The 72089-nt window shown below is 44.4% G+C and overlaps 1 protein-coding gene across 1 annotated transcript; it reads right to left on the bottom strand.

The window, feature by feature from the left end:
* Window positions 1–26987: 26987 nt before the first annotated feature.
* rorc (RAR-related orphan receptor C) lies at window positions 26988–42728 on the bottom strand (the record flags this gene model as incomplete). The annotated part of the gene is made up of 10 exons (XM_079502879.1): window positions 26988–27827; window positions 29267–29379; window positions 31230–31340; window positions 34816–34923; window positions 36051–36183; window positions 36307–36428; window positions 38407–38502; window positions 39694–39937; window positions 40347–40483; window positions 42539–42728. The coding sequence occupies 10 exons, from the start codon at window positions 42726–42728 to the stop codon at window positions 27645–27647; spliced, it is 1437 nt and encodes a 478-aa protein (XP_079359005.1). The 3' UTR covers window positions 26988–27644.
* Window positions 42729–72089: the final 29361 nt, after the last annotated feature.

Genomic DNA, 72089 nt, shown 5'->3' with positions numbered 1-72089 from the left:
GGCTGTGTGGCTCAGGCGTCTTCCCTACTATGCAGCGCTGACAGGAGCGAACATAGTTCACAACGTCACGTTCCATGCCATTCCAGAAGAACCTTTGCCTCACCAGAGACAAGGTACGGTGTTGGCCTTGGTGACCCGCTGTGTCATGGAGACCATGGAGGACTTTCTGCTTCAACGAGTCAGGCACTATGAACTGGAAGATCTTCTTGTTCATGTGGGGGTCTTTCTTTGTCTTGTACAGCATGCCATTCTGTATGGTGAGTCTACTCCAATGCTTCAGCAACTTAATCACGCTTTGTGACTCAACAGCTCTCTCACGCTTGGTAGGTCTCCTGTGTCTCTGCACAAAGTACATGGCTCTGCTTATTGTGCTGTCAGCCTCCTGCTGACTGACAAGCTGGCTCTGTGGGAGTGCAGTGGACTGGTCTTCCTTCTGCAGAAGATTGGGGCTAGCACCGGTTCCCATCACATGACTCACACCTCCGGTGGACTGAGCATTGAAGATGGCAGCGACGTCCTCTGAAGCGACTGAGCCTCTCGTGAACGGTGGAACTGCCTCCTGCACAGGCTCGTTCGACGCTTCACCACCGCCGTCCACAACAGCCTGACAGTTGTTGGACACTCTGAAGACGTCTTGCACGAGTCTGTCGTTCACACCGTTGACCTGGTCCAACAGCGAGGCATAATGCTCGTTCACAAGGCGATGACCCACACACGACTGGACAAACGGCTCACGGCTCAAGGCGTCGGCTACGATGTTCTTTGGGCCGGGGATGTACTTCAAGTCAAAGTCGTATGCAGCGAGCTTCGCCACCCATCGCTGTTCACACGCATCAAGTCTGGGTTTGGTCAGAATGTATGTCAAGGGGTTATTGTCAGTCCATGTGGTGAAGTGTCTGCCTTTCAACCAATGGCTGAACTTGTCACATACTGCCCATTTCAAGGCAAGAAATTCAAGCCGGTGTGCAGGGTAGTTCAGCTGGGAGCGTGAGAGGGTTCTACTCGCAAAGGCGACTGGTCTGGCTACTTTTCCACCAGGCGGCAGTTGCGACAGGACAGCTCCAATCCCATCGAAGGACGCGTCGACGGCTAGAATGAACGGGGCATTGAAATCTGGGTGGGCTAGAGTGACACTTGTCATGAGGTCGTGTTTCAGTGTCTCGAAAGCGTTCTGGCACGCGTCCGTCCAATCAGCAGGCGTCAGCTTCACATGACCTCCTTTCTTCACAGGTTTGCGACCTCTCTTGTGCTTGTGCTGAGCACCAGGTTCAGCTGTGAGCTTGAACAGCGGTTTTGCCTTCGCAGAACATGCTTCGATGAAACTTTGATAGTACATCACCATGCCTAGAAACGATCTGATTTTACTAGGGCAAGGTGTTCTCCCATCGGACTCCATGAGGTCGGTGACTTGGACGTCATTTATGGCTCGCACTTTCTCAGGGTTTGTCCGAACACCATCTTCACTGATGACATGCCCAAGAAACTTCACGGTCCTTCTGAGGAAGAAGCACTTCTTGGGTGCGAGTTTAAGGTTGTGCTCCTTGAGGCGGGCGAACACCATCTGCAGGCGTCGGAGTGCAGCTTCCTCTGTAGGAGCAAACACCATTAAATCATCTAGGTAGCACAACAGACTTGTGAAATTCTCATCACCAAATATGGACATCATCATCCTCATGAACGTAGCTGGACTGTTACATAGACCTTGAGGGAGACGGTTGTATTCATGAAGTCCAAAGGGCGATGAGAACGCTGTATACTTCTTGTCGTCAGGGTGCATAGGGACATTATAAAAGCCTGATGTCAGGTCCATCGTGGAGAAGAAAGCGTTTCCACCGAGTGCGGCTAGAGCATCGGCTTGATGCGGCAGTGGGTAGGCATCCTTCACAGTTCTTGCGTTAAGCCATCTGAAGTCAGTGCAGACTCTGAGGTCTCCATTCGGTTTCCATACCAGAACGAGTGCAGATGCATACTCGCTGTTCGACTTCTGAATAATGCCTCTCTCTTCCATGTCATTCAGAGTCGTCCTCAGTTTCTCATACTGGCTCGGTGGTATGCGTCTGTAGGGTAGACGGAACGGCTTGTCGTCGACAAGGTGGATGCGATGCACAAACTCCTTAGCCTCTCCACAGTCCATTTTGTGTCGGGAGAAGATTGACTCGTACTGCTCGATGATGTTAAGGAGCTTGTCCTTCCACTGCAGCGACACTTCACACGACTTCAGGTCAATGTCTTGCAGACCCAGAGCCTCCAGTGCACGCACCATGTCCTCTTCTGACCTCGGCTGCACGTCTTCGCTCTGCACACTCTGCACATTACACTTGACCTCGTCTGCTTTTGGCAGGTCTTCAACTGCAATACAGGGAGAAACATCTGCTATCTTGGCGTTCCTTCTCAGCACCACAGCTCGGTCTGTAGGGTTGATGATTTTAACAGGCACCCATCGATCTCCCCAAAGAGGAGTGACAACTCTCCCAACAAGGATCTGCTTGGGTCTGGCTTTAGACTGCGTTGGCTCAACGATCACTGTACTTCCTGCCGACATCACTGCTGACTCAGGTAACTTGCCCCAGACTTCACACGCTGACCACCTGTCGATAGTTTTGGATCTGAAAGTCAGGGCTAGGTCCTTGCAGGGACAGTTCCTAATAAACATGCGAGTCACCTCCACTTCAGGGTTGTCAAGTGTTTTGCCCTGCTCTCTCAGGCAGTCAGTGGCGAGGTCAGCTGCTCTGTTTAGTCTCAGCCAGTAGTCATAGGGGTCTTCCTGGTCTTTGGGCAAAGTCGAGTAAAAGTCAGCTAAAGGGACAGCAGAGTACTTAGTAGAACTGAAGTGCTTTCTGAGGAGAACATAAATCATGTCAGGGTGAGCAGTAATGTCAATGTTGCTGTTTCTAATTCCAAACCTAACTACATCCTTAGCCTTTCCCCTCAAATGCATAAGAATTTCCTCAGCCTGCTCTGCAACCCTAACATTACTCTTCTTTATGAATGTTCTCATCTGATCTTCCCAGTCATGCACTGTGACTGAGTCATTGCCTACAAAACATGGCGGTTCTTTAACCTTTCTCTGTGTGACAACCTGGACCTGAGATAAATCTGACACATGACTGGACTGACTCAATGTGCTCGCTACATTTTGTGTGGCTGTAGAACTGGGAGCCACTGTGTTGTGAGGCTGTATGTGCGACATGATGCTGTCAGCTAACTGACGTCCTATCTCCTGGATAACAGTCCTCATCTGGTCATTTACACACTCAGAACTGTTACTAGTAGGATGTGGCGTAGATGTGACCTGAGGTGTAGGTGTGCTGGTGTGACGGTCAGCTGCATTATGGACCCTGACACTGGTAACTGCCTCTAATGAGGGCATAACACCACCTGGAGTAGGACTGTCAACAGAAAAAGGAATAGGAGCACGCATACCCCTGCCTCTACTAACACTAATGGGTGTGCCAAACCGAAAGTGGTTACTCTGATTAAACATGGTTCAAAATGGTTTGACACAATTATGGATGTTCAAAATCCAAAACAGTATTCCACCATGGAGTGTGAAATCATCAATAGAAAAATGGTAAATAAATTAAAATGACAAAAACAAATCAGTGGCTTCCGTGACACGACACTGGTGTGGCACATAAAGTTCTGTGTCACTGTGACACACTGTACAGTGTACAGCAATACTTTTCACTGCACTGCAATGCTACCGTGTCAACTGTGAACCCACAAATACTGTGAACTGATGTCTTCATGAAGCGATGCGGCAGACAGGACGGTCACCGGTTCGCTGGACTTGATTGAAGTCACGGGTCACGGCACCAATGTAACGGTTGTGTACCCGTCCCGTCATGCAACACACACACAGAGGCACTGGATTGGTTGTTGTGGTTCTTTTACTGAGGTAGCTGCAAATGAGTGGTTCATAAGCACAAACATATTTTGGTTAGCTCCTCCACTGGTTGTGACGTCACAGCAGATAGCTAGTCAGACTGTGTAGTACAGAACATCTTAAAATACTTTACATTTTACATTAAATGCATTCAGATGTCTTTTTACAATGGTTTAACAGTATTCTTTTTAACATGTGATCGTATAGTGGTTTTAACTGGGTCTTAACATTAATGCTTTACAATGAATTCAAATACAATCTCTTTTTAACTTGTTTTTAACCTACAACATCCTTTTTATATAGAAACTAGAAAAAGTGCCCTTCCGGGCACAGGTCTCCACCAGGAGGATAGGAGTGTGTGTGATGTTTGGCAAAATGTTTGGGAGGATGTTTTTTTTTATTTGTTTTTGCAATAATTTTCTTCATTTTGTTGAGGAAATGCAGAGCCAGATCACTCATAGCATCTCTAAGGATAGAATTCTGGATGAGCAGGACATGTGCAGCATTTTGTACAAAACGGGCCACTCCTGAAAACTTTGGAAGGCAATCTTAGCCAATCAGTGTACAATCTGAGAAATCCAACAGACTCGGCTTGATCACATGACTACAGAGATCATGTGTACCGATTGCCATTTCTTCATACGCCTTTGATGGCAATTGGATGATTTGAGGCATTTTGTTCCAAAAATGTGTTTTGCAAAAATCAACCTGTTGGTGGCGCTATAACAGGCCAATGTGAAAAGGGTGGGATATATTCCTCAGCCTAGTAAGAAAATGTGTGAAAGATTTCACGTAAATTGCATGCTGCGTTCATGATTTGAGGCTTTTGTTCAAAACGGGGCATTCTTGCAAACTGTGAAAGCCAATTATAGCCAATTAGGATGGAATATGAAATATCGGACAGATCCAACTTGAGCACATGACCATAGAGATACTGTGTAACGATTTGTGAGATTTTTGGACAGAATCTGGAGGAGTAATATCAAAAAATGTGTTTTACAAAAGTCGGCCTCCTGGTGGCGCTATAAAAGGCAGATGCGGAAAATACAGGTCAAAGGTTTGTCCTTGGCCTCTAGGGAGTGTGCATGCAACGTTTCACGCAGATCGGTGCAGTTTTAGGTAAAAAATGTGAAAAGCTGCCTCATGGTGGCGCTATAACAGGCCGTTCTGGAAAATGTGGGGCAGAGGTTCATCGTTGGCATCCAGGGAGTGTGTGTGCAAAGTTTGGCATCGACCGGGTTAACGGTGCCGGAGATTAGCTGGTAACGGACGGACGGAAGGACACACGGACGGACACACACACGGACGGAGTGCAAAACATACTCTCTCCCCATGCCTTCGGCCTGGTGGAGACAATGAAACAGAAATACAAGACGGTAGCCAAAATTAATTAATAAACTGCATAACAGCACCCTCTGGTGGTACACAGAATATACAGCAGCCACCACGTTTAGGCGCGATGCGCATTATTCTAAAATGGCGTCCACAGTCCACAATACAATATGAACTTTGAACTTGTAAACATCTCTGACTTAATACAAAACATAGTGCAACAACATTTACCTGCAAATGAGTGGTTCATAAGCACAAACATATTTTGGTTAGCTCCTCCACTGGTTGTGACGTCTATAGGAAAGATAACATTGTCTTCAGTATCAAAATAAATAGTACAACCAACGTGAGCAACAAACACAAAACGAAAATACACTGGGATAGCATCTTCAGAGTTGTTACATGACTGTGTATCATACAGCAAATCTCACGTTAGCTTTTGTGTACTTTATAATACTTTTTCAGAGGAGCACCGGACAATTCACACTCACCACAGCAGATAGCTAGTCAGACTGTGGGGAATTTCCGTTTCCGGTCACATTTATAGGCTACCAGTAGGGGGCGCCAAACAACCACTCACGCAGGAGGATAAACTATAGACATATATTAGCAGGAATTTCACTACAATAAACAGAGTATTTCTTCTACCCGTTACATATATATATATATATATATATATTTTAGGGGTAGAAGACCAGTGGTTCTCTATATGTGGGGTCCTAGAGGGGCTTCCAGGGGGTCCCCACTCCCCAGCAAAATTATAGTTCAATTTTAATAGTATCAAAATCAGATTTAGCACTATAACTGTATGCCTATACAGTATTCTGCTATTTGTATATAGGCTATTTTCAAAATAATCTCGAGTCTCCGTGGCCAATATTAATAAATAAATAAAACATTGGGGGGTCCTTGACTCTTGACTGATGGAAACGTTTGAGAACAAGTCGCAGACAACTTGCACCCTTGTGTCAACCTAGGATTTCCCCAGTAGGTGTCGCCCAAGCGTGTGTGTGTGTGTGTGTGTGTGTGTGTGTGTGTGTGTGTGTGTGTGTGTGTGTGTGTGTGTGTGTGTGTGTGTGTGTGTGTGTGTGTGTGTGAGAGAAAGTGTGGAACTATAGTGGCCCTGGAGTGAGTGTGGAACTACTGTATAATGGCCCCCTGGAGTGAGTGTGGAACTATAGTGGTTCCCTGGAGTGAGTGTGGAACTATAGTGGCCCTCTGGAGTGAGTGTGGAACTATAGTGGCCCTCTGGAGTGAGTGTGGAACTACTGTATAGTGGCCCTCTGGAGTGAGTGTGGAACTATAGTGGCCCTCTGGAGTGAGTGTGGAACTATAGTGGCCCTCTGGAGTGAGTGTGGAACTATAGTGGCCCTCTGGAGTGAGTGTGGAACTATAGTGGCCCTCTGGAGTGAGTGTGGAACTACTGTATAGTGGTCCTCTGGAGTGAGTTTGGAACTATAGTGGCCCTCTGGAGTGAGTGTGGAACTATAGTGGCCCTCTGGAGTGAGTGTGGAACTATAGTGGCCCTCTGGAGTGAGTGTGGAACTATAGTGGCACTCTGGAGTGAGTGTGGAACTATAGTGGCCCTCTGGAGTGAGTGTGGAACTATAGTGGCCCTCTGGAGTGAGTGTGGAACTATAGTGGCACTCTGGAGTGAGTGTGGAACTATAGTGGCCCTCTGGAGTGAGTGTGGAACTATAGTGGCCCTCTGGAGTGAGTGTGGAACTATAGTGGCCCTCTGGAGTGAGTGTGGAACTATAGTGGCCCTCTGGAGTGAGTGTGGAACTATAGTGGCCCTCTGGAGTGAGTGTGGAACTATAGTGGCACTCTGGAGTGAGTGTGTAACTATAGTGGCCCTCTGGAGTGAGTGTGGAACTATAGTGGCCCTCTGGAGTGAGTGTGGAACTATAGTGGCCCTCTGGAGTGAGTGTGGAACTATAGTGGCCCTCTGGAGTGAGTGTGGAACTATAGTGGCCCTCTGGAGTGAGTGAGGAACTATAGTGGCCCTCTGGAGTGAGTGTGGAACTACTGTATAGTGGTCCTCTGGAGTGAGTGTGGAACTATAGTGGCCCTCTGGAGTGAGTGTGGAACTATAGTGGCCCTCTGGAGTGAGTGTGGAACTATAGTGGCACTCTGGAGTGAGTGTGGAACTATAGTGGCCCTCTGGAGTGAGTGTGGAACTATAGTGGCCCTCTGGAGTGAGTGTGGAACTATAGTGGCCCTCTGGAGTTAGTGTGGAACTATAGTGGCCCTCTGGAGTGAGTGTGGAACTATAGTGGCACTCTGGAGTGAGTGTGTAACTATAGTGGCCCTCTGGAGTGAGTGTGGAACTATAGTGGCCCTCTGGAGTGAGTGTGGAACTATAGTGGCCCTCTGGAGTGAGTGTGGAACTATAGTGGCCCTCTGGAGTGAGTGTGGAACTATAGTGGCCCTCTGGAGTGAGTGAGGAACTATAGTGGCCCTCTGGAGTGAGGTTGGAACTATAGTGGCCCTCTGGAGTGAGTGTGGAACCTTTCCTTCTTCAAAGTTGCCGACACCTTCTGTAACCTAACCTAGGCCTAACCCTGTACAGCCCACTGCAGGGCACCCTGCAGGGTAAGCGGAAAACAACGACACCCAAGGCCCTATTTCCGCCAAGTGCCCTTACCCCTTATCTCTATAAACGTCTTGAAAAAAACATTTTAATATTGTCCCAACTAGCCGATCTCCACGTTGTGGAGTCTGTGGACTTATAGATCGGCTATTTGAACTATAGAGATCTGCTCCCCCCACACACACGCACAAGTCGCACATGCACGCACGCATGCACGCACATGTGCGCGCGCGCACACACGCACACACACACATGGCGGAGACGCTGTTACTTATACCCATAGAGTACTGAGTGACATGCCTGTTGTATCATGAAAACACATGCCATGATTTTGCAGATGTAACTCTAATGCACCTATAATATTTGTGTCCTTGTATGCATATCCTTTGTGTGGACATAAATAAATGGTTAATGTGTGTGTGTGTGTGTGTGTGTGTGTGTGTGTGTGTGTGCGTGCGTGCGTGCGTGCGTGCGTGCGTGCGTGCGTGCGTGTGTGGTTGTCTTCCACTCGGAGGGTCCAGACTCCGGCCACGCCCCCCCGCCAGGCCGCCACGGCTCTGATCCACCTGATCCAAGCAACTGAAAATGGGACTATAGCATTCAAGATTGTAAAGGCAGCTCCACCCTCCATGCCCTCAGTGCCCGCCCCATTTACTTGACTGATTACCTCCAAAAGGTGGGCTATACTCCCACAGCCATAATACTAGAGGGAGCGTAAATAATGATCTGGTGCCAGCTATTTTCAGACCAATATGGGTAAATTCACCTTCCACAACACTGCCACTCAAGTGTGGAATGCCCTGCCCCCTTCCCTCAAAACAAGCAGATCACTGGTTTCCTTTAAAAAAGGTTCTGAAAACTCACCGCATAACGTTAACCTCTGTTGTACTTTCACAATTAGATCTGATAATATGATGTGTGACTGAGTGGCATAATTTACTCCCCTGTTTTATTACTGTTAGTTGTGTAAAGAGATAAGAAATGTGGGTGGATGATTTCCATGAAACCATGTGGTTTCAAGAGAATAACCGTCCCATACAGAGCTCAGCATATTTCCTGTCAGTAGGCTGGGGTGCAAAACCCAAACTCAACTGTACTACACCATGCCCTACATATTAGGGATATGACACTATACCGAACTCATGGCGGGGGGCCGAATTGGTCACCACTCTGTCAGACACACGTTTTGATGCTGCATTAAAAAACAATTAACTCAACCTCTTCCTGTGTGAGACTTGGTCTCAGCCTATTCTAGTACTTCAGGATACACTATAGCGATAGTTTTCAACCAGTGGTCCAGGGAGTCGACCACCAGTGGTCCGGGGACCACCAGTGGTCCAGGGACCACCAGTGGTCCAGGGACCACCAGTGGTCCGGGACCACCAGTGGTCCGGGACAAAATCTTACATTTTGGTTCTGAGAGGCTCAATCTCATCAAATTGTGATGGCTCAATTGCCGAAAAAATAATGGGCCTTGACATGAAAAAGGTTGAAAAGCACTGCCCTATAGAGAATATAGCATCAGCAGCAACAGATTGGACTCATATGTTTTGGTCATGTCCAAACCTGGTGGATTACTGCAGGTCTGTTATTTATGTATTTAATATTTGTATTAAGGTTTTGCAAAAAAAAAGAACAGACAAAAGGAATTGAAAAGAAAAAGAGAGAGATAAAACAAATGAAAAAAAAGCATAAACAACAAAAAAAGAGAGAACAGGGCATGATTTCAAATCAACGAGTTACAGAGACTAGAATATATCATATGGAAAGTGGAGGACACACAGATGCTGCATGCAGACTAAATGCTAAGTGGGATCAGTGAGACATTTGAGAAATGTGTTCTAAGAATTGCTGCCAAATCGCATGGAACTTGCTTGAATTATCCATCATAACATAACACATTTTCTCCATGTGTAATATACAAGTCAGTTCAGATAACCAAGCCTGGTTGGAGTGAGGTCTGTTATTTCTGAAATACTAGGACTGGATGTGAGGTCTGTTATTTCTGAAATACTAGGACTGGATGTGAGGTCTGTTATTTCTGAAATACTAGGACTGGATGTGAGGTCTGTTATTTCTGAAATACTAGGACTGGATGTGAGGTCTGTTATTTCTGAAATACTAGGACTGGATGCAGTGGCGTGCACAGACATTTTGCTCAAGTGAAAAAAAGGGCACCTTGTGCAGCGCGTGGAACCGGCCGGTTGCCTTAATAGTGTGACTGAGATGTATAGATTTTGGGGCCTAATTAATATATTAGAAGCTATTTTATCAAGAATTGATCAATGTCACCATGGTCCACATACTGTATTCAGTACTGTACAAAAAAAAGCTTTTTATGCTTGTCCTCCAACAGCATATCGTTAGGCTCATTAAAGGTGTAATTCACTGTCATGCACTTTATTGTCTAGACTTTGAGCTTCCTCCTTTTTGGCTGTGGGTGAAAGCAGGTCACACACACGCACGCACGCACGCACGCACGCACGCACGCACGCACGCACGCACGCACGCACGCACGCACACACACACACACACACACACACACACACACACACACACACACACACACACACACACACACACACACACACACACACACACACACACACACACAGAGAGAGCTTATCACTCTAGATAACTTACAAAGGGACATTTGGATCAACTTTGACCTTATACTTACTGTGTAAAAATGAAACTAATAAAACTGCTTTTCATTCATGTGATTAAAATGATAAAACAATATATAGATAAGGTTTCACCCTGCTGTCAGGTCAGAGTGATACAGAGAGAGGTGGGAGGTCAGGAGACTCAGGACACCACATGATGAAACTGAAAGTGTTTGTTATCTTTTATGAAGTAATAACAGGTAGACACAGCAATGCTGCTGAAGACCTTTCTGTCTGCCGTTAACCTTTATTGAGTTTTATTGGAATTTATTCTGCACTGTAATTGTATTCCCCCCTTATTGTGTCTTTTAATATATGTTTTTTACTTTTCTTATGTTTTAAACAGTACTAAAATGTCCTTTTATATTATTGTATGTGTCTAGTGTTCTGCCTCTCAATGTGTTAATGTAAAGAACTTTGAATTGACTCGTTGTTGAAATGGTAAATGGTGCATTTATATAGCGCCTTTATCCAAGGCGCTTTACAGAGATTGTGCATTACATTCCACGCACGCACGCACACACACACACACACACACACACACACACACACACACACACACACACACACACACACACACACACACTTCATGACCATATCGCAGCCACGCCAACTTCTTCCGTCTGCCGGACGGATCTCCAAGCCTCCGCCTCTCATCCCCTCATCTCCTTGCGGCCTTGCGGCCTACAGCGCCACAACGCGCTGGTTCCGCCACGTCGCCTTCCCCCGACGTCAGACCCGCTCCGCCTACAACTCTCCCCCGCCGGCTACCTCACCCTAACTGATCTCCCCCACGCAGGAGCGCACGTCCCTGCTCGCCTTCTTCGGCTTCCTGCGGTGTTCCGAGGGTTCCAAGGACAGGAGGGTTCGCGCACTGGTCGCCCAGAGACATCCGTCATCCTCCGGCCTTCCCACGGTTCGATTCGTTCTTTTGGGGGCAGTGTGGAACTATAGTGGCCCTCTGGAGTGAGTGTGGAACTACTGTATAGTGGCCCTCTGGAGTGAGTGTGGAACTATAGTGGCCCTCTGGAGTGAGTGTGGAACTATAGTGGCCCTCTGGAGTGAGTGTGGAACTATAGTGGCCCTCTGGAGTGAGTGTGGAACTACTGTATAGTGGCCCTCTGGAGTGAGTGTGGAACTATAGTGGCCCTCTGGAGTGAGTGTGGAACTATAGTGGCCCTCTGGAGTGAGTGTGGAACTATAGTGGCCCTCTGGAGTGAGTGTGGAACTATAGTGGCCCTCTGGAGTGAGTGTGGAACTATAGTGGCCCTCTGGAGTGAGTGTGGAACTATAGTGGCCCTCTGGAGTGATTGTGGAACTATAGTGGCCCTCTGGAGTGAGTGTGGAAATATAGTGGCCCTCTGGAGTGAGTGTGGAACTATAGTGGCCCTCTGGAGTGAGTGTGGAACTATAGTGGTCCTCTGGAGTGAGTGTGGAACTACTGTATAGTGGCCCTCTGGAGTGAGTGTGTGAGTGCCCTGCCCCCTTCCCTCAAAACAAGCTGATCACTGGTTTCCTTTAAAAAAGGGTCTGAAAACTCACGTACTGTCAATGCAGTTCTATTCCAACCTGTACATGTAGATTTAATGTGTTTGAGAAATCGGAATTGTTTGTTGTCTGTTGTCATTGTGAATGAATGCATGGGACCTGAATGGAAACAAGACCGCAACGTCTTTCTTCGGTGCTGTTTTGGAACAATGCTGTGCTTGACTGTACCCTGTACTGTTTGACTGTACCCTGTACTGTTTGACTGTACCCTGTACTGTTTGCATCTTATTGTTTAATAAAATTATCAATCAATCAATCAGTCAAGAATCAGTAGCCTTGATCAGGTTCTTCAAGTGGGGAGATGGGTTGGATAAGGCTTCACATATACTGTACTGTACTGTACTGTACTGTACTGTACTGTACTGTACTGTACTGTACTGTACTGTACTGTACTGTACTGTACTGTACTGTACTGTACTGTACTGTACTGTACTGTACTGTGTACACACAATGTTATCAGTGGATGTGTTGCACACTTGCAGGTGGATTCATTTATGACCAATCAAATGATAGCTTTTCATTGTGAAGTGCTCAGTGCAACAATTCAGGTGATTTCAGTTTCAGTTTGACGAGATCAATAAACTGCCCTTGTGTGGAAAGAGTCACATAAGTCAATATTGTACATTGTACTATTCATCTTATCTCAGCTCCGCTAGCAGGACGCCCACACGATCATTAGGGAAGGTGTATGCATGTACTATGTGTACTACATGTAAACTCTTCCAGCCATTCAGTAGCATAAAAAAAAAAGGGGGTTTATTTTTATTATTTTTTTAAATTTATTTGGGGACCCCCCAAAATAATTTGGCGACCCCCCCAAGGGGTCGCGACCCACGGGTTGAGAACCCCTGCTCTACTGCAGTGGTTCCCAAACCTTTTCATGTCAAGGACCCCCAAATTGACACTAATTATCCTGCGGACCCCCATTTGAAAACATATCCCCCATAAGAGAAGAATTTTACGGCTCTACTAATAATACAACTTTATGTTGTATAGCACCTTTCATGACATGAAATGCAGCTCAAAGTGCTTTACAGAGCAATGGAGAAAAAAAGAAAAGAAAAGCAAGGCATAAAACATTAAAATAATAGCAGTAATGAATGCAATACAGTGAGGACATGAATAACAAGGGATTTAAAAGATCAATTAAAAGCAAGAGTGTGGAAGTAGGTCTTGAGCTGCACTTTTAAAACAGTCTACAGAGGCTGCCTGTCGAAGGTACAGTGGAAGTTTGTTCCACGCCGCCGGCCCGGTGGTCAAAGGTGGAGCAGAAAGCTGCTTCACCGTGTTTTTTAGTGTACATTTTTTTAGGCCAGCAGTGGAAGACCTGAGGGGGGCGGTTTGGGACATATTTAGGCAGGCAGTCATGTATGTAGTAGGAAGGTGCGAGACCACTGATTCTCAACCCGTTTAATTTCAAGGACCCCCAGTTTGACATGCATTAGTCTATACGGACCCCCATTTAATGGCATTTCAATCTCCCCAATTTATATTGTAAAATCTAATAACGTAATAAGCTTTCTCAACTGTCAGTTCCACTGTCACCAGGCCGGTTGCTCAGTGGCCTGATGACAGGCAATGCCGTTAGGCTGGCCTTCTTTTTGCTCTCCCTGAACATGCCTCGGTCTCCTAAACCCCCCCCCCCCCCCCTGGTCTCTTCTCTTCTTCCCTTTCATTGTTTTATTTCTTGGAAAAATGACACGATGGGAACCTTTTTTTTTACCTATAAAACTGTGATGTGACAACAAAGATGATTCAGATTCTGAACAGCTAGCAGGCACAATAAAGCTCTCAGAGTCAAACTCCAGTTATAATGCCAGTACCAGCAGCACTGTATTACACTAAATATGGCAATTATTAACCATACTGACTATAAATGAAAGTGAAAACTCCCCAGGCTGCAAAGGGTTAGTAATGACCTGAAGAAGGTTGGATGTCTGCACACCGTAGTTTATGAGTGCATAGTTCAGGAATCAGTTTATTATATAGTTTATTGACCTGAGACATGGTGTTCTCTTTTGTCTGACCCTTCCTCACCCAGGAGTCATCACAGCTCCTTATCCAGACATCAGTCTGACCCTTCCTCACCCAGGAGTCACCACAGCTCCTTATCCAGACATCAGTCTTATGGCCCCTACACCAGCGGTTCCCAAAGTGGGGTCCGCGGACCCCTAGGGGTACGAAACGCATAGCCAGGGGGTACCCGAAATAATTCCCAGAAAAAAAAGTGTTTTTTAACATTAAAATTATGTTTATCTACGTGGTCATTTCTGCCAAGTTGCGCAATAAACGTATTTTTTGTGTTGTTCATTGTGTTTCTCCCATGTTTGCTTTGGGCCAATAGCTGACATGATTACTAAAACTACAACATCAGTCAACCTGTCGTGACCCCAAACAGTAACAGCAGGACGCATGCTGCAGAAACAACAAAAAGACTCAGGACACTTGAAAGGTTTCTGCGGCCTCTTCAGATGAGGGGGTACCTGGAAAAATGTCTACCTCAAAAGGGGTACCTGGTCCAAATACACCAGGGGTTCTCAACCCGTGGGTCGCGACCCCTCGAGGGGTCGCCAAATTATTTTGGGGGGTCCCCAAATTATTTTCAAAAAATATATATATATATATGTTTGTTTTTTTTGCAACTGAATGGAAGTGGAAGTGGAAATGAAGAGTTTACATATAGTACACATAGTACATGCATACACCTTCCCTAATGATTATGGTTTCAGAATTTATTTATGGTGTATTGTCTCTATTATTAAGGTTATTGTAGAAGTCAATTTATATTGGGGGTCGGGAGGGAGCGGGGCGGGGGTCCCGAGACGTTGCCAAAGCATTTTCGGGGGTCCCCGGCCAAAACGTTTGGGAACCCCTGCCCTACACACTGTAGGAGTTTTAAAGTTGTCGGCGAGTCATCAGATCGTTATGTATTTCACACTGCAGGAGTCTTTTTTTTTTTAAATCGTCTGTCATTATATCGTTGTGGCTGTTGTAGCGACTACTTCTTCCCATCAAACCAAATAAAAGTAGTGCAATGAGGCTGAGCTGTCGGCAGGAACTGTATTACGCGTTTCCAATCAAATCCAGAAAACTTCTTATTGTAGTTAAGGTGATTTGTTGACAAAATAAACAAGGTCCAAAAGATTTACTGAAAAGGTTGATAAATGAAAACGTATAGATACAGGATTAAATGTAGATAAGCGATTAAACGGTCAACAGAAAATATTGAGCCTAGAGCAGACATTTTTCCAGGTACCCCCTCATCTGAAGCGGCCGCAGAAACCTTTCAAGTGTCCTGAGTCTTTGTGTTGTTTCTGCAGCATGCGTCCTGCTGTTACTGTTTGGGGTCACGACAGGTTGACTGATGTTGTAGTTTTAGTAATCATGTCAGCTATTGGCCCAAAGCAAACATGGGAGAAACACAATGAACAACACAAAATACGTTTATTGCGCAACTTGGCAGAAATGACCACGTAGATAAACATCATTTTACCGCTGGCCTAGAGCTCACCCCCATTGTTCTCTCACTGAATTCCACTGCCCAGACACACAGCTGACATAAGTATAGGTGATTAGCAGGACACACAGCTGACATAAGTATAGGCGATTAGCAGACACACAGCAGGAGCTCATAAATGAAGTGGAACATCAAAAACCAAGTGTGGGAAAAACAAAACAATAAATAGAATCGACAAACAAAATGTATATTTTGGCTCCTACAGTGGCTTTCACACTAAACGATTGGTCGCAGACTAGGCATCACACACTGCAAGAGTTCACCAAGATGAGATCCAGACCCGATATTCATTTGTTTTTATTGTATTCATTTTTACATCTCGTGCAGGATGCCGTGATACAAGCGACACAGGACGCCTCTCTCTGTCTCTCTCTCTCTCTCTCTCTCTCTCTCTCTCTCTCTCTCTCTGCGTGCACGCCACACACACACACACAGAGAGAGAGCGAGAGAGAGCACAAGGTCCAAAAGTTTGCTCCGATGCGGTTTTATCAGCATTATTCAAGTGAAATGAGTTGGTTTTATAGACTATTTAACAGCAACATTGGGCTAATATAGCTACCATTGTACGACACAGGACAGGTATTTACCCAAAGAATAAATGTTATATATATTATTATCATCTGATCATCTATCGATACAGTCGACGACCAACAGACAGACAGACAGACAGACAGACAGACAGACAGACAGACAGACAGACAGACAGACAGACAGACAGACAGACAGACAGACTTGTCGGTGCAAGTGCTCTCATTGGCTGCAATACAGGACTTCTCGGGACACGCTCGCAACCCATTTCATACTGTATGATGTCCAGTCGGCGACAGAGCCAAATATCAAACCTGGTAGATATTCAGAAGACGTCGGCGATTACTTTTATCGGCACTATATGTTAGTCTATAACTCCCGATCTTATGTCAGATCGGGAGTTTTGTCGGCGAGCGCCAAAAATGGTCCCCGACAGCATAATCGGAGCAAATATCGTGCAGTGTGTAAGAGCCATTACTGGCCTACCGGAATGTGCACTTAAGCCTCTCCAACTGATCAAAAATGCCGCAGCTCGCCTGGTCTTCAACCAGACAAAAAATTGACATATCTCTCCCTTTCTCTGCTCCATCCATTGGCTCCCGGTCGCCGCCAACAAAGAGTACAAAACTCTGATGCCAGCCTTCAAAGCAACCATAAGTATGGCACCGTCATATCTGGCAAGACTGATCGGACCCTACAAACCCTCCTGCGCACTCTTCAGCCGACGCAGGGAGGCTGGAAGCACCTTCACTAAAAACGCTGGGACAACGCTCCACACGTCCTAAACTTTTCTCCCTTCTGGCTCCAAAACTATGGAATGCACTTCCCATAGCAATCAGAACTGCAGACTCACTCCCAAGTCCCAATCTTCCGAAAACCCACCTCTTCAAACTCCATCTTAATATACATTCAAAGATTTGCACCACATTTTCACAAATCTTCAATAGCAGATCTACAAGCTTGTAGCGCAGATCTGTGCCGTGCTATGAGCTTGTAGATATGCTATTTTTCAATAGCTAAACTATAACATAATGCTTAAAACACCAAAAGGGGTTCCCGTCCAGAATTTTATTTGGGTCAGTACTAGTGCCCAGAAGAGCCCGTAGCACTTGCCCTATAGCCTCGACGACCTTGGCTCAACTTATGTAACTTAGATAGCATTTGATGTAGACATGACACTCTATAGTGTATACGCATAGTTTCATCATATAGATATTCCACTGTTAGATTCTTAGCTTACGTATGATTCTTGATGACTTTTTTTTATGTATTTGATGTATTACCATGTTTTGTTCTTGCAAAGCCGCTCTGGATTAAGAGTGTCTGCTAAATTGCAAATGTGAAACTGTCTGTACAATGTTCACCACCGGATAAACTATACCACTAAGAAATGCTTATACAGCCTTGATAGGATTTGGTGACACCTGGCATGGTGATATGTTATGGTAATAGAAGAGGGGTTGGTTAAAATTATCAACACGGGTGCCAGGTTAAAAAGAAAACATACTTTGTAATATATACGGTACCACATTTAGCTATGTTTCAAGACTTCTTCATTCACAAAAACAGATGTTTCGATCCATAGTGGTTCTTCATTAGGTCAATAAAAAATAAAAAATCCTGTTAGGCCTAATTGATTTATTGATTCAAACCTTTTGGAGACAACTTTGTTGTATGTAATTATTTTCTCTCCTGAGCAATACGTTTTAATGTCAATGTCAATGTCGCCGCCCCTTCTTGGAGTCTTAAAATGCTCTAGTGGTCAGCAAGTAAGTTTGGCCTCGGACAGTTTACATGTTTCTTTCTAAACCATTGGATGTTGTGCTACAACAACATCAATTAAGACCTGGAACTTGCAAATATACCATAATGTATTCTCACCATTTATATTGGACAATTAGTCCCCCAATTAAATGGTTATAAATGTGTGTTGTCTGCAAAACTATAGTAACATATTTAGTTGCATGTACAGTACAGTACAGTACAGTACAGTACAGTACAGTACAGTACAGTACAGTACAGTACAGTACAGTACAGTACAGTACAGTACAGTACAGTACAGTACAGTACAGTACAGTACTTACGTGACTTTGTGTGTATGTGCGTGTATGAGCACAAGCACCATCCATTGATATTAACTTTGTAGGTCTGTGTGTATGTATGAGCATGACCCAATATTCACCCCAGCAGCCATTACGTGACTTTGTGTGTGAGCGTACAGTACAGTACAGTACAGTACAGTACAGTACAGTACAGTACAGTACAGTACAGTACAGTACAGTACAGTACAGTACAGTATTTTCTAACTAAGCCATTGGATGTTGTGCTACAACAAAATCAATGGCTAATTTAAGAACTGGAACTTGCAATATACCTTCTACAATAATGTATTCTCACCATTTATATTGGACTATTAGTCCCCAGATGAAATGGTATGCATGTTGTCTGCATTTCTACAGTAACATATTTAGTTGAGCAGAAGGCTTGTAGGGCTGTTTGTGTCATTGGTGTCAGCTCAGATGTGTAAGCTAGACACACAGTCCCTGTTCTTTCAGTATGATTCAAATCACTTTAGTACTGTCCCACACCACCCGTAATTCCTGTCAACGGACCTCGTCTGATACATGCATGGCCTGATTGGCTCCCAGCCAGTGGACTAGATCATATTGTCCTCTCTGCATTATAATGTGTGTTATCATTAGTTAATATTCATCCAAGGCCATCCACCGGTTGGCCACAGAGAGACATTTCCCGTAAAGCGTGTGGGTGTCCTGCTATAGTGGGGCGGGATGGGAGGTGTTGCTCAAGATGAATTGTTTTTTTATGACAAGGACAGATTGATCTCGTCAAACTGAAACTTAAATTACCTGAATTGTTGCACTCAGCACTTCACAATGAAAAGTCATAATTTGATTGGTCATGAATGACTCCACCTGCAAGTCTGCAACACACCCACTGATAACACATGTGTGTACCGTGCAGTATATATGAAGCCTTATCCAACGCATCTCCCCACTTGAAGAATCTAAAAGGCTCCTGAGTCTCAACACTCCATTGAAGAACCTAAAAGGCTCCTGAGTCTCAACACTCCATTGAAGAACCTAAAAGGCTCCTGAGTCTCAACACTCCACGTCTCAGTCACAGTAGGTAAGACCTGGTGGTGAATTAAAATACTTACACTATAGATTAGTGGTTGGAGGGGCGGTGTACGAGGCGCTCAGAGACGTTTGGGGTATTCGAGAGCACATGTTCTGTATGTCATTCTAGTCTTCCTGTCATAAACACTGCAGTCAAATGGGGCACATATTGTGAATCATGTGTAGTTGAGCATGTTTTATCGGTATGATCGATGTACTTTACATGTCTGTGTGTTGAATGGAGGTTGTACAGGTGGAATCATGTATATGTGTTGAATGGGGGTTGTACATAGGGATGTTGAAAAAAGTTGAAAATCGACTCGATTTTCGACTCATGCCTTCCGCGACTCAAATTAGTCGAAAAATCGTTTTTATTTATTTTTATTTTGTAATGGCTTATTATAAAACGTTATAAACTTTACTGTTTCAAATGTTTTCCAAATGGGAGAGGTACGTGTTTGTCTGTGTGACACTGCTGTGTTGCGCCTGTCAGCGCCGCTCGTCACATGTGAAATGAAATGAAATGAAATTAAATCTATATTTACCCAGGGTATCTGGGGCCAGCCTATAGTACAGGCAGTGTTGGGATAGTTCACTTTTTTTATGAACTAGTTCAGTTCAAAGTTCAATTTTTTAAAAAGGAACTAGTTCCGTTCATAGTTCATAATTCAACATTTTGAACTAAAGTTCATGGTTTCAAAAAGTGAACTATTAGTTCTTTTTTTAGTTCTTTTTTTTTTCTCCAATACATTGCTGCAAGCTATTTGTCAAAAATATTGCCACAGCCCGAGCCCATACAGAACCACAGACAGCAATTATTGTATCCGTTTTAACACTGAATGTCAGATTAATCTTCATATCCAATTTTGAGTCCTTATCCAAATAGGGTTTAAATTAGCATTGAGGGGACAGGCCTCAGAATACTGGTATTCAGTCCACACTATGATGAATTGATGAATTGAACATGGTGGACCCTATTGGAAACAAGTGTAATGCTTAATTGGGTCGTCCACTCACAGTTAACAGCCTTTGTATTGAGTTTGTGCTTGAAATGTACTGTAATTCTGCAAACTGTTAATACATTTTTCAATCAATCAATCAAACTAGTGGCAGCTGCAGCTTTCATTTCTAGAGTCTACAGTATATTTTCAAAAACATGAGGAAACACTTGTTGCTTGAATGGACTTTATTATGAAAACAAAAACAGGACTGTAGTCCCTAAGGTGCAAATGTTTTTCCATTTAAATTTCAATAAGAAATGAGACAATACTGCAATGTAGATATACCGGTACTCTGTTACAAGTAGAAGTCCTGTATTCAAAATGCACTTAAGTAAAAGTTCAAAAGTATCAGCATCAAAATGTACTTAAAGTACCAAAAGTAGCCCAGGCCCACACATACAAAGGAGACCATTCTAAACTGCAGTAACGTGCAGTTTAGGCCTACTCTTTACAACAAACATATAGATCTGCTAACACAATCTGAGGTACGAACCATGCTGAGGTAGGAAACTACGCTTGTGCCTCAAAGTGCAATATTCAAAGTGCAAAACATTTAAACATCAGTCACACTATTATTTTCTCCCTGACTTGTTTGCCCTCCTAAAACAAAAAAAGAGTTCAAAAGTGTTCAGGTCAGTGGTACTTTCTGTCCAGTCTGAAAATGCCTTATCTGTATGAAGATCTTCTGTCACTGGTCGCAGTGGTCTCTCCCTGCCTGGTGGATCTGCGGTTTCTTGCTTCCTGTAAAAACAAAAACAAGATATGCTCCGTTATTATTATGACCAATGCACACAAATATACTCATCTCTGTTATGGTTTCCGGCCTCAGCTGCCTGACTCAAACGACACATAGCTGCATAAGCATATTGATAACCATGACATGATGACTGTCTACTACTGTATCAGAGGGACTGACTGTACGTACATTGGTAACATATCAACTTTAAAATCATTACAATCTCCATTGGCAATACATTGCACTTCTATAGCCCAAAAAACAGGTCACAACAAAAATATACCTTTAAATCTTTTCGTTGCCCTTCAAGATGAGCTGAGAAGAAAGAAGAAGAAGAGAAGAAGTTTTAGAATGACAGTAATCTGTACTAAAGGAATTGTGTAGTGTGTATGGAGGCAATCACTGAAATAATTAGACATTTTTTTAATATATTGAAAATCACAATTACTATTTTGCTTCATACACATTAAAATAATATTACCAAGACAGAACTATGATTGAGGCTGGATATTTACTGTACTTATTACCAATGCATAGTAATTATGGAATATAATAACAGTTCATCCCTACCTGAATATTTGACCACCGATGCTGAAGAGCCTCTCGACCGGAGTGCTTGATGGCAGTGCAGTGTTGTGTTTTATGAACAGCCTTTTGAGTTTTGGAAACTGCATGTATTCATCAAATCCATCTTTGGTTGGGGCATCCAAATAAGTGTCCACTTAAGATTTTCGAGCTTGAGGCATTGTTAAATTTGAAGAATGAAGCTGCTGGATCTTTCTTGTTACTTTCATCACTGGTTTGACCCGAGTTTGCGTCAGAGTCAGAGATGGTTTGAAAGTCTCTTTGCAGCATCAATCTGTACTGTACACGTTGTACACGTACAGTTACAAATTCTTTCAAATTATCATATTCTGGCTCTGAACGTGAGTCTAAGGAGCCGTCCTCCTCCGGCTCTTCTTCCATTGACTCCATGCTGCTGCTTGTTATTTGTTGTGATGACGCATTTGTTAGTGCGACTGTGCGAGTGCGACACGGGTGACAGGCAGTCGCTATGCGGTTGCCAGGTTGGGTGGTTTTTTAGCAGGGTTTTCGAATAGAAGGCTCTATGAAAATCTGGCACCCTCTTGAAGACTTGAACGGTGTTATGAACGTGACAAGCTGCGTTCACAAACACCCAGAATGAACGCGTTCACAACAGCGTTCAAAATGCGGAAATGCAGTACGTTCCGTTCACGTTCTCCCATAAAACGAACGCGTTCGTGAACTTTCGTTCTTTGAACGCGTTCGGGTACATCACTGAGTACAGGGGTGTCCAAACGTATTATTTATTTTACTCTCATGTAGCCTATAGTACAGGGGTGTCCAAACTTACTCTCATGTAGCCTATAGTACAGGGGTGTCCAAACTTACTCTCATGTAGCCTATAGTACAGGGGTGTCCAAACTTACTCTCATGTAGCCTATAGTACAGGGGTGTCCAAACTTACTCTCATGTAGCCTATAGTACAGGGGTGTCCAAACTTACTCCCATGTAGCCTATAGTACAGGGGTGTCCAAACTTACTCTCATGTAGCCTATAGTACAGGGGTGTCCAAACTTACTCTCATGTAGCCTATAGTACAGGGGTGTCCAAACTTACTCTCATGTAGCCTATAGTACAGGGGTGTCCAAACTTACTCTCATGTAGCCTATAGTACAGGGGTGTCCAAACTTACTCTCATGTAGCCTATAGTACAGGGGTGTCCAAACTTACTCTCATGTAGCCTATAGTACAGGGGTGTCCAAACTTACTCTCATGTAGCCTATAGTACAGGGGTCTCATGTAGCCTATAGTACAGGGTATCTCATGTAGCCTATAGTACAGGGTATCTCATGTAGCCTATAGTACAGGGTATCTCATGTAGCCTATAGTACAGGGTATCTCATGTAGCTTATAGTACAGGGTATCTCATGTAGCTTATAGTACAGGGGTGTCCAAACTTACTCTCATGTAGCCTATAGTACAGGGTATCTCATGTAGCCTATAGTACAGGGTATCTCATGTAGCTTATAGTACAGGGTATCTCATGTAGCCTATAGTACAGGGTATCTCATGTAGCCTATAGTACAGGGTATCTCATGTAGCCTATAGTACAGGGTATCTCATGTAGCCTATAGTACAGGGTATCTCATGTAGCTTATAGTACAGGGTATCTCATGTAGCCTATAGTACAGGGTATCTCATGTAGCCTATAGTACAGGGTATCTCATGTAGCCTATAGTACAGGGTATCTCATGTAGCCTATAGTACAGGGTATCTCATGTAGCCTATAGTACAGGGTATCTCATGTAGCTTATAGTACAGGGTATCTCATGTAGCCTATAGTACAGGGGTGTCCTTTACTCTCATGTAGCCTATAGTAAAGGGGTACAGGGGTCTCATGTAGCCTATAGTACAGGGTCTCTCATGTAGCCGATAGTAAAGGGGTACAGGGGTCTCATGTAGCCTATAGTACAGGGTCTCTCATGTAGCCTATAGTACAGGGGTGTCCTTTACTCTCATGTAGCCTATAGTAAAGGGGTACAGGGGTACAGGGGTCTCATGTAGCCTATAGTACAGGGTCTCTCATGTAGCCTATAGTAAAGGGGTACAGGGGTCTCATGTAGCCTATAGTACAGGGTCTCTCATGTAGCCTATAGTACAGGGGTGTCCAAACTTATTTAAAAAGGGGCCACATTAGAACATATGAAAACCGTAACACCCAAAGGGCCAACAACATTTCATACTATAGAGTATGTGCTTGACATCATCATCATACCTAGAAGTTATGCAGGAATGCCTACTGAGTGGCAAAAAACTACTTTCTGGCCTTGACAGCCCATGCATTCAAACAGAAAAGAAAAATCTGATCGCATTAGAGTTAAACAAACTCACTACGCCACTCACTTTGCCACTCACTACGCAAGAGCATACCCTCTATAATCTTGCACAATATGTAACAATAAAAATGTTGAATGTTTCCAGACGGGGACCATGTGTTTATTTATAGAAGTGAGAAGTGTTATTCTGTGCCAATCAGCACTGTCTTGAAACGGCTTGGTCACAGAGACGTGCTGGCCATTGGGAAATTCGGGACAACTCCCGAACGGCCGGTCCAGTCCAGGCCGGTCTGAGCCAGTCGTTAAAAAAAAAAAATCGTATTTAATTTCGAAGATACACAATTATCTTTTAACAAGGTAACAGCCTATATAATCATGTTGCTTTGTGGCATAATAATGTTGTGCACAGCAGCCGCTGTCTCAGCCATCCTGATTTTAGGTCACTGTAGGACCTAAGTGACCAAAAATGCGCTCGCACGCCCTTGATTCGTCAGTGTTTCGTTTCGCCTGCGCGCCATCAGTTCGCCTAGAGGGCCTCCGCAACTACACTTGAATTATGGGCCCACCATGTCCCTGCTTGGTCAATAGCCTGGTGTGGCCAGACGATGATGAATGATGATGATGCAAATAGTTTTTGCACTAACAGGTCATGGTCCCAGGCCTGCTATGTGGTCTTGTCTTGTCTTGTTTAGTTTAGTTTAGTCTGTGTTTATATGAATAAAGAAAATATATGCATTTCGTGATGTGTGCGGACCCCCTTGAAAACGAGATGATTCATCTCAAGGGATTATTCCAATAAAGAATTTCAATATGTTTCACCTCTGGCAACTGAGTCAGTTTTGACTTGGTTATTCAATATTTTTCATTCATTCATTCATTCATTCATTCATTCTTATTTACAACTCTCATTTTGAAGAAGACAAATCACGAGTGTGTTAGTTAATTATTTTATTGTTTTGTGATACAACAGTCATAGAGTTGGGACAGAACTGTTGAGCAAAACCTTTTTCTTTAGGTCGGGTAAATGCCCTATTATAGCGTCACCATGGAGGCCTGTTTTGTTTTATATAAACATTTGCTTTTTATATTACTCCTACAAATGTTGTCCAAACATCACGCAAATCGGTACACAATATCTCTATAGTCAAGTTTTCAAGACGGATCCGTTAACATTTTCATCCATCCTGTTGGCGAATTCAATTGGGAACATTGCTGGCCTGCCGCCCACAATATACAGTATGTGACCTGGTGAAGACCCCCCAACAGTGACCTGGTGAAGACCCCCCAACAGTGTGGGGATCCAGTCTGGGGACCACAATATTTGTAACCCATTTGTTTCCACCCAGTGTCTAATGTAATCCTGGGCAGTACACTCCCTCTGACAACCTGGGGAGAGCAACGGACTGACCTCATCAGGCACGTGCAGAGAGTTAGGCCCTTATTTATCAACGTACACCGGGTGTACACCGGGTGTACACCCGGTGTACACCGGGTGTACACCGGGTGTACACCGGGTGTAGGCTACACCCAATTTTGGGTGTACACCGCGTTGATAAATAAGGGCCTTAGAGAGGCAGGGGCTGATATCCCGTAAGAGGGCACTTTTGGACAAAAATAGCGAAAATAGAAGGAAAAGGAAAGGAGAAGAGAGGAGTGGCATTTGCATTTCTTTCACCACAGTAAATGCTGCATTCGTGGTCTGGGGAGGGCAGTTGTTTTACAGACGGGTAAAAGGGCAGGGGCTGAAGCCCCCTTTTTACGTCTATGTGTGCACGTCCCTGGACCTCATGCTTCCTTCAATACATGAGGAGTCCAAGCCGTTTTTTTTCCACCTGACAGGGGGGAGTTTCCCTGGTTGGACGTAGCGCGTGGAAGGAACACTATTCCAACCCGTTCTTTTCCTCTCCATTAGGCACCCCGGCTGGCCAGGGGGAGGTTGTATAGAGACCAGGAATACTGCATGTAATCCTGGTCTCTATATAATACTAAAGTAATATGTGAAAGTGATGTGAAAGTTTTAATTGAATGCAATTATAAAGATATACCGGAATAGTCACTTTTAAGGAATTAATGGTGATTTTATTGCTTTAGTTAGTCAACAATTTCTGTATGCTTACTTTTAGCTTTGGTCTAGTTAAAAAAGCCTGACACATCTACTTTGTTACACATTTGTCACCCCCGCAACATCTTTGTGGGAGTTGAGTCACTCAATTTAGTTTGAATCGGTTCCACAGATAAATGTTGTGAAATTAGCCGAGCTACAAACTCACGTCGTCTGCGAGGTTTGTAGATCGGCTGCGTTCACAATTTTTATAGTAGCCTATAGTTTGTTGACTACTGTTGATGGTAATTTTTCCTTTCTCTCTTTTGGAGGTATTAAAAAAGATCTTAAAAGTCCTTAAATTGGTATTAAAAAAGATCTTAAAAGTCCTTAAATTGTCACTTTGCTGTCATCTTGGGACACCGCCCCCCTGATTTCTTCATCAGGCACAGGTTGAGAACCACTGGTCTAATGCAAACCTCAGGTTGAGAACCACTGGTCTAATGCAAACCACAGGTTGAGAACCACTGGTCTAATGCAAACCACAGGTTGAGAACCACTGGTCTAATGCAAACCACTGGTCTAATGCAAACCACAGGTTGAGAACCACTGGTCTAATGCAAACCACTGGTCTAATGCAAACCACAGGTTGAGAACCACTGGTCTAATGCAAACCACTGGTCTAATGCAAACCTCAGGTTGAGAACCACTGGTCTAATGCAAACCACAGGTTGAGAACCACTGGTCTAATGCAAACCACAGGTTGAGAACCACTGGTCTATTGCAAACCACAGGTTGAGAACCACTGGTCTAATGCAAACCACAGGTTGAGAACCACTGGTCTATTGCAAACCACAGGTTGAGAACCACTGGTCTAATGCAAACCACAGGTTGAGAACCACTGGTCTAATGCAAACCACAGGTTGAGAACCACTGGTCTAATGCAAACCACAGGTTGAGAACCACTGGTCTAAAGCAAACCACAGGTTGAGAACCACTGGTCTATTGCAAACCACAGGTTGAGAACCACTGGTCTAATGCAAACCACAGGTTGAGAACCACTGGTCTAATGCAAACCTCAGGTTGAGAACCACTGGTCTAAAGCAAACCACAGGTTGAGAACCACTGGTCTATTGCAAACCACAGGTTGAGAACCACTGGTCTAATGCAAACCACAGGTTGAGAACCACTGGTCTATTGCAAACCACAGGTTGAGAACCACTGGTCTAATGCAAACCACAGGTTGAGAACCACTGGTCTAATGCAAACCACAGGTTGAGAACCACTGGTCTAATGCAAACCTCGGCATTCAAAAGGTAGGCCTAGAATGAATGTAGGGGTAGTAGGGGTGTAACGATAGCTGCATCGAAAAATCGATATTCTCTGTGTTCATGTCAAGGTGTCGGTTTGTCCATATAATGTGTTCAAATATAATGTCCATTTATGAGAATCACTGGGTTTACTTTATATCCATAATAATAAATGTTTCCCTAAAAAAGCCTGCTTGTTTCACACAGATTTCATGCGTTTGCTAAACATAGGGTCATATATAGACATAGATAGGGACGGACATTGCTGGTCATTGGAGTGGCTGCACCACTCAACAAAAAAAAATGTAGGAAACAAAGAAATAAAGGGACCCATAAACATGTTTCCGTGACCCACAAATGGGTCCCGACCCGCTGTTCGGGAACCAGAGGGTCAGTGAGCTCCCCCTAGTGGTGTTGGTGGGCTGGTGGTAGGTTCGGCGTCGCCAACAAACAGCTCGCGGTACAGCGGGGGAACAGGTGGTGGTGGGTCAGTGAGCTCCCCCTGGTGGTGGTGGGGAGGTGGTGGGGGGCTCGGCGTCGCTAACAAACAGCTCGCGGTACAGCGGGGGGAACAGGCGCTGCACGGTGAGAGGGTAGCGCTGGCTGAAGCTCCGCAGCTTCTCCACGTGGAGACGACACAGGGAGCGCAACACCGCCATCCTCTGGTGGAGCTGGGGAGAGAAGGAGGGAGGGAGGGAGGGAGCGAGAGAGAGAGAGAGAGAGAGAGAGAGAGAGAAAGAGAGAGAGAGAGTTGACTACTACTATTTGTGACCGCTTCTTACCGAGTCATTGAAAAAATATATGGCTTATAGAGTAATGTCTTGCAGAAACAGGCTTGAAAGGTTCACTTCTGTGGAGTCTAACATGACACCTACTATAGCTACGTGCATTTATTTCATATCTACATGTTGACATTTATTTCAGACATGCTCTAGTATATGTGAAGAGTCTGCCTGTGCTATTATTAACTCATTTTGGATTTAAAATAATAATAATAATAAAATTCTCCTCTCCTGCCTCCATGACTTATCAAAAAAGAGTCACGTTTTTGTCATTATATAGATATACAGTATTTCCACATATCTTCATTGACACCTTAATTTAATTTAAGATTAATTGGTAGCCTTTAGGAAGGCCACTTGACAAGCTCTTCTGTTTTCTTATGTGCCTTTCCAGCACATCTTCTGATTTTGATTTAGTTTTCCGTTCCATATAAAAGTATTTCTCTCCTAAACTAAACTAAACTAAACTGGCCTGGGCCGTGGCTCAGCGGTCCAGGCACCTTGGCTGGTAATCCAGTCTGGCAGTGTGCCGCGGGTTCGACTCCCGATCCTGACGGACTTTACTGCATGTCATCCCCCCATCTCTCTCCCCATTTCCTGTCAGCCTACTGTCTGTCCCTCCATAAAAAATATATAAAATAAAGGCGAAAGCCACAAAAAAAAAGCAAAATGGAATGCTGTCAAGCACTAAAAAGAGAATATTGGCTGAATACCTGAGCATAGTAAAAACAGTTTAAAATGGGGAAAGTGTATACCGGGTTACAGCATTGTGTAAACTGAGCTATGTCACATTGCGTCATTATATAATCAGGGTATAAAGCTTTTTGAGATAATTAGCAGCAATCTTTTGCACAACTTTTGGCCTAATTAACACACATTTGGGTTTGGCTTGGGTTCAGAGTTCAGACTTTTATGATCTCATCATGTGGTTTATTGTGGTGGCCGCAAACCCAGTCATTCTTTACCGAGACAATGAATCACATTCTGTGTTTGTTTTGTGTGTGGATGTAAATGTGATCATGTTGCCATAGCAACTATGATATCTAACTAACTAAATGACTGACAGCGGTCCAGAAAGTTGTACTTCACTCTGGACTCCTCCATCGGTGGCTGAACTCACACTCCTTGAACAATAAGAGAGAGGGCAGCTCCAACATCAAAGCTGCAACGCCTGTGTTGTGTATACACATAGTTTCCTTAGATAGATATTCCACTCTTTGGTTCTTAAGCTTACGTAGGATTCATGATTACTTTTGTCCCTCATGGGTGTGTGTGTGTGTGTGTGTGTGTGTGTGTGTGTGTGTGTGTGTGTGTGTGTGTGTGTGTACCTTGCTGACCAGTCCCTCATGGGTGTGTGTGTGGGTCAGGATGTGGGTCAGTCCCAGCTCCAGCTCTCTCTGGACTCTCTGAACCGACGCTCTGTCCTCCAGACACGGACGGTCTGTAAACACAACCACAATCTCTTTATCTGTCACTTTCCCCATCATGTAGGCTACTTACATAAAGAATATGAAACATGTACTTATCTGTAGTTTTTTAATGAATTGCATTTTTATAGCGCTTTTCCAAGTGCTCAAAGCGCTTTACAATGGTTTATTCATTCATACATTGGGAGGCGTCCTCACTTCCCACATTCACACACCAATGGTGGCAAGCTCACACCGACCAACTCATTGGAGGCAATGTAGGGTTCAGTGTCTTGCCCAAGGACACTTCGACATGTGGACTAGAGGAGGAGCCAGGATTCGAACTGCCGACCCAGGGATCATTGGACGACCTGCTCTACCTCCTGAGCCACAGCCTAAAGCGAGTCCAAGTCAAGACCAAGTCCGAGTCAACACAGAGTGTGGAAGGGGGTCGAGTGCGAGTCAAGACCGACGGGAGGTGAGACCGAATCGAGACCAAGACGAGATTTGTTTTCTTTCTTCACATTAGATAGGTACACAAAACACTGCAAGAGCAGGCAGTCGCTCGCATCAGCTGCACTCCGTTACGTATAAGTTACTGTAGCTGTCTATGAGCGCCAGACAGCTTTCTTATAATGTTAATGTGAACGGCCTCCTCATAGTAGTATGGGTATAATACATTTATTTCATTGCATTGTAATTTGTAAGCGACTCGTGACTCGAGTGGACTCGGTGGGGGAGGAGTCCCGAGTCCCATGGTCAGATACCGAGTCAAATTAAGGGCGAGACAGAGACGAGACCGTCAGACCGAGTCAATTACAATAGTAGGCCTACTAACATAGGCTACATAAAGAATATGAAATATACAGTTCCCCCTCAGTCACGTGCAGTGCAACATGAAACATCAAGCCTATCCTAAGAAACATCAAAAGACGAAAACTAAAACACAGCGTAAACAAACATTTTTGTCATAGCGCACGCAACCTAAGGTGAAGTTGATCATAGCGCAGGTGATTGCAACAACCACCGATGGTGGACAGCCGTTCTAAACTTTCTGCGAATCTGCCAATAATCATATCATTTGAGACACGCGTCCGAGTTTTGGCGTGGGGTCAAACAAGGGACTCCTGAGACGTTGAGCCCCTTCCCCTATTGCAGGGGTGTCCAAACTATTTTCAAAGGGGGCCATATTAGAACCAGTGTTGTTTTCGTCGACTAATACATATAGTATTTCAAAAGAAAAATCATATTTGAATTAATACATTGAATTCATTAATTTCACGATACGTGCAACAAATCATATCAAGCCTAGCTTATATCAAGCTCGTAGCACGGCACAGAGTGCCGCGCTTGTAGATCTGCAAAATGTTTTAATCGTGACAATGTGGTGCAAATCTTTGAATATACTGTATATTCTTTCACAGTGAACGTTTTAACTTGTATCTTTGCCTCTGGGCGGGTCCCTGAAACATCATATTTTGAGATGGGGGGGTCGGCGGCCAAGTACATTCTGGGGGTCCTTGACATGAAATTGTTTGAAAATCACTGACATAGAAACATAGGGTTCTTTTTCTCATAAAACTGTCATGATTTTAGACATTTTGTAGAATCGGCCTCAGGTCTAAATGGGTTAAGTAAAATAATTGAGTGGTTTTTCCACCACTGTTGAAAAGGGTCTGCCGGTTGGTCTTACCTGTGTTGATGAGCACCAGGGCGGTGAACAGTGCCACCTGCTGCTCAGTCAGCCTCAGTGCACCACTGTTGAAAAGGGTCTGCCGGTTGGTCTTACCTGTGTTGATGAGCACCAGGGCGGTGAACAGTGCCACCTGCTGCTCAGTCAGCCTCAGTGCACCACTGTTGAAAAGGGTCTGCCGGTTGGTCTTACCTGTGTTGATGAGCACCAGGGCGGTGAACAGTGCCACCTGCTGCTCAGTCAGCCTCAGTGCACACATCCCGTGAGCAAAGTCGAACACTGCGCTGATCAGATCCCCACAACCTGTTGGGAGACAGACATGTCCAACATGTCCAACATGTTCAGCATGTCCAACATGTCCAACAATACACCGTAAAGTGAAGACATGTCCAACATGTCTAACAAGCACTGTGAAGTAAAGACAACGTCCAACATGTCCAACTGTTGGACATATACGTGTCTCCACTTCACAGTAGCCTATATTGTTGGACTCCAACAATATAATGTGAAGTGGAGACACGTCTAATTCTGTGTTTTGCTTTGTGTATAATGTCTATAATGTTAACTTATGACTGTAAAGCATTTGATTCCTGTCCTGCCTGTGAAGCACTTTGAACTGCAACTCTGTATGAAAGGTGCTATATACAAATAACGTTTATTATATTATTATATATTATATTAATTACATGAATTGAATTGAACTGTCTCCCTCTCAGCTGTCCTACTGTAGATTGATTGAAATGATTGATTGATTGATTGATTGAAGAATTTATTAACAGTTTGCAGAATTACAGTACATTTCAAGCACAAACTCAATACAAAGGCTGTTAACTGTGAGTGGACGACCCAATTAAGCATTACACTTGTTTCCAATAGGGTCCACCATGTTCAAATCATCAAAACATTTAGAGACGTACAAATAGACACTTCTATAGACAGAACAGGAATTCATCATAAAGGAGGTAAAAAGGGAAAAGAAACATATACAGTGAGGGGAAAAAAGGGGTGGGCGGTGGGGGGGATTCACGTTCAGCTCCGTTAATTTGTTTGTTTTCCTTGGAGGAGCTGCGTTGGGTCCCCAAGTTGGCTCAGTGGCCATACCTTGAGTTGGCTGTGTGGCCGCGACCGTCTCTAGTGTTGTCCTTGCGTTCGTGTTTGAGGGATTCCGATTTTACAGGGGCCAGTTTCGAATTGCAGCCATCCGTAGGTGCCCTTTGAGAGCGGTTTTGAAAGAGTCAAGGGATTCGCATGTCTTAATGACAGTTGGTAGGGCGTTCCACATTTTGGTGGCATAGGAGCGAAAATAATTTAGTCCCTTGTTTGTGCCGAATCTGGGTTGTACATGGTTTGTTGCACTCCCTCTGGTGTTGTGGGTGTGGACTTCGTTAACATTAAGGAAGTATCTAGACAGGTACATGAGTATCTTGGTGGTGTATCGAATCTTGTGGACCAGACCCATTGCAAGATGCTGTACTCTGTCGTCGACCCTAAGCCATTCCAGCCTGTCGAAGTGGGCAGGGGTGAGGTGGGTTCGGGGGGCTAGGTCAAGTAGGAGCCTGACCAGTTTGTTTTGGGAAGTCTGGAGCCTGGTTTTAAGGGCTTTTGAGGTGCTGTGGTACCAGGAGGTGCATGCATAGTCAAAGAAACCCTGTACAAGGGCTCCTGTTAAGGTCTTCAAGGTGTTTTTGTTGACCAGTGAGGAGATCCTGTAAAGGAATCTTGTTCTATGGTTGACCTTTTTGATTACGTTGGTGGCCATTTTATCACCGGAAAGATTAGCCTCCAGGATGGAACCTAGGTAGGTAATTTCATCTTTACGTGTGATAACATTGTCACCCACTTTAACCAAGATAGTTTGTTATCAGCGAGCCAGGTGCAGATTCTACCGAGTTCAGAGCTGAGGGCATTTTCAACCTGCAGTTTGTCCCTGTCCGAGACCAGCAGTGCTGAGTCATCTGCGAACAGGAACAAGTTGCAGTCACAAGCTGAAGTCATGTCGTTATATATATATATATATTAGGAACAGTAGAGGCCCTAGTATGCTTCCTTGTGGAACGCCACAGCTCACTGGGAGGGGGGGGGACAGTGTTCCGTTCACTTCCACCATCTGTTCTCTCCCCTCCAGGTAGGATTGCATCCAGCTCACTGATGTGCTATCGAAACCAATTGCTTTTAGCTTGTTAACCAGTATGGAGTGGTTCACGGTGTCAAAAGCCTTTTGGAGGTCCAGCATGACCATGCCGCAGTATTTGCCAGCGTCCACCTCTTGTTTGATGTGGTCGCTCAAATAGAGAAGGCATGTGTCAGTGGAGTGGGATGTTCTGAAGCCAGATTGGAACTCGTACAATAATTTATTAGTGGCAAGATACTTTTCAACCTGTTCATAGACTATTTTTTCCATCACTTTCGAGATGGAACTAAGAATAGAAATAGGGCGGTAGTTGCCGGGGTCTAATTTACTCCCTTTCTTGTGCAAGGGGGTTACTTTGGCCAGTTTGAAATCTTGGGGGACCTGTCCCTGTTTGATGGAGAGGTTTACTATGTGGGTGATGATTGGAGCTATAGAGATGGCTGAGTCTCTGAGAAATTTGGTGGGAATGTTGTCATGGCCTGTGGCCTTGTGGGGTTGGAGGGCACTCAGTTTCTTAATTACCTCATCAGTTGTTACCATAACTAGTTTAAAATAGTCTTTACAAACACCTAGGTTTCTGTAGAAGGTTGTAATGTGCTCTACACCAAAGAGCCCAGAGTGGGAGGGCAGTTTGTTAACCAGAGTTGTTGCTATGTTTGTAAAGAAGATATTCAAGTAGTTGGCCACATCAAGGTTGTCAGTGATGAGAGTGTTGTCCGATTTGATGTTTATGTTTGAAAACCTGGTTTTTAGTTTCTGACCATAGCCTAGTTGATTGTTTAGTAGCTTCCAGAGCCCATGAGGATTGTTTTTGTTTTCCTGTGCTTTATCATTGATGAAGTTACTTTTAGCTGATTTGGTCATGGCAGTTACACTGTTTCTTAGCTTGATTCGTTGGGACCATTGAAATATTAACAGTTTGCAGAATTACAGTACATTTCAAGCACAAACTCAATACAAAGGCTGTTAACTGTGAGTGGACGACCCAATTAAGCATTACACTTGTTTACAAGAGGGTCCACCATGTTCAATTCATCAAAACATTTAGAGACGTACAAATAGACACTTCTATATAGACAAAGAACAGAACAGGAATTCATCATAATGGAGGTGAAAATAAACATATACAGTGAGGGAAAAAGGGGGGTGGGCGGTGGGGGGGGATTCAGATTTTACGGGGGCCAGTTTCGAATTGCAGCCATCCGTAGGTGCCCTTTGAGAGCGGTTTTGAAGGAGTCAAGGGATTCGCATGTCTTAATGACTGTTGGTAGGGCGTTCCACATTTTGGTGGCATAGGAGCGAAAATAATTTAGTCCCTTGTTTGTAGGCCTATACTGTCTGTCTCTCTGTCCTGTTCTGAAGAATACATTACATACACTCAGTCATATGGGACTTGCTCAGGGAGCACTTATGAGTGTTCACTCATTGAAGTGGCTGTAGATGGAAATCAGTTGTTCCCAAACTTTTCAGTTTGAGACCAAAAAGAGAAATTAGACGTTTGCCCGGGAAGCCAAAGTAGTGAAATTCGCACAATACTGTGCTAAGCGACGCGTTGTGCACTTGTTAATTATTAATTATTGTAAATTAGATTTGTCTATTTGTCTGTTTTAAAATGTATACAATTATTTAAGTTTTTTTTACTCTTACCCAGAGACTTGAAGAGCTCAGCTCCGGCGAACTTCCCGTCGAAGAACACCGTGCTGTTGTCTGTGTTGAACAGCCTGCTCATCCTGACCAGAACCACCTCCATGGAGCCTGATTACAACATGGAGAAACCATTTAAATGTACCAGAACCACCTCCATGGAGCCTGATTACAACATGGAGAAACCAGTTTAAATGTACCAGAACCAGCTCCATGGACCCTGATTACAACATGGAGAAACCAGTTAAATGTACCAGAACCAGCTCCATGGACCCTGATTACAACATGGAGAAACCAGTTAAATGTACCAGAACCAGCTCCATGGACCCTGATTACAACATGGAGAAACCAGTTAAATGTACCAGAACCAGCTCCATGGAGCCTGATTACAACATGGAGAAACCAGTTAAATGTACCAGAACCAGCTCCATGGAGCCTGATTACAACATGGAGAAACCAGTTAAATGTACCAGAACCAGCTCCATGGACCCTGATTACAACATGGAGAAACCAGTTAAATGTACCAGAACCAGCTCCATGGAACCTGATTACAACATGGAGAAACCAGTTAAATGGACCAGAACCAGCTCCATGGAACCTGATTACAACATGGACAAACCATTTAAATGTACCAGAACCAGCTCCATGGAGCCTGATTACAACATGGAGAAACCAGTTTAAATGGACCAGAACCAGCTCCATGGAACCTGATTACAACATGGAGAAACCATTTAAATGTACCAGAACCAGCTCCATGGAGCCTGATTACAACATGGAGAAACCAGTTTAAATGGACCAGAACCAGCTCCATGGAACCTGATTACAACATGGAGAAACCATTTAAATGGACCAGAACCAGCTCCATGGAACCTGATTACAACATGGAGAAACCAGTTAAATGGACCAGAACCACCTCCATGGACCCTGATTACAACATGGAGAAACCAGTTAAATGGACTAGAACCAGCTCCATGGAGCCTGAATACAACATGGAGAAACCAGTTAAATGTACCAGAACCAGCTCCATGGAGCCTGAATACAACATGGAGAAACCAGTTAAATGTACCAGAACCTGGACCACCTCCATGGAACCAGGAGACGATGGAAACAAGTTTAAATTGATATTTCACTTTCAAACATATGACTGGGGTTATTTTAACTGGCTCAAAGATCATTTTGGAGGGTCTTGGCCTGAGAGAATAAGCCAAACAGTGCAGATTGATGTATTATGGTCTCACCGGTCTTGAGGAGAGCGATCTGGTCGTTCTGGTTGAGCAGACGGAACCCTGGGAGGTGTTTGGCAAACTCCACCACGAACTGGACGGCCTCGGTGACACGCACCGAACACCACGCCCACATCTCGTCTACCGACTGATAGAGAGACATAGAGACACAGAGAGAGAGAGAGAGAGAGAGAGGTGAAACCACGCCCACATCTCATCTACCGAGTATCAAACTTTATTTAAAGACAGACAGACAGACAGACAGACAGACCTTGTTCTGGTACTGATGGATCTCCTCGATGCTGAACACTTTCCATCTCAGAGTGTGCAGATCCTCAGCTGTGTACTGACTGGTGTCTCTGTGAGCACGCACCACACTGGCACACAACTCATCTGTATACACACACACACACACACACACACACACACACACACACACACGCGCACGCACGCACGCACGCACGCAGGCAGGCAGGCGCGCGCGCGCGCACGCACGCACGCACGCACGCACGCACGCACGCAGGCAGGCAGGCAGGCACGCACGCACGCACGCACGCACGCACGCACGCACGCACGCACGCACACACACAAGAAAAACACTAAAGGTGAAATTTGTTTTGTTTTGTTTAACAGTTATGTGTTTGTTGTTACAGTAGATTATTAAGATTAATAGTAGAGAAATGAATCTACGCATGATGAGATGAGACAGAGGTGCAAACTGTTATCCACCTACTACATGAATAGTGTGTACTGCTGTTAATAGTTGGATGGAGACTAACTGTTATCCACCTACTACATGAATAGTGTGTACTGCTGTTAATAGTTGGATGGAGACATGATGAGATGAGACAGAGGTGCAAACTGTTATCCACCTACTACATGAATAGTGTGTACTGCTGTTAATAGTTGGATGGAGACATGCAGAGGATACATTTCACATACAGGTTGAATACCAACAAAGTCACAATTTGACCAACTCGCTCCAGGCGTACAGCCGGCGGAACAGCTCAGCCTGGTATTCCTAAAGTAACCTAAGTAAATTATGCTTAAACGGTTAAACCTAACCTTATTCCTAACCTTAACCTCAGTAAAACTATGCCTAAACCTAACCTTATTCCTAACCTTAACCTCAGTAAAACTATGCCTAAACCTAACCTTATTCCTAACCTTAAACCTCAGTGAAACTATGCCTAAACCTAACCTTATTCCTAACCTTAAACCTCAGTAAAACTATGCCTAAACCCAAACTTATTTCTCAGTATAACAAAATAAAGAATAGAAGAACCGCCGCACCGAGCGAACGGCGTGAGGTCGGTAGGGACAAAAACGAGGGCGAGATGGATTATGGGCAACGGTGGGGGGGGGGGGGGGGGGGGGGGGGGTGTCGGGCCCAAGTCCCTTTGAATAAAGGGACTTGAATAAAGGGACTTGGCGAAACATAGCGAAAACAGCAGATCTACAAGCTCACAACGACGCATTGAGAGCTTGTAGATCAGCCATTTTCGGGGTGCAGCCCAGCACTCTTTAGCTAGTGTAGATGTGGTGTAAGACATGGATTTAGAAAAACAAATTTGTTCAACACCAAATGCTGCGTTCAAGTTCAAAGTCAAAGTCGTACGATTAGTCACAGACGTTACCGCAGTGAAATCTGTTCTCCGCATTTGACCCATCTCTTGGAACGGAGCCGCAGCGTGCGCCGCGCTCGGGAATCATTAGCCTGGGCACCATTTCATTTGGGTATATGATCCTATCGGGAGCGGATGATAGTCGACAGGCAGGAACAACAGGCGGCAACTTCCTTTTCCCTCAAACCGATTTTTCTCAATAAAAGCTACAGGCTACGAGAGCTTTTATTGAGAAAATGAAAAGGAATTTGCCATAGATATATATAAAGTTACCGCCTGTTGTTCCTGCCTGATCGACTACAAAACAATACTACAACATGACGTAACGATATCATCCGCTCCCGACAGGATCATACGGACTTTTGAAACAGAGACCAGGCTTTCCTCCGAGGTGGTGGAAAGCCTGGTGAGGCGAGGTTAGGGAATCATTAGTTGATTTGACCCCCAATCCAACCCATTGATGCTGAGTGCCAAGCAGGGAGGCATTGGGTCCCATTTTTACACACTCTAACCACAAGGCCACTGTCTGGTTAGGTTAGAGACTTCGGAGAAAAATAATCTCCTGAATGGTGCTACCGGCATGGCATGGAAAGGAGTGGCATTTGCATTTCTTTCACCATGTAGTAAAAGCTGCATTCGTGGTCTGGAGAGGACAGTTGTTTTACAGACGGGGTAAAAGGGCAGAGGCTGAAGCCCCTTTTGACGTCTATGTGTGCACGACCCTGATATGTAACATAACATGTCACCTATGTTCTTCAGAGTGTGTGGATATGGAGCGAACAGCTCATCCAGGTGGTCGCAGGTTCGAATCAGGTCAGGAGACACCTGTCTGGAATCATACCCTAAAACCACAAGAGGTGGACATTTATTTTATACAATGACAACAGTGACATTGTGTCATTCATTCGTGCAGGACATGACATACTAGCCTGGCTAATAAGCCAGACCGAATCAGCCGTTGGCAAAAAAAAATTGCCTGCCGGCGGATTAAGGTCTGGAGAGGCTCAATTGTACGCCCATTTCCTACACCAGAGAACTGGTGTGGCCAATCGGGACACGGTATGCAATATGGGCGGGCTTTGGTACAGTGACGTTCAATGCTTGAGACCTTTGACTGACGGTAGCTCTGACCAATTGCGTCAAAGAGAAAATGTTTGAACCCACCCCCCGGGAAACAAGATCCATACACAGCATCTCCAGACTCAAATACCACACGACAGTGTGATTTGAGTCTGGCTTATTAGCCAGGCTAATGACATACAGTACAGTACGTGACCACTGGGGGGCAGATGTGTGAATGGGTGAATGTAATGCACCATCTACTGTATGTGAAGCGTTTTGGATAAAAGCGCTACAAAAATGCACCATTTACCATTTTTACATTTAGAATGTCATTACAAGACAATTGACTGGATCTAGTTTAGTTGACTCTACAAAATCCAGAGAATTGTTTTTGATTGATTAGATGCTGTTATTGTGGTCCTATATTATGTGTTCAATGTATTCATCATCAAGACATAGGCTACAATAATAAAAGGGTAAAATAAAAGGTATTATTTAGAGGAAACGGTCTCAGAGAGTGAAATAAGACCATGAACCCTGCGCGTCATTGATCTGAGAGTTACAGGTAACGACTAAAATCACAGGAAAGACGAAGACCATCAAAACGTGCATGGTCTTGAGAACGGACTTCATACCGACACCGGCGTGCATGTGTGTGACAATAAACCGTGATGTGACAATAAAGTTGATTCTGTGTGTGCATGCATATGTGCGTGCCACGTGCGTGCATGTGTGTTTGATGAATTGAATACTTTATTAGACAGCAACAGAGTACAAACAAACACTTGGTCTAAAAGGAATAGCACCAAAAAAAGTCCTTGCAGTCTTGACTCTTGAGTGTGTGTGTGTGTGTGTGTGTGTGTGTGTGTGTGTGTGTGTGTGTGTGTGTGTAGTGCGTGCGTGCGTGCGTGCGTGCGTGCGTGCGTGCGTGCGTGCGTGCGTGCGTCCGTCCATGCGTGCGTGCACCTCACCTCTCCCGTCAGAGTCCCCTCTGCCCTGGGTTCTGGTGACAGGCGACAGGCTGGCACTGCCGTGGTGGTGGTTGTGGTGGTGGTAGGCCCCGCCTGAAGCCTGGGACTCGCCTGGGGAGTACACCAGGTAGGAGTGCACCTCGGCGGGGTAGGGCAGCAGCTCGGCGACCTCCCCGGTGGGGAAAGGGTAGGCGGAGCCAGGCTGCAGCAGAGGAGGAGGCCCGGCGTTGTTGTGGCGTTGCATCTGGGATCGAGACGGGTTATTTTATAGATAAATACAAACTAACCAAAAAACTAGAATTCAAAAGATTTTAGTTAAATCAAATCAAATAAAAGTACCCACAACATTTTAGTTAAATCAAATAAAAATAAAAACTATTAACTGAAATGTCATAAAAAGAGGCAATATTTGCCTTCAAAAACAGTTTAATTTAGCAAATCTACAAGCTCACAGCGAGTTGCGGTGCGATCAACCGACACATTGTCAGCTTGTCAATCTGCTAAACTCAGAGTTTTTGAATCTTTCCTCTGACTGTATTACAATTTAAAAAAAGACTAAAACACTAAAAAGTCAACTAACTAACCCCACCCTTTTCAACTAAGTCAAATAGCAAACCGGCGTTAAAAACATATTAAAACTAAACTGATGTAACCCTGGGCCGTAGGAGGTCACAGTGCGCGTGTCGCTGCTGCTGTTGTTGTTGTTCTTGTTGCTGCTGCTGGCGGTGACGAGCCACCTCTGCAAACAGAGAGTCCCTCTGGCGCTTTGACATCCTGCCAAACTTCACCGCTGAGGAGGGAGGGTGCACAGGGTCATTTAAACACCCCCACAGGTCCATGAGAGGGTGCACAGGGTCATTTAAACACCCCCACAGGTCCATGAGAGGGTGCACAGGGTCATTAATGTCCTTAAAACTGTTTTGTTGCAAGGAGTTGCATTGAGACTTGTACACAGTACAATTTCAGGAGACACCGCCACAGGTTACATTCTTACATAGTACAATTATCAGGGTTCACATATGGGTCCATTTGGTTCCATATGCACTCCCTTGAGTTAAATCAACAGAGAGGATTGTACTGTGCACATGCACTGGAACGCCCTACCAACAGTCATTAAGACTTGCGAATCCCTTGACTCCTTCAAAACCGCTCTCAAAGGGCACCTACGGACGGCCGCAATTCGAAACTGGCCCCCGTAAAATCTGAATCTGAATTTTTTTTCCCTCACTGTATGTTTCTTTTCCCTTTTTACCTCCATTATGATGAATTCCTGTTCTGTTCTTTGTCTATATAGAAGTGTCTATTTGTACGTCTCTAAATGTTTTGATGAATTGAACATGGTGGACCCTGTTGTAAACAAGTGTAATGCTTAATTGGGTCGTCCACTCACAGTTAACAGCCTTTGTATTGAGTGCTCGAAATGTACTGTAATTCTGCAAACTGTTAATAAATATTTCAATCAATCAAAAATCAATCAATCAAAAAACTTGACCCAAAATATAAGACCCAGATGAGGCCGATTCTCCAAATGCCTTCTAAGTCAATAGTTCTCACACTTCCAAGATTATTTTTCAAAAATGTTCAAAAACAGCAGGTGTAGAAGCTTGCAGCGGCGGTGACACTACTACATGAACAAAATAATAAGTTGGTCTGTTGTGAGAGTAAACAATCTCCAACTACATTTGCATAGATTATATGGTTATATTGCAGATCTAAAAGCTCGCAACGTGTCGCACCGATGTGACGCGTGTTGAATTGAGCCTGTGTTTTCTTCTTGACATTCGACATTCATGCCATTACTGTCGGGTGAAAACCTCATCATGTCCAAAACGCCAAAAGTTTGAAAAGCTTACAGATCTATCATCTGCTAGCGATGCACAGATATGGAAATTCTTGTCCGATACCGATGATCGAAATAACAATTTAACCGATAGACGATACTGATACCGATATATTTTGTTTTTTGTTGTTTTTATTTCCCCCTTTTGTGCCAGGGAATCAAATACATCTTCAATACAAAAATAAATACATGTTCAGAATCTACAGCTTGGTAGGCTGCAGATAATAAACCAACACTCCACCATAGCCAACACAAAATGTATGCTTATCAACAACAGATAAAGATCGGCTACCGCCATCGGTTGATTTAAATTGCCGATACCGATATTGACCGATAACGGCAAAATATCGTCCGATAGCGAGATGTGGCCGATACGCATCTGTGTCACCTTATAGCTTTTAACCATTTTAACTTTAGCCGTTGAAAAATAGCAGATCTACACGCTCTTTAAACTTTAGCTGTTGAAAAATAGCAGATCTACAAGCTCTTTAACTTTAGCCGTTGAAAAATAGCAGATCTACAAGCTCATAGCGCGGCACTCGGTGCCGTGCTATGAGCTTGTAGATCTGCTATTTTTGAAATATATATATCATTCTGGGGGTCCTTTACATGAAATAGTTTCCAGAAAACTGTTAGGCCTCACTCACACCTTCGCATCTAGCATACAACATTGTTGGATGCTAGATGTAAACAAAGGGTTTGTTTACATCTTGCCCCAATGCATTTCCAATGGAAGTCACATGGTTTGACACAACATTTTTGTTTTACGGCTTTCGGCTGTGTTTCGACTGCCCCCCTCCCCCTCATACAACAAAAATGTTGTGTCAAACCATCTTACTCCCATTGGAAATGAATTGTGAGCTTTCATCAGTAAACAAGTCTCATGCAGCAGCTATACAACAATCTGTTGTGACCGTGTGAGTGAAGCCTTAGGATTTAGGAGACATTTGTAGAATATGTTCTCAGCTCATACAACACTAGCATGAAGCATTGTGTGCTGCTCACCATCGCGGCTCATCCCCTGAGCAAGGCACTTCTGCAGCCGGCAGTGCTGGCAGCGGTTGCGGGAGGCGCGGTCGATCTGACAGTTACTCTGTCTGGAGCAGGAGTAGGACACGCTGGGCAGCTGACTGCGGCGGAAGAACCCCTGGAACAATGCATTATGGGTGGAATTTATACCTCTGGAACAATGCATTATGGGTGGTATTTATACCCCTGGAACAATGCATTATGGGTGGTATTTATACCCCTGGAACAATGCATTATGGGTGGTATTTATACCTCTGGAACAATGCATTATGGGTGGTATTTATACCCCTGGAACAATGCATTATGGGTGGTATTTATACCTCTGGAACAATGCATTATGGGTGGTATTTAGACCTCTGGAACAATGCATTATGGGTGGAATTTATACCTCTGGAACAATGCATTATGGGTGGTATTTATACCTCTGGAACAATGCATTATGGGTGGTATTTATACCCTGGAACAATGCATTATGGGTGGAATTTATACCTCTGGAACAATGCATTATGGGTGGAATTTATACCTCTGGAACAATGCATTATGGGTGGAATTTATACCTCTGGAACAATGCATTATGGGTGGTATTTATACCTCTGGAACAATGCATTATGGGTGGTATTTATACCTCTGGAACAATGCATTATGGGTGGTATTTATACCCCTGGAACAATGCATTATGGGTGGAATTTATACCTCTGGAACAATGCATTATGGGTGGTATTTATACCCCTGGAACAATGCATTATGGGTGGTATTTAGACCTCTGGAACAATGCATTATGGGTGGAATTTATACCTCTGGAACAATGCATTATGGGTGGTATTTATACCTCTGGAACAATGCATTATGGGTGGTATTTATACCCTGGAACAATGCATTATGGGTGGAATTTATACCTCTGGAACAATGCATTATGGGTGGAATTTATACCTCTGGAACAATGCATTATGGGTGGTATTTATACCTCTGGAACAATGCATTATGGGTGGTATTTATACCTCTGGAACAATGCATTATGGGTGGTATTTATACCCCTGGAACAATGCATTATGGGTGGAATTTATACCTCTGGAACAATGCATTATGGGTGGAATTTATACCCCTGGAACAATGCATTATGGGTGGTATTTATACCCCTGGAACAATGCATTATGGGTGGAATTTATACCCCTGGAACAATGCATTATGGGTGGTATTTATACCCCTGGAACAATGCATTATGGGTGGAATTTATACCCCTGGAACAATGCATTATGGGTGGAATTTATACCCCTGGAACAATGCATTATGGGTGGAATTTATACCCCTGGAACAATGCATTATGGGTGGAATTTATACCCCTGGAACAATGCATTATGGGTGGTATTTATACCCTGGAACAATGCATTATGGGTGGTATTTATACCTCTGGAACAATGCATTATGGGTGGTATTTATACCTCTGGAACAATGCATTATGGGTGGAATTTATACCCCTGGAACAATGCATTATGGGTGGTATTTATACCCCTGGAACAATGCATTATGGGTGGTATTTATACCCTGGAACAATGCATTATGGGTGGTATTTATACCTCTGGAACAATGCATTATGGGTGGAATTTATACCTCTGGAACAATGCATTATGGGTGGAATTTATACCCCTGGAACAATGCATTATGGGTGGAATTTATACCTCTGGAACAATGCATTATGGGTGGTATTTATACCCCTGGAACAATGCATTATGGGTGGAATTTATACCTCTGGAACAATGCATTATGGGTGGTATTTATACCCCTGGAACAATGCATTATGGGTGGTATTTATACCCTGGAACAATGCATTATGGGTGGTATTTATACCTCTGGAACAATGCATTATGGGTGGAATTTATACCTCTGGAACAATGCATTATGGGTGGAATTTATACCCCTGGAACAATGCATTATGGGTGGAATTTATACCTCTGGAACAATGCATTATGGGTGGTATTTATACCTCTGGAACAATGCATTATGGGTGGAATTTATACCTCTGGAACAATGCATTATGGGTGGTATTTATACCTCTGGAACAATGCATTATGGGTGGAATTTATACCTCTGGAACAATGCATTATGGGTGGAATTTAATGCATTATGGGTGGAATTTAATGCATTATGGGTGGAATTTAATGCATTATGGGTGGAATTTAATTCATTATGGGTGGAATTTAATGCATTATGGGTGGAATTTATACCTCTGGAACAATGCATTATGGGTGGAATTTATACCTCTGGAACAATGCATTATGGGTGGAATTTATACCTCTGGAACAATGCATTATGGGTGGAATTTATACCTCTGGAACAATGCATTATGGGTGGAATTTATACCTCTGGAACAATGCATTATGGGTGGTATTTATACCTCTGGAACAATGCATTATGGGTGGAATTTATACCTCTGGAACAATGCATTATGGGTGGAATTTATACCCCTGGAACAATGCATTATGGGTGGAATTTATACCCCTGGAACAATGCATTATGGGTGGAATTTATACCCCTGGAACAATGCATTATGGGTGGAATTTATACCTCCGGAACAATGCATTATGGGTGGTATTTAGACCTCTGGAACAATGCATTATGGGTGGAATTTATACCTCTGGAACAATGCATTATGGGTGGTATTTATACCCCTGGAACAATGCATTATGGGTGGAATTTATACCCCTGGAACAATGCATTATGGGTGGAATTTATACCTCCGGAACAATGCATTATGGGTGGTATTTAGACCTCTGGAACAATGCATTATGGGTGGAATTTATACCTCTGGAACAATGCATTATGGGTGGAATTTATACCTCTGTAACAATGCATTATGGGTGGAATTTATACCTCTGGAACAATGCATTATGGGTGGAATTTATACCTCTGGAACAATGCATTATGGGTGGAATTTATACCTCTGGAACAATGCATTATGGGTGGAATTTATACCTCTGGAACAATGCATTATGGGTGGAATTTATACCTCTGGAACAATGCATTATGGGTGGAATTTATACCTCTGGAACAATGCATTATGGGTGGAATTTATACCCCTGGAACAATGCATTATGGGTGGAATTTATACCTCTGGAACAATGCATTATGGGTGGTATTTATACCTCTGGAACAATGCATTATGGGTGGAATTTATACCTCTGGAACAATGCATTATGGGTGGTATTTATACCTCTGGAACAATGCATTATGGGTGGAATTTATACCTCTGGAACAATGCATTATGGGTGGAATTTAATGCATTATGGGTGGAATTTAATGCATTATGGGTGGAATTTAATGCATTATGGGTGGAATTTAATTCATTATGGGTGGAATTTAATGCATTATGGGTGGAATTTATACCTCTGGAACAATGCATTATGGGTGGTATTTATACCTCTGGAACAATGCATTATGGGTGGAATTTATACCTCTGGAACAATGCATTATGGGTGGAATTTATACCTATGGAACAATGCATTATGGGTGGTATTTATACCTCTGGAACAATGCATTATGGGTGGAATTTATACCTCTGGAACAATGCATTATGGGTGGAATTTATACCTCTGGAACAATGCATTATGGGTGGAATTTATACCCCTGGAACAATGCATTATGGGTGGTATTTATACCTCTGGAACAATGCATTATGGGTGGAATTTATACCTCTGGAACAATGCATTATGGGTGGTATTTATACCTCTGGAACAATGCATTATGGGTGGTATTTATACCTCTGGAACAATGCATTATGGGTGGAATTTATACCTCTGGAACAATGCATTATGGGTGGTATTTATACCTCTGGAACAATGCATTATGGGTGGAATTTATACCCCTGGAACAATGCATTATGGGTGGTATTTATACCTCTGGAACAATGCATTATGGGTGGAATTTATACCTCTGGAACAATGCATTATGGGTGGAATTTATACCTCTGGAACAATGCATTATGGGTGGAATTTATACCTATGGAACAATGCATTATGGGTGGTATTTATACCTCTGGAACAATGCATTATGGGTGGAATTTATACCTCTGGAACAATGCATTATGGGTGGAATTTATACCTCTGGAACAATGCATTATGGGTGGTATTTATACCTCTGGAACAATGCATTATGGGTGGAATTTATACCTCTGGAACAATGCATTATGGGTGGTATTTATACCTCTGGAACAATGCATTATGGGTGGAATTTATACCTCTGGAACAATGCATTATGGGTGGAATTTAGACCTCTGGAACAATGCATTATGGGTGGAATTTATACCTCTGGAACAATGCATTATGGGTGGAATTTATACCTCTGGAACAATGCATTATGGGTGGAATTTATACCTCTGGAACAATGCATTATGGGTGGAATTTATACCTCCGGAACAATGCATTATGGGTGGAATTTATACCTCTGGAACAATGCATTATGGGTGGTATTTATACCTCTGGAACAATGCATTATGGGTGGAATTTATACCTCTGGAACAATGCATTATGGGTGGAATTTAGACCTCTGGAACAATGCATTATGGGTGGAATTTATACCTCTGGAACAATGCATTATGGGTGGAATTTATACCTCTGGAACAATGCATTATGGGTGGAATTTATACCTCTGGAACAATGCATTATGGGTGGAATTTATACCTCTGGAACAATGCATTATGGGTGGAATTTATACCCCTGGAACAATGCATTATGGGTGGAATTTATACCTCTGGAACAATGCATTATGGGTGGAATTTATACCTCTGGAACAATGCATTATGGGTGGAATTTATACCTCTGGAACAATGCATTATGGGTGGAATTTATACCCCTGGAACAATGCATTATGGGTGGAATTTATACCTCTGGAACAATGCATTATGGGTGGAATTTATACCCCTGGAACAATGCATTATGGGTGGAATTTATACCTCTGGAACAATGCATTATGGGTGGAATTTATACCTCTGGAACAATGCATTATGGGTGGAATTTATACCCCTGGAACAATGCATTATGGGTGGAATTTATACCTCTGGAACAATGCATTATGGGTGGAATTTATACCCTGGAACAATGCATTATGGGTGGAATTTATACCATTGGAACAATGCATTATGGGTGGAATTTAATGCATTATGGGTGGAATTTAATGCATTATGGGTGGAATTTAATGCATTATGGGTGGAATTTAATGCATTATGGGTGGAATTTAATGCATTATGGGTGGAATTTAATGCATTATGGGTGGAATTTATACCCCTGGAACAATGCATTATGGTTGGTATACAATTTAGGCATTTAGCAGACTCTCTTAATCCAGAGCGATTTACAGTAAGCAAGAACAAAAAACATGGTAATGCAGCAAATACATAAAACAATTGTCATTATGAATCATACGTACAGTGGAATATCTATCTAATGAAACTATAAGTGTAAACAATATAGAGTGTTATGTCTACATAAAGTGCTATTTAAGTTACATAAGTTGATATATGACCTAGATATACCATATGCACAACTGACTGGCCAGATAATTAGTTATTGGCAGCACCTGTGTGAAATACCAATAGTATAAACATAAAAGGCTTTCATATACAGTAGCCTACTCTTACATTTCGGGGTGTTAATTTCAATTAGTTAATATACTTGCAAATTGAAGGCCAAAATAAACATGAATTAATGAATTGATGGATTAATTTATTCATGTTCGCACGGCCTCGCATTTTTCCCAGAAGCCTCTGTGTAGGAGGTTGAGGCTAGGCCTAAGTACTGTACTACGGCAAGTGCAATTAAGATGGAGTCTGAGTAGGTGTGTGCGCGTGTGCGTCCGTGTGTGTGTGTCTGTCTGTGTGTGTGTGCGTGCGTGTGTCTCACCTTGCAGCCCTCACAGGTGATAACTCCATAGTGGACTCCAGAGGACTTGTCCCCACAGATCTTACATGGGATCACTTCAATCTGAGCTGCGCACACACACACACACACACACACACACACACACACACACACACACACACACACACACACACACACACACACACACACACACACACACACACACACACACACACACACACACACACACACACACACACACACACACACACACACACACACACACACACACACACACACACACACACACACACACACACACACACACACACACACACACTTACTTAAAATAGAAAACAATAAAGTTTCCAAAACTATGTCTCAACAGCGACAGACAGACAGACAGACAGACAGACAGACAGACAGACAGACAGACAGACAGACAGACAGACAGACAGACAGACAGACAGACAGACAGACAGACAGACAGACAGACAGACAGACAGACAGACAGACAGTGAGAAGTCACTTGGGAATTGGAAAGTTCAGGGCTCGATCCCCGGCTCTCTCTGAGTTAGTGTCCTTGAGCAAGACTCTGAACCCCAAATTGCTCCCGATGTGCAGGTACACCATCGGTGTATGTGTATGAATGTGTGAATGTAATAAAGACACTATAAAAATGCACCATTTCTGTCATCTTGACAGAGCAAGTGAAAATATAAAACTAATACAATTAGCCAGGAGGAGGCAGCATTGAGCTGATGTTGGCTGTAACAATAATTATTACAAAACAATGCTAGGATATATTAGGGTCAGGGACACATAATGGTAAAGTGAATGAACTGGGAATCACTTTGAGACATTGCAGACAAGGGGTGGGCAACTTTGGAGTGAGTGTGGAAATATAGTGAGTGGCCCTCTCCATCTTCAGAAGGCCATATTACTGTCGCAAAAATAGCCATGCAATCTACTAGCTCAAAGCGCGTTGCACTGCGACACGTAGATCTGCTATTTTTGCTATATTTGTATTTGAATTATTTTATTTGAATTGGAATCCTGAAAATTAACAATTTTTATTTAATTTCAAATGCCTTTCAAATGCCTTTAATTATAGTTATATTATTATTTATGAACTAAATTGGACATACAAAAGACTAACTTACTAGTCTACTATTAAGCTAGACTGAAATCAATCTGAAATCAATAATATATCAGAATTCGGATATTAACCTGCGGCCGCATTAAGTGAAGGTGGGGGCCGCGAAAAACCTCGAACAATTACTATTGAATTTTATTTTGAGTCACACCCCTTTTTAGCTTAGATCGACTGCCCTATAAAGAAGGATTCTTATTTGAAATGAAATGAAATGAAATCTATATTTACCCAGGGTATCTGGGCTAAGCTCAAGAACTTGTTTCCAGCCAGGCCCTGCTCATAGAACACATTTCATCGTAGTGGTTCAATGCCTTGTTCAAGGGCACTTCAGCGGTGGTAATTTTAACGTGTCGGACGGCTGATTCGAACTAGGAACCTTCCGGTATCAAGACCGCTCCGCTATCCGTTCGGCCACCGCTGCCAGGTGGGGGCCGCGAAAAAACTCGAACAATTACTATTGAAATGTATTTTGGGTCACACCCCTTTTTAGCTTAGATCGACTGCCCTATAAAGAAGGATTCTTATTTAAACTCCGCCACACCAGGACTGACAACACCTCTATACACAGCAGGCTGCAGACATATTGAATTGTAAAGAAATTAATTCCTTACTTTCTTCACAGATGTTAGCCTATACCAATGATACTAATGAAGGCTCTGTTCCATTCTGGTCCAATTCTGGGTCAGGTGAGGGTGCTGATATTGTTTGTGTGTTGGTTCACTGGAAACCCTCTGCTACATAGTGAGTCTCTTGAAAGTGTGGTCCCCCAGGGACCCCCTTGTGGTTTATTGAGGGGGTTCCACTTCCAAATGGCCCCTTACGGGTGTGTAACTCTGAGTGTACAAATGGAACCAAATTCGGGTCCATTCGGTTCCCTTTGTACACTCTCAGAGAGTTATGGGGTAACTTGAACTGTGCTTGCGTGCTACAGAACAGAGACTTAATTAGTGTAATTGGTGAAACCTGTGAAGGAAGTAGAGGCCCAATTCCTTTTCAACATGTCCCACCAAACTTGGTTGATGTGCCAATAATAAATTGAACGTTGAATTTGAACTCATAGCACACCAGTCCCAAACGGTTTCATACCAAAACCCTCGATCGCTCGCCCCAAAACACAGTCGCCCCGGGTGCAAATCGGGCGACCTCGGAGTGGTCTCTACCTGGTAGGCTATTGCTAAACGTAACCTCAGTAAAACTATATATATATGCCTAAACTAAACCTAACCTTATTCCTAAACCTAACCTCAGTAAAACTATGCCTAACCCTAATATTATTCCTAAACTTAACCTCAGTAAATGAAATGATTACTATATTTACCCAGGGTATCTGGGCTAAGCTCAAGAACTTGTTTCCAGCCAGGCCCTGCCCATAGAACATTTCATCGTAGTGGTTCAATGCCTTGTTCAAGGGCACTTCAGCGGTGGTAATTTTAACGTGTCGGACCGCTGATTCGAACTGGCGACCTTCCGGTATCAAGACCGCTCCGCAATCGGTTCGGCCACCGCTGCCACTGTAAAACTATGCCTAACCCTAAAAATATTCCTAAACCTAACCTCGTATCCTAAATTTATTTTTAATCCCCTACAAGAAGCGGCCCAGCGTGTGGGTGGCAGGGGAAACATAAATAAGGAGATTGTGTTTTGGGGTGACTGTGTTTTGCTAGTTGCTACTGATGCCAACTCCACTATTGTAAGTCAAGTCAGAGCATATTGTGCCAAAACGGCCCAATAGGCTACAAATTCCAAAATTGTAACATGCAGCTCCAACCGTGAGAAAATGAACCAACCATTTTCCATATTGTTAATACACTGACTGGACTTTCCCTACCAGAACCTCCCTTCAAGCACACTTTGACCAGAGTCTCACCATCAAAGCACGCAGGTATTTTCCTGAGAAACTGCCGTTTGAGCTCAAATAAAAAAAACGATAACACGTCAAAGGGCATTATATATAGAGAGGAGGGGGGACGGGGGGGGGGACGTGGAATATTTGCAAAATGGAGTCAAACGGAGAGAACAAGGAGGTAGGAGGTGTCAACCTCAGCGTTCTTTTCAAGTGGTTTCAGCGCCTTGTTGCGTTTCGATGTGACTCAAGCCTCTTTCATGTCGGCGTGTCGGTAGCAGTATAGCACTGCTCTCTCTGTCACTTTACACATCTGCCAGGAATGCACCCTGTCGCTCACCACTGCCAGGAATGATGCCCCCCCGGCCCCCCCACCCAACACACCAGTGTCAATTTCATCGACTGAAAACTGTGACGAAAAATGTTCTCTGACGATACCCTTTTTCACTGACAAAAAACGAAATAAAAACTAATTTAATGATAACTAACTTAAATAACTAACAATAAATACATTATTATCTAGACATAGCATTCTATAGTGTATACTTTGTTTCATTGTACAGATACTACTGTTAGACAGACCTTTAGGTTCTTAGTTTACTTATGATCGTAGATGACTATTTCTAAGTATTTTATTACCATGTGTTGTTCTTGCTTACTGTAAATTGCTCTGTGTCTGCTAAATGCCTGCATTGTGAATTGTAAAATGATGTTATATGTTTTCTACAACAGGATACATTCATGTACTATTTACTGTACATTACAGTACAGTACCATAATGTAACACTGTTGACTTGATTGTTGCGTGTTGAGAGTACCGTAACGCCTCTGTGTGTGAGTGTGTGTGTGTGTGTGTGTGTGTGTGTGTGTGTGTGTGTGTGTACGTGCGTGCGTGCGTGCGCGTGCGTGCGTGAGTGTGTGAGTGATTTCAATCTGTACTACACATTCCCATGGAAGTCTGTCAGTGTGTCAGTGTGTGTGTGTGTGTGTGTGTGTGTGTGTGTGTGTGTGTGTGTGTGTGTGTGTGTGTGTCAGTATGTCAGTGTCTCAGTGGCATAGAGATTAGCATAGCCTACTCTTAAAGAGGACATGCACTCAGTCTGTGGTAAAATACCTGAAAGTCACGTTCAATACACTCTACTATTATATGTCCACGGACTCCACGGACCACCATCTGATGAGATGTAGCCTCTCAGACCCAAATCTAAAGAATATTTTCTCGTAGAGGTTATGCTGTATTGATGTTGGTACCATTAGGAGAGATAACAGGCTGTATTGATGTTGGTACCATTAGGAGAGATAACAGGCAAACATTGATCAAAATAACAATTCTTCTACATTCTCTAAATTCAGTGGTTCCCAAACTTTTTAATGTCAAGGACCCCCAAAGAACACTTATTTGCCCGCGGACCCTCATTTGAAAAGATATTCTAGGGACCCCCATAAGAGAAGATGTTCATGGTTCTAGCAGTGATTTTCAACCATTTTCATTTCAAGGACTCGCCCAGTTTGACATGTGTTAGTTTGACATGCGTTAGTGTACAAATGGAACCAAATGGACCCTAACGGTTCCATTTGTACACTCTCTGAGTTACAGACCCATAAGGGTCCATTTGGTTCCTAACTATCATTTATCTGGGGACCCCCTGGAACTCCCCCAAGGACCCCTGGGGGTCCCCGGACCCCACTTTGGGAACCACTGCTCGAATTGTGTAGAATAATGTTTAACAAAAATGCAACTCTTGAGAGGGCAATATTGTCTTTTACCACTGCACAAAAGTTGTTTCTGAACGGAAAAATATAACGTTCTTTGAAGTTGAAGAGTGTGGAAATATGGTGGCCCTCTCACATATTCAAATAAGTTGCCCATGCACCCCTGGTGTAGGCAGAGCAGTGTGCAGTAGGCCTATAGTGTTGACACAGTGGTGTAGTGTAGGCAGAGCAGTGTGCAGTAGGCCTATAGTGTTGACACAGTGTTGAAGTGGTGTGGTGTAGACAGAGCAGTGTGCAGTAGGCCTATAGTGTTGACACAGTGCTGAAGTGGTGTGGTGTAGACAGAGCAGTGTGCAGTAGGCCTAGTGTTGACACAGTGGTGTAGTGTAGGCAGAGCAGTGTGCAGTAGATCTATAGTGTTGACACAGTGCTGAAGTAGTGTAGTGTAGGCAGAGCAGTGTGCAGTAGGCCTATAGTGTTGACACCGTGCTGAAGTGGTGTAGTGTAGGCAGAGCAGTGTGCAGTAGGCCTGTAGTGTTGACACAGTGCTGAAGTGGTGTGGTGTAGGCAGAGCAGTAGGCCTATAGTGTTGACACAGTGCTGAAGTGGTGTGGTGTAGGCAGAGCAGTAGGCCTATAGTGTTGACACCGTGCTGAAGTGGTGTAGTGTAGGCAGAGCAGTGTGCAGTAGGCCTATAGTGTTGACACAGTGCTGAAGTGGTGTAGTGTAGGCAGAGCAGTGTGCAGTAGGCCTATAGTGTTGACACAGTGCTGAAGTGGTGTAGTGTAGGCAGAGCAGTGTGCAGTAGGCCTATAGTGTTGACACAGTGCTGAAGTGGTGTAGTGTAGGCAGAGCAGTGTGCAGTAGGCCTATAGTGTTGACACAGTGCTGAAGTGGTGTAGTGTAGGCAGAGCAGTGTGCAGTAGGCCTATAGTGTTGACACAGTGCTGAAGTGGTGTAGTGTAGGCAGAGCAGTGTGCAGTAGGCCTATAGTGTTGACACAGTGCTGAAGTGGTATGGTGTAGGCAGAGCAGTGTGCAGTAGACCTGCCCTATAGTGTTGACACCGTGCTGAAGTGGTGTAGTGTAGGCAGAGCAGTGTGCAGTAGGCCTATAGTGTTGACACCGTGCTGAAGTGGTGTAGTGTAGGCAGAGCAGTGTGCAGTAGGCCTATAGTGTTGACACCGTGCTGAAGTGGTGTGGTGTAGGCAGAGCAGTGTGCAGTAGGCCTATAGTGTTGACACCGTGCTGAAGTGGTGTAGTGTAGGCAGAGCAGTGTGCAGTAGGCCTATAGTGTTGACACAGTGCTGAAGTGGTGTAGTGTAGGCAGAGCAGTGTGCAGTAGGCCTATAGTGTTGACACCGTGCTGAAGTGGTGTAGTGTAGGCAGAGCAGTGTGCAGTAGGCCTATAGTGTTGACACCGTGCTGAAGTGGTGTGGTGTAGGCAGAGCAGTGTGCAGTAGGCCTATAGTGTTGACACCGTGCTGAAGTGGTGTGGTGTAGGCAGAGCAGTGTGCAGTAGGCCTATAGTGTTGACACCGTGCTGAAGTGGTGTGGTGTAGGCAGAGCAGTGTGCAGTAGGCCTATAGTGTTGACACCGTGCTGAAGTGGTGTAGTGTAGGCAGAGCAGTGTGCAGTAGGCCTATAGTGTTGACACAGTGCTGAAGTGGTGTAGTGTAGGCAGAGCAGTGTGCAGTAGGCCTATAGTGTTGACACAGTGCTGAAGTGGTGTAGTGTAGGCAGAGCAGTGTGCAGTAGGCCTGTAGTGTTGACACCGTGCTGAAGTGGTGTAGTGTAGGCAGAGCAGTGTGCAGTAGGCCTATAGTGTTGACACCGTGCTGAAGTGGTGTGGTGTAGGCAGAGCAGTGTGCAGTAGGCCTATAGTGTTGACACAGTGCTGAAGTGGTGTAGTGTAGGCAGAGCAGTGTGCAGTAGGCCTATAGTGTTGACACCGTGCTGAAGTGGTGTAGTGTAGGCAGAGCAGTGTGCAGTAGGCCTATAGTGTTGACACCGTGCTGAAGTGGTGTAGTGTAGGCAGAGCAGTGTGCAGTAGGCCTATAGTGTTGACACCGTGCTGAAGTGGTGTGGTGTAGGCAGAGCAGTGTGCAGTAGGCCTATAGTGTTGACACCGTGCTGAAGTGGTGTAGTGTAGGCAGAGCAGTAGGCCTATAGTGTTGACACAGTGCTGAAGTGGTGTAGTGTAGGCAGAGCAGTGTGCAGTAGGCCTATAGTGTTGACACCATGGTGAAGTGGTGTAGTGTAGGCAGAGCAGTGTGCAGTAGGCCTATAGTGTTGACACAGTGCTGAAGTGGTGTGGTGTAGGCAGAGCAGTGTGCAGTAGATCTATAGTGTTGACACCGTGCTGAAGTGGTGTAGTGTAGGCAGAGCAGTGTGCAGTAGGCCTATAGTGTTGACACAGTGCTGAAGTGGTGTAGTGTAGGCAGAGCAGTGTGCAGTAGGCCTATAGTGTTGACACCGTGCTGAAGTGGTGTGGTGTAGGCAGAGCAGTGTGCAGTAGGCCTATAGTGTTGACACCGTGCTGAAGTGGTGTGGTGTAGGCAGAGAGAACAGAACCGTGGTCGAGCAGGGAGCTTTCTGCCGTTTCACTTCTCAGATCTCAACCTCAAACAAACAACCCTGGCTGACACACGCCTTTCACTGCGCACGCATGCACGCACGCACGCACGCACGCACGCATACACGTCACGTACATTTTCAAGTAGGAATGATACGGTACCTGAAAATGCTAATGCAACAATTCTTCCACTCTATTAACACACAGTATAGAATTAACATGCAATGAAATCTGGGCTGCAGATTTGACTCCATTTTGACCCAAAATAAAAAATAAAAAATATATATTTTGGCAGGTGTAATGGCTGGTTTTACACTTGGTGGGGCATGCTGAAAATAGCCGATCTACAAGCTCACAACTTGTTGATCTGCTTTTTTCAGACACAGACAGACAGGCAGGCAGACACAGACACAGACACAGACACAGACACAGACACAGACACAGACACAGACACAGACACAGACACAGACACAGACACAGACAGACAGGCAGGCAGACACAGACAGGCAGGCAGACACAGACACAGACACAGACACAGACACAGACACAGACACAGACACAGACACAGACACAGACACAGACACAGACAGGCAGGCAGACACAGACAGACAGGCAGGCAGACACAGAGACAGACAGATAGGCAGGCAGGGGCCCGGGTGGCTGGCAGAGCCATCTCGGCCCCAATAAGCTGACAGCGTGTCGCCGGTTCGAGTCCTGATCCCGACCTTTGCTGGCGTGTCACCCCCCCCCCCCCCCCCCCCATCTCTCTCCACATTTCCTGTCAGCCTACTTTCAATCTATCAATAATGGCAGAAAAAGCCCCCAAAAATATCTTGCAAAAACGTAAATTGTGTAAATAATTCTGTTTTTCTGTCTTCATGTGTGTAAAGAATTCAGTTTTTCTGTCTTCATGTGTGTAAAGAATTCTGTTTTTCTGTCTTCATGTGTGTAAAGAATTCAGTTTTTCTGTCTTCATGTGTGTAAAGAATTCAGTTTGTCTGTCTTCATGTGTGTAAAGAATTCAGTTTTTCTGTCTTCATGTTTGCTGATGTAGCAGACTGTCATTTCCTCTGAGTGGTGTGTATTGTATGGTCTGATCTGGTCTAATCTGTCTGTGAATCTGTATGTCTGTCACAGGCCTGCTGCCGTGCGCACCCACATGCACGCACGCACGCACACACAGGCCTGCTGCCGTGCGCACCCACATGCACGCACGCACGCACACACAGGCCTGCTGCCGTGCGCACCCACACGCATGCACGCACACACAGGCCTGCTGCCGTGCGCACCCACACGCACGCACGCACACACAGGCCTGCTGCCGTGTGCACCCACATGCACGCACGCACGCACACACAGGCCTGCTGCCGTGCGCACCCACACGCATGCACGCACGCACGCACACACAGGCCTGCTGCCGTGCGCACCCACACGCATGCACGCACACACAGGCCTGCTGCCGTGCGCACCCACATGCACGCACACACGCACACACAGGCCTGCTGCCGTGCGCACCCACACGCATGCACGCACACACAGGCCTGCTGCCGTGCGCACCCACATGCACGCACGCACGCACACACAGGCCTGCTGCCGTGCGCACCCACACGCATGCACGCACACACAGGCCTGCTGCCGTGCGCACCCACATGCACGCACGCACACACACACAGGCCTGCTGCCGTGCGCACCCACACGCATGCACGCACGCACACACAGGCCTGCTGCCGTGCGCACCCACACGCATGCACGCACACACAGGCCTGCTGCCGTGCGCACCCACATGCACGCACGCACACACACACAGGCCTGCTGCCGTGCACACCCACACGCATGCACGCACACACAGGCCTGCTGCCGTGCGCACCCACACGCATGCACGCACGCACACACAGGCCTGCTGCCGTGCGCACCCACACGCATGCACGCACACACAGGCCTGCTGCCGTGCACCACGTTAAAACCAGTGTCAATTTGCGCTCTGAAAATAGCAGCTCTACAAGCTCACAACAACGTGTCGGAGTGCGACGCGTTGTGAGCTTGTAGATGAGCTTGTAGATGAGCTTGTAGATGGCAGATATAAAACCTCTGCATTCTACGCTTTTCAGAGATCAATGAAGCAGACGGGTGGAAATATACACTTTCAATTATATTCCAAATCAAAGGGTTCTTTGAACTAACACACCTACGTACATTTCCGTTTGTCTGGTATTGCATGGATAATACCCGAACAAGTGTTCATTTAGTCATTAAAGCTATGACGAAAATGAAATAAAAACTAAATAAAAATGAAGCTATATGATGACTAAATCTAAGACTAAAATATACTGACAATTTCGTCAACAAATAAAAACTAGACTAAAATGATGTTATGGAGGGACTAGTGGAGAAGAGATCAGGTAGAACTAAAAGGCGAGTCATTTTATGTTTGGTTGCGCTCGGGTGTTATTCTGCTCTGAGAATAACCGATCTACAAGCTCACAGCGTGTCGTGCTGTTCTCTGTAACCAAGTGTAAAATCTGGCATTTTCGACGCCATCGAGGCAATCAAAATACATTTTAGCCGACAAAATCAACTGTAGATTGAATCGCCTAAAATCTTGTGGTATTTAGTCAACTAAAACTACAGTTAAAACTCAAACATTTCAGATGACTAAAATACTAAATAACTAGGAATTTTATTCAAAAGACTATGACTAAAACTAAGACTATTATGACAAAATTTGCTGTCAAAATCAACATTGTCAAAATACATTTTAGGACAAAATCAAAAGGCTACGGCTAAAACCACATGGGCTGAAACCACATCAAAATGTGCTGTCAAAATCACCACCGGTGATACAGCGTTGATGTTCGTGTGAATCGTGTGTGTGTGAAGGTGAGAGAGAAAGAGGAGGGGGGCGGGGCGGGGGTGGTGGGTGGTTGGGAGGTTAATTCTTTTGTCTGGGTGTAAAAACACCCAGTCAGCAGTGTGTCAGTGACAGACAGCGCACTGTAAACGCACAGACACGCCCAACCAAAACCCTCAAAACTTCCTCTGGCGGAAACCTCTGTACCTGAAGAATGCACAGAATGCAAGAATGCAAAACACGCTGTGTACACGCACGCACACACACACACGCACACACACACACACACACACACACGCACCCACGCACGCACACACGCACACACACACACGCATACACACGCACACACAACAACAATCTATTGTATGTCTACTACACTGTACAGGATAAATGCATTAGAATCTCTAAAAGCAGACACTATAATGAGTGGGCGGCAGTGGATCAGGGGTAGAGTGGCCGGATGGGAACCACAAGGTATCCAGCTCGATCCCGGGCTCCCCCAGAGTTAGTGTCAAAGTGGGAACCACAAGGTGTCCAGTTCGATCCCAGGCTCCCCCAGAGTTAGTGTCAAAGTGGGAACCACAAGGTATCCAGTTCGATCCCAGGCTCCCCCAGAGTTAGTGTCAAAGTGGGAACCACAAGGTATCCAGCTCGATCCCAGGCTCCCCAGAGTTAGTGTCAAAGTGGGAACCACAAGGTATCCAGCTCGATCCCAGGCTCCCCCAGAGTTAGTGTCAAAGTGGGAACCACAAGGTATCCAGCTCGATCCCAGGCTCCCCCAGAGTTAGTGTCAAAGTGGGAACCACAAGGTATCCAGCTCGATCCCAGGCTCCCCCAGAGTTAGTGTCAAAGTGGGAACCACAAGGTATCCAGCTCGATCCCAGGCTCCCCCAGAGTTAGTGTCAAAGTGGGAACCACAAGGTATCCAGCTCGATCCCAGGCTCCCCCAGAGTTAGTGTCAAAGTGGGAACTACAAGGTATCCAGCTCGATCCCAGGCTCCCCCAGAGTTAGTGTCAAAGTGGGAACCACAAGGTGTCCAGTTCGATCCCAGGCTCCCCCAGAGTTAGTGTCAAAGTGGGAACCACAAGGTATCCAGCTCGATCCCAGGCTCCCCCAGAGTTAGTGTCAAAGTGGGAACCACAAGGTATCCAGCTCGATCCCAGGCTCCCCCAGAGTTAGTGTCAAAGTGGGAACCACAAGGTATCCAGCTGGATCCCAGGCTCCCCCAGAGTTAGTGTCAAAGTGGGAACCACAAGGTATCCAGCTCGATCCCGGGCTCCCCCAGAGTTAGTGTCAAAGTGGGAACCACAAGGTATCCAGCTCGATCCCGGGCTCCCCCAGAGTTAGTGTCAAAGTGGGAACCACAAGGTATCCAGCTCGATCCCGGGCTCCCCCAGAGTTAGTGTCAAAGTGGGAACCACAAGGTGTCCAGTTCGATCCCAGGCTCCCCCAGAGTTAGTGTCAAAGTGGGAACCACAAGGTATCCAGTTCGATCCCAGGCTCCCCCAGAGTTAGTGTCAAAGTGGGAACCACAAGGTATCCAGCTCGATCCCAGGCTCCCCAGAGTTAGTGTCAAAGTGGGAACCACAAGGTATCCAGCTCGATCCCAGGCTCCCCCAGAGTTAGTGTCAAAGTGGGAACCACAAGGTATCCAGCTCGATCCCAGGCTCCCCAGAGTTAGTGTCAAAGTGGGAACCACAAGGTATCCAGCTCGATCCCAGGCTCCCCCAGAGTTAGTGTCAAAGTGGGAACCACAAGGTATCCAGCTGGATCCCAGGCTCCCCCAGAGTTAGTGTCAAAGTGGGAACCACAAGGTATCCAGCTGGATCCCAGGCTCCCCCAGAGTTAGTGTCAAAGTGGGAACCACAAGGTATCCAGCTGGATCCCAGGCTCCCCCAGAGTTAGTGTCAAAGTGGGAACCACAAGGTATCCAGCTCGATCCCAGGCTCCCCCAGAGTTAGTGTCAAAGTGGGAACCACAAGGTATCCAGCTCGATCCCGGGCTCCCCCAGAGTTAGTGTCAAAGTGGGAACCACAAGGTATCCAGCTCGATCCCGGGCTCCCCCAGAGTTAGTGTCAAAGTGGGAACCACAAGGTGTCCAGTTCGATCCCAGGCTCCCCCAGAGTTAGTGTCAAAGTGGGAACCACAAGGTATCCAGTTCGATCCCAGGCTCCCCCAGAGTTAGTGTCAAAGTGGGAACCACAAGGTATCCAGCTCGATCCCAGGCTCCCCCAGAGTTAGTGTCAAAGTGTCCTTGAGAAAGACCCTACATTGCTCCTGATGTGCAGGTTGGTTGGTTTCTTTCCGCCATCGTGTATGAGTGAATGGCTGAATGTAAAGCACCTTGGATAAAGGTGCTATGTATATAAATGCACCATTTAGTGAGTGACTGCGGAATTTGCACTCATATTCAGAATGGCAACTCACTCAGGATATAAATGCCTTGTGTAAACAATTCAACATGGAGAAGAGAATATATTGATCAATCAATCATAAACCTTTTGATATTCACATCAACAGGAAATGATCAGCACATAAACATGTCAAAAGTAATATTCAGATTAAATGCTTTGGTGCATGTAAATTCAGTTATACTGTCCATGTACAGAGTTAAGTTGGAATCTCTGTTCAGAGCAACAGTGCTCAGGAGGTGTGCAGGTATAAAAAATGTAAAAATAGTAAAAAGGTGCTCCTGGGATCAATCGGGATAACACATCTATAGAACAAAGCGGAGATCCGGGCACACTTAAGGTTAAAAAGGAGGAAATCTTTAGTCAACCGACATGTTTTGACCTATACGGTCTTCATCAGGGCTGTTCAGACTTATTTGATTATGAGTACGTTTTTTATATACAGGTTTAATGTTTGTCTTGTCTAGACAAACATTAAAAACGCCATTGACAATGAACAGAGTTTAATGTTTGTTTTGTCACTAACACAAACATTAAATTCCATTAACAATGAACAGAGTTTAACGTTTGTTTTGTCGGACCCATCGGCCAGTCCTTTATTCTGGCATATGCCAGAATTGCCAGACTGTCAAATCCGAGCCTGTCTATAAGCTTCACAACGCGTCACGTTGTGAAGCTTGTAGATCGGCTATGTTTGGGTGAAGAGATCTGGTCTTGGTGTAGGCTACTGTAGACTGAAAGAGATCTGGTCTTGGTGTAGGCTACTGTGGACTGAAAGAGATCTGGTCTTGGTGTAGGTTACTGTAGACTGAAAGAGATCTGGTCTTGGTGTAGGTTACTGTAGACTGAAAGAGATCTGGTCTTGGTGTATGCTACTGTAGACTGAAAGAGATCTGGTCTTGGTACTGTAGGCTACTGTAGACTGAAAGAGATCTGGTCTTGGTACTGTAGGCTACTGTAGACTGAAAAAGAATGCACCAAGTACAGAGTGCACCCAGAAAACTGCAGCTCCTGCAACTCTCGCCTCATTTACATAAAAAAGCCAAACATGACTGTTTGAGAAAAACTATATACTGTACAGAAGAATTGACTAGATTCACTAGAATATAAAAGGCAGCCTCAAATTGTTCTGTTTTATATTCGCATTTATATAATGTGTTTTTGTTGCACTCTTGTAGTGCTCTGTGTCTCAGTGTACGCACATTTGAATTGCTTTCATTTGTAGAATAAGTGCTTTATAAACTTGCCATACTTTACAGTTCCTATACACATAATATTAGAATGTATGTTTGAACTCAAATCTCTTAGGCTTAGGTTACGATCTCCTTCAGTGAATTGTTAAGTGAATTTGGAGTCAATTAAATTGGATTTGGAGTCAATTAAATTGAATTTAGAGTCAATTAAACTGATCGCTTTCAGCCTGGTGTCATTATTTTGGGCATGTCAATACGCGAAACAAAACATCAGAAATCTTTACTAAAAACAGCATTGTCGGCCCAGGCGGTGGCGTAACCGTCTGGGCACCCGACTGGTAATCCAGTCGCAGTGTGCCGCGGGTTCGACTCCCGAGCCCGACACGGCCTTTACTGCATGTCTTCCCCCATCTCTCTCCCGTTTCCTGTCAGCCTACTGTCTGTCCCTTCAAAAACCAATAAAAGGCGTAAGCCGCAAAAAAAATATCTAAAAAAAAAAGAGAAAAAAACAGCATTGTCTGGATAAATACTACTAGTACAAAAGTAATGTCGTCAAAATATAGTACCAAAAATAGAAGTAAGTACTCTATACTTTTATATGTTAATGTTTAATTACTCATTGCTGGTAGATACACCCATAAAAAGCTAGTCTTTTGTACACCTACAAAGGCAACACAAGGCAACGGCCCAAATGTTGGCCTACCGGGAAAAAGAAACATGGGGAAATAAATCCCATTCAAATAATTATAATAATAAGATACAGAAGTATAAACATTGCAAAAAGAAAGTATGCAAAAAATTGTACTCAAATGAACTTTCCATCACTGGTGGAGTCACACACACACACACACACACACACACACACACACACACACACACACACACACACACACACACACACACACACACACACACACACACACACACACACACACACACACACACACACACACACACACACACACTTCAAAAACAACTCTTGGTGGGTGAACAACATGCAACCTCACAACGCGGGGGGGGGGGGGGGGGGGGGGGAAACAGCACACAACTTCTGTGAGAACAAGACATTTTGATCAAAGAACTATTTTACTACTGTCTGTTTGACTGTATTACGTGTCTGTAGCTGTGAGGCATAAGAGAGAATTTGGGGAGATATGTTTCAAAAGCGGAATGAATTAATCCGCCTCCACTCGTGCTTGTTGTGTGACTTGTCGTATATTTTTATGTGTAAAAGTGATGATGGAAGTGTAAATGGTGCATTTATATAGCGCCTTTATCCAAGGCACTTTACAGAGATTGTGCATTACATTCACCCATTCACACACACATTCACACACCGATGGCAGCGGAAACCATGCAAGGCACCAACCAGCACATCAGGAGCAAATAGGGGTTCAGTGTCTTGCTCAAGGACACTTCGACACTAACTCTGGGGGAGCCCGGGTTCGAACTGACAACCTTGCGGTTAGCCATCCAGCCACTCTACCCCTGAGCCACCACCGTCCCTGTGTGTGATTTCTATGAGCCCCACAGAGAAACTGCGTGGGAATTCACTCCTTTTGATGCATGTTGGAACGAGTCTGCTACTGTATATATGGTTGAACGATTTACATTATGTACGTATACTGTTAGTATGACTCAAGGAGCTATGAAGTAAAAATGTAATTCAAGTGGGGCAGGGGATTAAAACGTTATTTTACCCATTTAGACCTGAGGCCGATTCCAAAAAACAAAACAAAAAGGCTGTTCTATAAATCTTAACCGTTTTCTAAAAAACCTATGTTTCTATGTCAGTGGTTCTCAACCTTGTTCACATCAAGGACCCCCAGAATTATCTGTATTTGGCCGCGGACCCCCATCTGAAAATATGTAGTTCCAGGGAGGGACACCCCCAGAAGCAAAGATATGAGTTAAAAACGTTTGCTCTGAAAGAAGATTCAATTTTAAATTATTTGCGCCACATTTTCACGATTTTTAAAAAAATAGCTGATCTACAAGCTCGCAGCGCGGCACTCGGTGCCACGCTATGAGCTTGTAGATCTGCTATTCTTCAATAGCTAAAGTGTAACATAATGCTTAAAACACCAAAAGAGGTTCCCGTCCTGAATGGGGTTAACAGGGGTGCCATTCAGTCATTTTGCACCCGACACCCATACAAGTGAGACATGAGAGCTATAGCTATAACCCAGGGCTGGGCAACTGGCGGCCCGGGGGCCACATGCGGCCCCCACCTTCACTTAATGTGGCCCTCAGGTTAATGTCAGAAAACTGATATAATATTGGTTTCAGCTGTTTACAATTCCACGACATGCAAACATGACCCGCTTTAATTACTTCAGTCTAAATTAGTAGCTCAATGCTCAACACACGTATAATTAAAGGCATTTGGAATTACATAAACATTTTCGTTTTCGCAAAAATGTAAGATTTCAATTCGAATATAGCAAAAATAGCCGATCTACAAGCTCAAAACGCGTCGCGCTGCGACGCGTTTTGAGCTTGTAGATCGGCTATTTTTGCGACGACAGTAATATATGGCCCTAGGGAGTGAGTGTGGAAATATAGTGGCCCTCTCCATCGTCAAAGTTGCCCACCCCTGCTATAACCCATCGGCTCAATTTAAGTTCCTAAACATTCATATAAACACACACGTATCTATATCTGCGCGGATATGCCGTATAGAATCCTCCCTGTTTATTTGACTCTCAGACAGTGTACATTTTGACAGTAAATTTTGATTTAGTCTTAGTATTTTCAATAACACACAATTTAAGTTTTAGTCCTATTTTAGTCACCTGAAATGGTTTAGTGTTAGTCTGGTGTGTTAGTCGAGTAAATATCAAAATATTTTAGAGTCGGAGTCAACTAAATGAACACTGCTCTGACCCTTATGGGTCCATTTGGTTCCATTTGTACACTCAGAGTTAGAGGTATAAATCAACTCTAATGATTTCACTGTGTATATTTACTTACATGATGTATAATAATTGATTATGTCTGTATAACATTGCTGTTTAAGTCTGTACGGATGCATGCTGAACAAAGCTTTAAATAATTATGATTATATGTCATCCGTTTAAATAATATTGTTATGGTTCTGGAGATTTAGAACGTATAAAAAGTATAAAAGTTATTTTGAGTCTGTCCTAATGGAAATACATTTTCCCTCCAGTTTTCTTCGTGACAAACTGTACCTTAGGTGGAAAGATTGACATATTTGCGTACCATTGGTATGACAAAAGGTTCTATACAAATGTATTTCAGGCGGTTCCGTGGATGAAAACACATTTACAGGGTTAGGGTGTGTAAAATGTATTTCAGGCGGTTCCGTGGATGAAACACATTTACAGGGTTAGGGTGTGTAAAATGTATTTCAGGCGGTTCCGTGGATGAAAACACATTTACAGGGTTAGGGTGTGTAAAATGTATTTCAGGCGGTTCCGTGGATGAAAACACATTTACAGGGGTGACCTGAGCTTAGTTTTAGTTCTATTTAGTCTTCTGAAATGGTTTAGTCATTATTATTATTTATTTTTTCCAACAATGTATTTATTGATTTTCCTTTTTCCACACAAATGACAATACAAATATACAAAAAACAACAATGAACATTACAAGACAAAAGAAAGCAAAACAACAATGACCAAAAAAGAACAACACGCTGCACTACTCCTCTTCAGCTTCATCCATTAAACGTGACAAATTATTCTTCTTAATATATCTTATAAAACGCCCCCACACCTCCTGTAACATTTCTTGGGTTTAGTCATTCTTAGTCTAGTGTTAGTCGAGTAAATATCAAAATCTTATCTTATCTTCGAGTCTGAGTCAACAAAACGTCTGCTCTGCTCTGAAGGTGTGCGAACGGAACCAAATGGACCCTTTAAAGGTGTTTGAGGACATCTGACCTATATGGACCTCGGCCACGGCCCGGGCCCCGGATTCCTGCCCCCCCCCCAAAAAAAACAAACACCCAGTGCTCCTTATTTTGGTTGTTGTATTGGTTTCCCCACACAAACTAACCTAAATTATAAAAGCACCTCAAGTGTTCAGGAAAATGTTATATGTTTGGCTATTGAGAAATAGCAGATCTACAAGCTCATAGCACGGCACCGAGTACCGCGCTACGAGCTTGTAGATCTGCTATTTTTGAAATAATCTTGAAAATGATGGCGCAAATCTTTGAATATATATTTTCGTTTTTAACTCAAATCTTTGCTTCCGGCGGGGGTCCCTGGAACAACATATTTTCAGATGGGGGTCGGCCGCCAATTACATATATATATTTTGGGGGTCCTTGACATGAAATAGTTTGAGAACCACTGACATAGAAACATAGGTTTTTCAGAAAACTGTCATGATTTAGAAGACATTTGTAGAATCTGGTCTCAGGTCGAAAAGGGGTTCATTAGAATACTCCCCACTCCTTTAGTAACATTATATATATTATACATGCACATACTGTAGGTGAAAGTCGCTCGGGGAGCAATTAGGGGTTAGGAGTCTTACTCAGGAACACACCGACACATTTAGTGACCTAGCTGGCCTGGGATCGTACCTGGGACAAATCAGGGGCTCTAGGCTTCCCAGGCCTAGCCGGGCTAATAAGCCAGACACACACAATCACACTTTTTTTTTTTGCCAACGACTGATTCAGTCTGGCTTCAGCCAGGCCACCCCAGGCCGGCTCACTAACCACTCAGCTACAGCCACCCCTGGTACTTGACTGGGGTCCCCCAGGGCAGGGGGCCCACCTCATTTCTTCTCTCTACACCAAATCCCTTCTCTGAAGACACCAGATATACACTCTGAAGACACCAGATATACACTCTGAAGACACCAGATATACACGCTGAAGACACCAGATATACACGCTCAGGCGCATTGAATTTGCGACATCTTGTGATCTCGTAGATCTTTGCCGTTTTCGTGGGAATGTCGAGCCTATATATGACATGTCCAGCATGTAGGCATGTTACAGCGTTCATGTGGTAAATTAAAAGGATCTTAATTAAACGAGATCTTTAACTCAAAGAGATACGCCATGCGACCGGGCCGCAAGGTGCAGCTATAGTGCAAGGACCGCCCGGCCAGAGAACGGGTTGGTTCTGATTCTGACAATAATATCAGGAGAGGAGATCGGTGCATCGTGCGCACACACACACACACACACACACACACACACACACACACACACACACACACACACACACACACACACACACACACACACACACACACACACACACACACACACACACACACACACACACACACACACACACGAGAGAGAGACAGAGAAGTTCCTACCTCGCATCATCTCCACTTATCTCTGGAGTTGTCCCACTTTCACACAAATGTCACAGCAGCCCGTCTCCCTCTGTTCACCTGAGTCTGTCTGTCTGTCTGTCTGTCTGTCTGTCTGTCTGTCTGTCTGTCTGTCTGTCTGTCTGTCTGTCTGTCTGTCTGTCTGTCTGTCTGTCTGTCTGTCTGTCTGTCTGTCTGTCTGTCTGTCTGTCTGTCTGTCTTCAGATGTGTGTGCCGGTTGTCACCTCTGTCTCTGTCTTTATCACTCTCTCTCTATCTGTTGTCACCCGGCTTGAGGTTGACAGCACTGCAACTTCTCTTTGTCACACATGCACGCACGCACGCACACACACACACACACACACACACACACACACACACACACACACACACACACACACACACACACACACACACACACACACACACACACACACACACACACACACACACACACACACACACACACACACACACACGCAAGCACGCACGCACGCACGCACACACGAGGAGGAGGAAGGGGGGCTCTCCCTGGTCTACCATTCTATCTCACGGTACTGTTTTTTTTCTTCCACCTTTCCTTCTTTGTTGCTAGTTACTATTTCATGTTTTTTTTACCGCTTGCTTTTTCTTTCTCTTTTTTTTTCTCGGTCTAGCAGCACCTTGCTTTCATCTAAACTCTGCTTCATTCACAATTCACACGACTGGAGGAGACCTCACACAAACAACCCACGACCCGCCATCCATCCATCCAGTCGTTCATGTCAGTGTGGTTCGCAAAGTGGAGTTCGGTGACCCCCCCGGGGGGTCACCAGCTACATTTGGTCATATAAAATCTACCTAAGTTTAATCGCTTACTTCATCACTATAATAAATGCTACAAGCTCACAACGTATACAGTAAGTAGCACGATGAAATGCACTGTGAACATGTCAATCTGCCATTTCCTTATTTATTTTCTTTATCTTGAAAATAAATTACACTGGATATTTTCTGAAACAATTTCGCAACACACATCTTGTATGGGGGGACGGGGGGGGGGGGGGGGGGGGGTAAGTAAAGTAAGTCTAAGTAAGCCTTGCCAAGCCATGAGGCCTATAGGGCAGGACCCTATCTCCTGTTTCTGTAGCCATGAGGCCTATAGGGCAGGACCCTATCTCCTGTTTCTGTAGCCATGAGGCCTATAGGGCAGGACCCTATCTCCTGTTTCTGTAGCCATGAGGCCTATAGGGCAGGACCCTATCTCCTGTTTCTGTAGCACAGGCCTGGACTGCTATAGGGCAGGACCCTATCTCCTGTTTCTGTAGCACAGGCCTGGACTGCATGGCCACTTGCCGTATACCAGATATATCCGGTGGGCCGACCAATGAATGGGCCGGTGCCCCCCCTCCTGATATGGCAATTATCAGAACATGTAGGCATATTTTTCCAGAATAAAAGTGGTGGTATTAGGGTTTGTTTGTTTGTGTGTGCCTTGACAGAGCGGGGGCGGAAGAGTATCTGCTATCTGCGTGCCGGTTTGTGGTGGCAGTGGCGTGCACAGACATTTAGAGGGGCAGGTGCTCAAGTGAAAAAAGGGCACCTTGTGCAGCGCGTGGAACCGGCCGGTTGCCTTCATAGTGCATGAGATTTATAGATTTTGGGGCCTAAATAATATATTAGAAGCTTTTTATCAAGAATTGATCAATGTCACATGTACAGTGTACACTGTACAAAAGGGCACATTGCCAAAAAGGTTGCTCTAGCACCCCCTAGTGTCTATCTGTGCATGCCACTGTGTGGAGGGCTGGTCTGGGCCAAATGTCAGGCCGGCCACATTGTTTGACCCCACAGTCCAACCCTGCTGTATAGCGTGAGGCAGCAGGAAGGAACTGGGTTCCTATATTTTTCAGTCTTTGGCCTCACTCATTGATGCATGCTTGTTGTATGAATGTTGTGAGTGTTGTGTGAGGGGGAGGGGCGCATTCGACTGCGCCCCTCCCCCTCATACAACACAATGTTGTGTCAAACCATGTGACCTCCATTGGAAATGCATTGGGCGGCCATGACACAACACAGCATTGATCCAACGAGCACAGAGAATAGGCCTATCTCACAGCCCGCTTTCCACGCCCACTTCCGGTAAATAGTGGTGTCTTTAACATTAGCATTTACACGTTTTTTTCTCTGGAGAATCTAAGTACATTTTCTAATGTAAAAATGTGACAGACCAATATTATTATGAAGCAAACAAGATGGTAAATCAGCTCGAACAGATAGAACAAACCTTACCTTGAGAAAACAAAAGTTGTAGACTTCTTAAATTACCTCTGTTAACATGTAGCGTCTATGGAGTGACGTCACGCTATCACCACTAACCCCGAAAGGGGGCGTATTAAGGGGGGCGGGGAAATTCTGTGAGATAGGCTTATTGCATTAACCGTGTGAGTGCACCCTTAGGCCTCACTCAGACCTTTACTGCATTGCTGTATGCTTGTTGGATGAATGTTGTGTAGTGTCATGGCCGCCCCAATGCATTTCCAATGGGAGTCACATGGTTTGACACAACATTTGTGTTGTATGAGGGGGAGGGGCGCAGTCGAAACACAGCCGAAAGCCATACAACAGTTTGTAGTCCAAAATGTGGACTACAAACCATGTGACTTCCATTGGAAATGCATTGGGGCGGCCATGACACTCACAACATTCATCCAACAAGCATACAGCAATGCAGTAAAGGTCTGAGTGAGGCCCTAGGGAGAGAAGAGGAGGGGGCCCCGAGTACACAGCCTTGGGGGACCCCGGTTTCAAATGACTGACCCATTAAAACCCGGGAAAGCATCTGTGTCATTTTAGATTTTAGGTTCTCTAAAAAGCAAGGCTTTTGCACATATACAGGCAACAGGTGCGTAGGAGAGGGTTCGGTGCCCAACAATGAAAAAGGAACAAACACCCGCACACTGTCTTCAAATGCAGTGAACCAACTTTGAATAGGGAAACGGCAACGTTTCGGCCTATGCGGCCTTCATCAGGCTATCTTTATTAGATAGATGAAGCAAGGCCGAAACGTTGCTGTTTCCCTATTAAAAGTTGGGAAACAGACAGGCTATGAGGCAGTGTTTGTTCCTTTTTCAGATTTTAGGTTCTCAAAAATAGCAGATCTACAAGCTCGCCGTGAAAAGAATCACGGGTTCACGGCCAAATACGTATGAATTTGGGGGTCCTCCTCGACACGAACATGTTTGAGAACCGCTGATTTAGAAGAAGGCATTTGTGGAATCTGCTTCATGTCTTAATGGGTGAGAACAAACAACAACAACAAAACGTTTGAGAACGATGGATGCATTTTGAAGTGTGGATAAAGGTGTGCATGCATTGCAGACAATTAGCTGATGTTAGGCTTATGTTAACCACAGACAATAACACCTGATCTCTCTCTCTCTCTGTGTGTGTGTGTGTGTGTGTGTGTGTGTGTGTGTGTGTGTGTGTGTGTGTGTGTGTGTGTGTGTGTGTGTGTGTGTGTGTGTGTGTGTGTGTGTCTCTTCACACCTGCTCTTCTACGCGCTCTCTCAGCAATCTACAAAAAAACCACATCCCAAAACGACACACACACACACACACACACACACACACACACACACACACACACACACACACACACACACACACACACACACACACACACACACACACACACACACACACACACACACACACACACACACACACACACACACACACACACACACACACACACACACACACACACAGTGGAGTGCCAACAGGTGTGCTGTGAAGCCACAGAGGTTTATAAACAGCAGTGATGTTATCGATACGAGTTCAGATGGAAGCCAATCATCTACGCTGCAGGGTATTTACATCATGCGGGTGTACTGCTGCAGGTGCACTGTGTGTGTGTGTGTGTGTGTGTGTGTGTGTGTGTGTGTGTGTGTGTGTGTGTGTGTGTGTCTGTGTGTGTGTGTGTGTGTGTGTGTGCGCGTGTGTCTGTGCGCACACAGCCGTTTGACTGATAGAATTGTAAACATTGAAGTGTTCAATATCGTTGCAATATTAAAATGGTTATCTATTCCAAGTGTGTGCATTCTTTTGTTGCCAAAACTGAAACAAATAATTGTGCAGTATTTGTCCAACTTCAGGAATAAATGGGAGCATCGTTTAGAAAAAAAATCAATTCATGCCAAATGTATCCTCGATGAATCCAAATTAACTCACAATTAATATTACAATATTACAATTCTAACCAGCTGAGTGAGGACCAACCAGTGGTCCTCACTCAGCTGGTTAGATTTTTTTTTAAATGTTTTTGTTAAATATGGTAGTGGTTCCTAAAGTGGGGTCCGGGGACCCCCAGGGGTACATGAGGGAGTTCCAGGGGGTCCCCAGCTAAATGATAGTTTGGAACCAAATGGACCATTATGGGTGTACACATGTACATTTGTACACTCTCAGAGTTAAATTAACATTGATTTTACAATATAAATTGGGGTCCCAGAGATAGAAATACCATTAAATGGGGGTCCGTAGACTAATGCATGTCACACTGGGGGTACTTGAAATTAAACGGGTTGAGAATCATTGCTAGAGCCGTAAAAAAAACTTCTCTTATGGGGGGTCCCCATAAGAATCTTCTCT

Source organism: Electrona antarctica, assembly GCF_951216825.1.
Source record: "Electrona antarctica genome assembly, chromosome: 6".
Classification (NCBI taxonomy): domain Eukaryota; kingdom Metazoa; phylum Chordata; class Actinopteri; order Myctophiformes; family Myctophidae; genus Electrona; species Electrona antarctica.
The sequence above is the reverse complement of the archived record's forward strand: the minus strand, read 5'-3'. Positions and strand labels throughout refer to the sequence as shown.